Source organism: Elaeis guineensis, chromosome 3 (assembly GCF_000442705.2).
Source record: "Elaeis guineensis isolate ETL-2024a chromosome 3, EG11, whole genome shotgun sequence".
Taxonomy (NCBI): Eukaryota; Viridiplantae; Streptophyta; class Magnoliopsida; order Arecales; family Arecaceae; genus Elaeis; species Elaeis guineensis.
The window spans coordinates 2,362,787-2,434,875 of record NC_025995.2 but is presented as its reverse complement, the minus strand read 5'-3'; the positions used below and the strand labels follow the sequence as shown (position 1 = coordinate 2,434,875).

Genomic DNA, 72,089 nt, shown 5'->3' with positions numbered 1-72,089 from the left:
AACTTTTCCAAAAATGAGCCGGTAAGGAGACATTCCTATCGGAATTCTGTATGCAGTGCGGTAGGCCCATAATGGATCGTCTAATCATCCAAACTAATCTTTTCGATCAGACCCAACCTTCTTCTCGAGAATTCATTTGATCTCCCTATTGGAGACTTCCACTTGGCCACTAGTTTGGGGGTGGTATGGTGTGAAAACTTTGTAAATAATTCCGTATTTATTCATTAAACTTTCAAAGTGTCTATTCATAAAGTGTGTACCTCCGTCACTAATAATAGCTCTTGGGCAACCAAATCGACTTAAGATGTTCTATTGGATGATTTGATTACCATCTTGTGATCATTCATTCTGGTTGCCATAGTCTCAACCCATTTAGATACGTAATCTACCGTAATCAAAAATATATTTGTATCCGTAGGATGGAGAAAAGGGGCCTATAAAATCGATTCTCCAGCTATCAAAAACTTCTACGACCAAGATGGGGGATAGGGGCATCATATTTTTTTTAAAAAAATTTTCGTCTGCTGACAGTGCAAGCACTCAAGATAAAAGTTATGTGCATCCTTGAACAATGTTGGTCAGTAAAATTCACTTTGTAACACTTTCACAGCCGTTCTCTTCCCACTGAAATGTCTTCCGCATGCAAAAGAGTGACAAAAGGTAAGTATATTTTGATACTCACTTTCAGGGACACAGCGTCGAATCACTTGATCAGAACAATATTTGAACAATTCGGGTTCCTCCCAATAATAATGTTTGATCTGTGAGAAGAATCAATTTTTCTTCTATTTTATCCAATGGAGATGAACTTATCCTGTTGCCAAATAGTTAATGATGAAGGCAAACCATGGGATTTGATCAGAGGAGGTTGCAAAAAATTATTCGTCAAAATTTTTTTTTTTGACCTCATCTGTACCCATCGTATGATCAACTAAGATTCTAGAAATATGATCAACGATCATATTTTCGAAACCCTTCTTGTCTTGGATTTCTAGGTCAAATTCTTGAAGTAGAAGGATCCATCTGATCAATCATGATTTAGTATTTTTCTTTAAGAGCAGATATTTTAGAGCCGCGTGATCAAAATACACTAGAACCTTAGACCCTAATAGATATGAATAAAATTTATCTAAGGCGAATACCATCGCTAGTAGCTCTTTTTCTATCGTGGTGTAGTTCAATTGGGCATCGGATAGAGTTTTGCTAGTGTAATAGATCACATATGGCTCTTTGTTGATTCTTTGACCTAAGACGGCCCCTATTGCGAAATCAGAAGCATCACACATGATTTCAAATGAGAAGGACCAATCATGAGGTTTTATTATGGGTACTGTTATTAGAGCTATTCGTAACGTGTGGAAGACTTGTAGACATTCTTCATTAAAGATAAATGGCGTGTCTTTGATCAGTAGATTACACAAGAGTCTCGATATCTTGCTAAAATCTTTGATGAAGCGTCTGTAAAATCCAGCGTGACCTAAGAAGGATCGTATTTATCGAACCAAAGTGGGGGCTGGTAGTTTTGAAATGACCTCGATTTTAGCTTTGTCTACCTCAATCCTCCTTTCAGAAACAATATGTCCCAATATGATTCCTTCTCGAGCCATAAAATGATTCTTTTTCCAACTTAAAATCAAATTTATCTCCGTACAGTGCTTAAGGACTTTGGAGAAATTATGAAGACAATCCTCAAAAGTGGTTTCAAATATGGAGAAATCATCTATGAATACTTCGAGATATTTATACACTATATCCGAGAAAATGATTAAGATGCACCATTAAAATGTAGTAGATGCATTGCAGAGCCCGAACGGCATACGTCGAAAAGCGAAAGTGCCATTGAAGCAAGTGAAGGTGGTTTTATCTTGGTCATTCGGAAATACAGATATCTAATTGTACCCCGAATAACCATCTAGAAAATAAAAAAAATATTGACCCACTAGCCGTTCTAGGATTTGATCAATGAAGGATATGAAAAATGGTCCTTCCTAGTAACAGCATTTAGTTTCCCATAGTCAATGCATACTCGTCAGCTAGATGGTGTGTGAGTGGAGAACAATTCACCTTCTTCATTCTCTACCACAGTAATATCTGATTTTTTATGTACTATTTGGATAGGGCTGACCCATTTACTGTCGGGTATGGGGTAGATGATTCCAGCATCTAACCATTTTACCACTTCTTTCTTCACTACTTCCCGCATGTTTGGGTTCAATCTCCTCTGCATGTCTCGATGGGGTTTGGCATCTGCCTCGTAATGAATATGGTGCATACAGATGGAGGGGTCAATTTTTTTTAGATCGATAATGGACCAGCCAATAGCTTCTTTGTTTTTCTTCAGAACACCAACCAATTGTGCTTCCTGATCTGAGGTCAAGTCTAATGCAATGATCACCGGGAGGGTGTTATAAGGTCCTAGGAATGCATACTTGAGTATGGCCAGAAGTGGCTTTAATTCTAGTGTAGGTGGTGATTCTAATGACGGGGCTATGGGTATATTGGCTAATGTGGACAATAGCTTGTACTTGATTGTCCAAGGGGGAGTAGTTTCAGTATTTGATGTATCAATTAGAATATTTACTTCTTTGCTACCTCCCTCCATATCACAGTCATCCACTCCAAAGTGCATCAAGTGGGTGTCTCGAGAATCATGTGCAAAAATTATTGATGTTGCTTCCTCTATGATGTCCTCGAATATATCTATCTCGAAGCAACTATCAGTTGATGGTCCTTGGGATGCACTGAACACATTCAATCTTAGTTTCTTATTCTCAAACAATACGTCCATGACTCCTGTCCGACAATTGATGCATGTGTTTGTCATAGCTAGGAAGGGTCTGCCTAAGATAATGAAAATTTGCTTTGGATTGCCACTCAGTTCCATGTCAAGGACTAGAAAATCAATTGAAAAATAGAACCCATCTACCTTGACCAAAACATCTTCGATCATCTCACATAATGTCTTAATTGATCTATCAGCTAACTGTAAAATGATCAATGTGGGTTTCAGTTCTTCGAACCCAAAAAGTTTATAAATCGAGCTAGGTAAAAGGTTCACACTGGCCCCTAGGTCAAGGAGAGCTTGTTCGATATGAAAGTCTCCTATAATGTAAGAAATTGTAGGGGTATTTGGATCTTTAAGTTTTGGAGGGATAACGTGCTAGAATACAGAGCTAGCTTATTCGATGAGGCATACTTTCTTCGAGAGTTGTGATCAGGATTTACATTTCTGGATGCATAATTTCTTCAAAAATTTTGCGTAAGTTGGGACCTGTTTTATTGCGTCTCGAAGAGGGAGATTAATTTGGACTTACTTAAATAATTCTAACATCTCGTTAAGTCTTCCTCCATTCTTATCTGCAGAAGTAGGGGCTTTTAGGACACTCAGAAATAGGGCTTTAGGTAAATAAGGTGATTCTAGTGCAGTTGGTCCATTCTCTACTTTTGGGTGATTCGGGCTTGGTCAGAGATCTAGGGTCGGTCTCATTGGTTTTACTCGTGTGTTCAATGATCTTCCCACTTTTGAGAGTCATAATTGATTTGGCATGTTCAGAAAAAATTTTTGGAGTATTAAAGCTCTCAACCATGAATTATCCTCTCGAATTGCTCTTAGATTGGTTAGATGATTTTTCTTCTTCCCTCCTACTGACTGCGGTTGCTAGTTGACCTATTTGGATCTCTAGCTTAGCAATGGATTGCTTGTGGGAGTTAAAGCTCTGGGTGTTTACTTCTAATCGTTCTAACACTTTTAGAACCTTCTCCTCAAAAGCTGAGCTGTGACCAATGGTAGACGGTTGAGGAGCATTTTGAAACTGGTGGTATGGTCCATGCCTATATGTCGAGTCTTGATAGTTGGGTCTAGGTACAGTAGGACCAACCACTGGCTGTGGTCTTCAGAAAAAATTTGGATGGTTTTTTCAGTCAGGATTATAAGTGTTTGAATATGGATCATTTCTTAATCTACGAGCTTGTTGGGTTTGAGCTTGCTAGATCTGCTCGTGTATGAACTCAAGAAATTAAGGTGCAGTTGGATATTCACTAATAAAATGGGTCGGGCTTGCATACAATGCACAAACATCTTGAATTGGGTTAGGTAGAATCGGAGAGTATCCAGTATTCAGAAGACGGTCTAATTTTTGAGACAACTCATCTACTTTACTATGAATATCCATAACATTTCCAATCTAATAGATTCCATCTCTTTTTTGTTGAGACATGGGTTGTTTTTTTTTAGAGGTGGTAGACATATGATGCAGGGAGTTTTCACTAAGTATTTCAAAGAGCTGCCAAGCCTCATCCTCACTCTTTAGCATGAACGTCCCACTACACGATGTATCGATCATTTATCGGTATTTCTCTGATAAACCATCATAGAAACACTGAACAAGTTGCCATTTAGGGACAGCGTGGTGGGGGCATTTACGAATAAGGTCCCTTAACCTTTCTCATGTCTCATGAAAAAGTTTACCATCCAATTGAGAAAAACTAGTGATGGTTTTTCTAATTTGATTTGTTTTTCTAATTGAAAAGTATTTCTTTAGGAACACTCTCTGAAGATGGTCCCAAGTTGAAATGATTATGAAATCTAGGGAATTTAACCAATGCTTGGCTTTGTCCTTAAGTTAAAAAAGAAATAGTTTCAATCTGAGGGCATCATCGGAGAAGTTTTAGATTTTTACTATGGAGTATATCTTAAGAAATTCATCCAAATATTTGTACGAATCCTTATTCGTTAGTCTATAAAATGATGGTAGCATTTAAATAATGCTAGACTTGATTTCTTATTATGCCGCCTCCATAGAAAGAGACTGGATACATGGTGAGTAAGTGTAAGATGAGGGAGTAAAATACTCCCTCAATTATCGTGGTGGGTCAGTCTCTTATTTTAGATCCATGATTTTGATTTGGTTTGTTCGAATCGTTCTTTCTAGCTCTAAATCTAATGGGTATAAATTAGGTTGTAATGATTGACGTCCTAGCATGCACCCAAAAGATCTTACTGAGTTTTAATTTCAATAATTTTTTTTTGAAAAAGAAGATGAGAAAAAAAGAGAGAGAAAAAAGAGTTCTAAAGAAAAGAACCTAAGGAGTTCTAAGGCTAAGAAGAGAGAAAAGAATTAATTAGGTTTGATATTTTTAGTTAACAAACAAGTGGTTCAATCAATCCCGACTATGGGTTATCCTAGATCTAGACAGCTCCTAACTGTCAAGGTCACTTTCAAGCACTCCAAGTAGCAGACCAGTCGTTCAACTGACCAGATAAGTGTAAGATTAGTGGGGGTCCCCCCATTGCTTTCTTTAAACACCAACTGTATTGGCCAGATAAGTGAATAGAACCAATTAATGAACCACCTTCCTTTGGGGCGTAATCTCTGAACTACTTTTTTAGACACTAGATAAACTGACTAACCTGAATCTGATCCAACTTTTAGGATTTCTTATCCTATTGAGCTTGAGGATCCTTAGGGGTTAACGTCTAATCAATTTTAAATTAGAGGTTTAGATCAATGCAATTGCAAGATGATGGTTTATAGGTCAAGAAAAGATGATGAAATCTCCACCTTATGTTGTTAGGATTTTGCCCTTAAGATTTTTTATGAAAATATGCAATGCAAAAAGAAAAAGTGTCCAAACATGTTAAGTACTTTTAAGATTTAATTGGCTTATTTATATTAATTAAGTGTTATGTGGTGTCTTTGTATTTTTTTATATTATATTATCTTTAAGCAAAAAAGAATAAGATGTAAGTTTTAAATTAGATTAATTAGGTATGAGAAGATCTAGTGAATCTAACTAAATGAAAAGTAAATAATGCTAAGATTTAAAAATAAGTAGGTAACCTATAAATAAAGCAACAAATCAAATCTACTTTTAGAGCAATAAATTATTCTAAGCTATGGAAAGCAGTAAATCACTAGATTATAGAAAGCAGAAAATTTTTCTATACATATAAATAAAGTAATCTAGCTAGAAAGCAGTAAATCTATCATATATAAAAAATAATGTAAGATAAAATTTTTTTAAAAAATAAATAAATAATAATTAAATAATTAAAATAAATTAATTAATAATAAAAAATAAATTATCAATTAGCAAAATATGGTATAAAAAGTAAGAGTGCAAGAGAAGAAAATAATCAACTAGAAATATAAAACAATAAAGCATATAAGGCAGTCAAATAATCTAAAGTAAAAAATAAATATCTACAAAGTAGTAAAATATTTTTTTTATTTTTTTATATTTTTTTATATATATTTTTTAAAAAAATCACATCAAGATCTCCGACAATGGTATCAAAATTTGATGCATATCGTAGTATACCAAAATTAATCCTACTCACTACTATTTAGATAGGATGAGTCGGGATTGTATCCATAGGGATCTTAGTTGATTATTTCAAAAATATAAAAAAAAATAATAGATTATAAAAAACTAAAAAAGAAGCATAAAAATTATAATAAAATTATTTTTCATTAATCAAATAAAGAAGCGTATATAAAGAAAAAAATAAAATTATGATACAAAATAACTAAACCAAGTTGATCTTTTTACTACACCCGACAGTGGATGTGTCTCCTTGAATCCTTCATCTTCTTCCATGCAGACAACGGCAAGATGGCTGAAAGGCTTGTTTTAGAAATTCTAAGGAAGAAAGGTAGATAGAAGCGGGTATGTAGAAGAGAAAGGATAGCGGTACTAAAATTAGGACCTCTTCTAGATTTGATGAGATGTGAAAAAGGGATCTATGAAGAAATATGGTGTCGTACTAAAGTTAGTACCTCTCCTAGACTTATGGAGAAGAGAAAGATAGAGAGAGAAAGAGAGAAGCTTGAAGAGAACTTAGCATTGGCTTGATTTGAGAAGATGGAGGCCTTGGAGTTCTATTTATAGAGTGGAGAGGCTAGGATTTCATAAAAAAATAGGTGGGAGCATGAATAAGGACTCTTGGATCTTCATGAAGAGTGATCTTTTAATCTGAGCTTTTGAGATTTAAGTCGTGTTTATATTTGGTTTCATTTATCTTCTAATCTGGGCCCTTGATTGAAGAGGCTGCTTTTTGATCCTTAATCTTTAAGTTACATTCACACTGGAATGGGAGCTGGTTCACTCAAATCTGATCCGATTTAAGTCCAATTTGAATCGTATGAACCCAAACTCTCTATCACCTGTAAAATAGATTAGAGAGCATCAAATTTTAATAAAATAATATCAATTATTATAATATTTAGTACCTCTAGCGGCTTAAATTAAATATTCATCAAGTAGGTTCTTCCTTAACTGCACAAGTATCCGGTCTCTACGGGTATCCACTCAGGATCTATCTGGAATAGTCCCATATGGTGTAGATCTTTCTTCTCCAAGAACGATCACCTTGCAAATCTGAACGAAGTCTGAATCGTGATCAACTCTTTGATCCTTTTCTTGATTTTTTTCTTCTCTTCTTTTCTTGATCTCCTTCCCTTGATTTTGCAGCAACTAAGGACTTGAGAATCAACAAGAGAGATGGTCGCCCACACAGCCTTTGGGCATGGAGATGGTGGACGCCTAACAATGCTTGGGCATTGGAACCAAGAGGGAGAAGAGAGGAAGACGTGGGGAGGCTTTTGGAGGCTTGGAGCTTGCTGAAATTTTGATGCTAAGACCCTTAGAGAAGGGCTCTTTAAATAGAGAAAAGGTTTGAATCCTATTCAAAACCAAACAGCCCCTTAATGTGAGGCCTACTCGCATTAGAATTCTTTATTATTCTCTATCTTTGACCATACCTAGGAGAACCATGGGGTGCCAACACTTGGCACCCTCTAGGCCTCTCTCTCACATGCCATAAGGAAGAGGGGTGAGCACCTCCTTAGTCCATCATGCCATCAATAAAGTGGGCGCACCCAACTTGATCAAATCAAGTGGTGCCCTATAAAAATTCAATCAAGAAATTGATTAGGAGTTTGAACCCCTAATGCATATGATCCAAAATCTTAGGCACCCAACAATTATATCCCAATGAATCTAATTCATTTAAATTATTAATAAGTAATTAACTCGAATTAATCTTATCAAATAAGTAATTCAAGTGCAAAGAAAAAATTAGGCTCAACCTTGTGCTCGTAAGGTTATCCTGAATTCAATAAGATTTTTCTAAATCTAATTGAGACTTCATAAGTCCAATTGCTTATTCTAGGTCTAATCCCTTTATTATGAGACTTTATAGATTCAATTCTATCTGATAGTGAGATATATCATGATCTCTATCATAGTATTATTGAAATTCTTTTCAATGGATCGGAATGATTTGACTCTAACTCAACAAGGATCATCGATCCTGAACAATCTTAATGAGCTCTTACAATCCACCAGTGATACCTAGCAGTATGTAGTGGTAATCCAATAGAACCAAAAAAGAATCTCAAGGTGTAGTTCACATATAATTCAGTCCCTCTATCATGAATCCCGATTAGATGGCAGATCATGGATAAATCATCAAACCTCATCATCAGTCATATGATAGATTCGATTAGTTCAAATTCAATTATGATCCTCATAGAAACTTTTTTTCATTAATCATACTGCTGTGGCCACAGACTTACGAACTTAGCCTCTCAAATCTTAAAGGACTATTCCTTTCTATCAAGATCGATAGATTCTATCTAGATATGCATCCTTCTACAGTAGACCAACTGTCGCCAACATCTACTACAATGACTCAATAAGGTCATATTTATGTGTCAGTCAAATTTCAGCAGCCACACTATAAGCAACCGTGTCATCGTAGGTCAAAGGATCATTCAAACAACTATAGCATTAAGATGATCACTAACGATTGAGTAGAAATCCAAGTGATCTCTCATATGGTCACACTCAGTACTAGTTGTTCTTTAATAACTATCTACACTTGTCGCTCCGTGTCTTTATACTATAGACCAGAGACTCATCTATCCTGAAGGAAGTAATCTATGCATCGATTTATTCAGATTAATCACCATCCTCATGATGATACTATGATCGAAAGTAATTTAAGAATAAATTATACATTCTCATCATCTGGAGAATATGTATCGAAAGTATTAATTCTATAGATAGTTCAAGGACACATCACACTTGAATAAAAATAAAATATATCTTTTTATCAATCAAATCAATATTTTAAGTATAAAATTATGTCCTAGAGTTATTATAATATGTTAGCCATATTGGCTTCTAAGACATACATCTAACAATCTCCTACTTGGACTAAAGTCAATTGGTCACTAATTTTAAATCCCATCTTCTCAAGATGGACTTTCATCTATGGTTGGCTCAATTGCTTTGTCAGCGAGTCTGCCATGTTGTCCATAGAGTCTACTCTTCGTACATCAACATATTTCATTTCAAGATAGTCACGTATAATATGGAACCACCGCTCGATATGCTTTGATTTTTGATGAGATCTCAGCTTCTTAGCAAGTGCTATGGTTCCATTATTATCGCAATACAGTGGTATGGCATCTGATATCATTATTCCAAGCTTCACGATGAACTTCTTGAACTAGAAGCCTTCTTTTGCAGCATCCGAAGCAGCTACATACTCAATTTTTATGGTCGAATTCGCTATGATGGGTTGCTTGAAACTCTTCCAGCTGATTGCACCATCATTGCATACGAACACATACCCTAATGTAAATTTTTTATCATCAAGATCAGACATAAAGTTTGAATCAGTGTAACCCTTCACTCGCAACTCAAATCCTCCTTCAAAAACTAAGAACAAATTCTTAGTTCTTTCAAGTACTTAAGGATGTTCTTCATAGCTATCTAGTACTCCTTGTTTGGATTTGACTGATACCTGCTCGTGACACTTACAGCAAAGACAATATCTGGTTAAGTATACGGCATGGCATACATGAGGCTCTCTATGATCGAGGCATAAGGAATCTTACTCATGCGCTAAACTTTCTCAAATGTGATCGGACACATCATCTTGAAAAGGCGAATACCATACTAAGAGGTAAAAATCCTCTTTTAGAGTTTTGCATGCTAAACATCTTCAATATTTTTTCTATGTACAGTTTTTATGATAGGTCTAACAACTTTTTAGATCTATCTCTATAGATCTTTATTTCGAGAATATAGGATGCTTTCCCTAGATCTTTCATGAAAAATTTTTTGGACAACCATCTTTTGATCGAGGTCAGCATGAGAATATCATTCCCAATGAGGAGAATATCATCTATGTACAATATGAGGAATATTATTGCGCTCTCACTGATCTTTTTATATAAACAAGATTTCTCCTCATTTTTTATGAAACCAAATGATTTGATTGCATCGTCAAAATAAAAATTCCAACTCAAGAAGCTTGCTTTAATCCGCGTATGAACTTTTACAGCTTGCAGACTCTGTGATCACCATCACTAGATGTGAAATTCAAAGACTGCTCCATATAGATATCTTCCTCAAGATATTCATTCAGAAAGATAATTTTTACATCCATCTGTCAGATTTCATAATCATAATAAACTGTAATAGCAAGCAGAGTGCGAATGAATTTCAGCATAGCTATGGACAAGAAGATTTTTTGATAGTCAATACCTTCATGCTGACTATAACATTTTACCACAAGCCTAGCTTTATAGGTCTTTATCTTTCCATCGAAATTTTTTTTTTGTAGATCCATTTACACCCAATGGATACTATACCCTCAGGTAGATCCCTAAGGTCCATACTTGGTTTGAGTGTATTGAGTCAAGTTCTGACTTCATTACATTTAACATTTCTTAGAATCGATGTCAGATATTGCCTCATCAAAGATATTAGGATCATCTCTATGATCCTTATCTCTCATAAGGAATATTTTTTTTACTTTCTCTATAAGCATACCCATGTACCTTTCAAGAGGATGGGAAACTCTACTAGATCTATGAGGTGGTGGAGGAATATCAACTACTGGCTCATCAATAATGGGTTCCTGAAGATCTACAGCTCGTTGCTCTTCAGAAACCTTCTCTTCAAACTCAATTAACCTCCCACTACCTCCTTCCTTGATAAACTGATCTTCTAAAAATTTGGCATGATGACTCACAATCATATTGTGATCTTATGGAAGATAAAAATAGCATCCTATGATTTTTTTTGGATACCTCATAAAATGAGCTATAACAGATCTATCCTATTATTTATTAGCCATCTATTTTCTGACATAGACCGGACATCCTCAAGTTTTTAGATAACCTAGCTCGGCTTCTTACTGTACTATATCTCATATCGTATGATAGGAATGGATTTTGATGAAACCCTATTCAATAAATATATTATAGTTAATAAGGCATGTCCCCAAAGATATAAGGATAAATTAGTGAAGCTCATTATGGATATGATCATATTTAATAGGATCTTTTTTTTTTTTTCAAATATCTAGTTAAGCTGAGATGTTCTTAGAGGAGTCTATTAAGAGACTGTACTATTGTCTCTCAAAAATTTTTGACTAAGGTATTCACCTCCTCGATCAGATTGAAGAAACTTAATGGGTTTATCTATTTATTTTTTTATTTTATTTTTAAATTTTTTAAACTTTTTAAATCCTTCAGAATTATGCCATATCAAAAATATATATCCGTATCATGATAAATTATCGATAAAGATGATGAAGTAGCTATAACCATCCCTGACCTATACATCAAATGGCTCACACACATCGATATGTACCAAGATAAATAGCTCAGTGGTCTTTTCTCCCTATTCTACAAAAGATAACTTGGCTATTTTTTCTTGAAAGAAAGATTCACAAGTTAGGTATGACTTAGAATCAAAAGAGTCAAGGATCCTATCTTTTTTTAGTTAATTTATCCTATCCTCTCCAATATGGCCTAGTCTATGATGCCACAAGTACTTCTGGTTAATTTTATCTCTGAATCTTTTTTGACATACGGCACTCACTACATGCTTGTTTATATTCACATTCTCATCAATATGCAAGTAATAAAGATCGTCAATCAAAAGATCACTTGCAATCAATTTAGTTTGTAAGTAAATGGACCAAAAGTCTTTATTGAAATTAAAATCAAAACCATCCTGTGCTAGTATAGATATAGAAATCAAATTTCAACTAGCTACAGGTACAAAATAACAGACTTTTAAATCCTGACGATAATCCTTCCCCAATAGCCATTAGTATCACAATGAAAATATTTTTCCTTCGCTGCAGCCTTCTTTAAAATATCCTTCTTTGGCTTATTGTTTTTTTTCTGCTTCTTCGCGGGTTTATTCTTCTTCTTCCAACCAGACTTTCTCTTGGATGAAGAAAATCGCTCCATAGCAAGAACAGTATCCCTTAAACTTTTCAAGATTCCCTCGACAGTGACCAACATATTAACTAGTTCGGGTATAGTGCAATCTAGTTTGTTCATATGAAAATTTATAATAATGTGACTATATGAACTCATAAGAGATTAGAGGATCGAATCTACTTGCAATTCCCTTTGCATATTAAGCCCGACCTTCTCAAGCTCCTCAAGGTCCTTGATTACTGTCATACAATGCTCATGGACCGACTGTCTTTCATACATCTTCATATTGAAGAGTCCTTTGGACACTTTAAAGCACGCAGTTCAGCTCTGCTCATCATACAACTCTTGTAGATGAGTGATCATGGCCCTAGCAGTGGACATATACTTATACTGGCTCTGCAACTCATTTGACATGGAAGCCAGCATATAGCATTTAACCCGATTATTTTCATCCATCCATTTGTCAAATACTACTCTCTGCTCAGCACTATGATGGTTTGGTAACACTGGAGGGTCCTGATCAAGTACATGTCCTAATTTTTGAGAGATCAAGATAATCTTAAGATTTTTTAGCCAGTTTTTAAAGTTGGTTTCGATCAAACAATTAGATTCAAAGATACAGGCTAGAGGGTTTGAAGCTGATATGGTTTAACTGTGAGAGTAGAGATTCAAGTTAGATTTTTATATTTTAAATTTTATATTTGCTCTAGGAATTTTAAGAAGCAAACAAAACTTCCACTATTTTTTTGGATCCCTACACTCTCTAGGTGAAAAATGAAAATCCTAACATGCAACTGGATCTCTAGTGGGTGTTGCGGTCCCACCGATGTCGTGCACCTCACCTGACAGATATTGGTAACACGCACACTGTTGCATGGATAACTCCTTACCCAGATGCTTCTCTAAGCATGTTGCAGCTACTTGATCTCTAAGTCATGTGGGCTCACCTAATAGATATTGACTACACTTCTTAGTTAAGTCCAATCCACCATTCACAAATACGTGTAAAGCCATCATTGGATCTCTCATCTGACAGATATTAGGTCCAACCCTATCTTTATCCTGGAGCAACTCTTTGCTAATAGTGTGGTTGCATGTTTTCGGTGCAACTGAACCATTATGATCAATCGTGAACAATCAACATCAGTAGCACATCCACACATCTACAATGGTGAAAGACTTCTAGACTTAATATTTATCGAGAGGTTTAAGATTTAGATCTTATCTAATCAGTCGTCATATGATCGATCTAATTGGCATAGACTAAATCAAACCGTCAAGCAACCTTATTCAAGAATCAATCTTCCCAATTGGTCAGATAAGTAGAGATTGATGGGAATTTTCTTGTTGCTTTCTTTAGACACCAATAAATTGATCAGATCAACAAACAGAGTTAATTAAATAATTACCTCTCAATTACTTGTTTTAGACATCAATAGATTAATTGATCCAAATAGATTAGCTTAAGCAAATCAGGCTCAAGCCATCGAGCCGAATTAGGTCTTTAAGTTAATTGATTCTATATATGAGATTTAATTGATTTGATTAATCATAATTGTATGATCTAAGACTTAATTGATCTAATCTTAATTAACACTTAACTCAATTTGATCAATTACTTAATCGAATTAGATCCATTATGTTTAAATCAAAAATCCTATATGTAATCTAATTACTTGACTTAATTTTTAATTTATCTATAACCAAAATTTTTATGCACAAACATAAATTTCAGATCTAAATTCTTTGCATGAAAGATAAATTTTAAATCATGAAACTAATTTTTAGATTTAACATACAAGCATATATCTCATATATGTATGTAAAATTTAGATCTAAATAAAATTCAGATCTTATCATGATATCATATATCTCATATATAAATCATCAATCAATTTTAAATTAATTTTTAGACATAAATATGCAATCATATATATCATATATGTGTCATAAATCAGATCTTAAAAATTTTAGATTTCATGCATGCAAACATATATCACATATATAAATTAAAAAATCATCTAGAATAATTTTTAGATTTATGCATGCCTTCATATATTCCATATATAAACTAAAAATTATATCTAAAATAAATTTTAGATTTAAATTAAATATCTATATATCTCATGTATCAAGAAAATCAGATTTTGAAATTTTTTTCAAAAATATACATGTCAATTTCATGCATATGAAACTCGTGACTCTAATATCATTGTTGGATTTTTATATAGGATGCATGCATGTGTGTTTCAAATTTTTTTTCAAATAATATAGTGAAATTAAAATTAAAATATTTTTTAATCTAGTTCATGTATGCATAAAATATAGAACATATGGATCTACTTCATATACTGAAATTAAACACATGCTGAATTTTATGCTGAAATTAAATATGTGATCAAATCACATACCATTTCGCTATTTTTTTCTTCGAATCTGGATCTAAAAGAAGATAGATTTTCTCTTAGCTATGTAATTACCTAACTTCTATAGGTATCCACTCAGGATCAGCCTGGATTAGCCCTCTATGATGTAGATTTTTCTTCTTCAAGAATGATTGTCCTGCGAATCTGAACGAAGTCTGGATTGTGATCAATATTTTGATCCTCTTGATCTTTTTCTTCTCTTTTTTTCTTAATCTCCTTTTCTTGATTTTGCATCAACTAAGGACTTGAAAATCAGCAAGAGAGATGGCCGCCCAAACAACCTTTGGGCATGGAGATGGTGGATGCCCAACAATGCTTGGGCGTTGGAACCAAGAGGGAGAAGAGAGGGAGGTGTGGGGAGGCTTGAAGCTTGCTGGAATTCTAATGCTAAGATCCTTAGAGAAGAATCTTTTAAATAGAGGAAAGATTTGAATCATATTCAAAATCAAAGAGCCCCTTGATGTGGTCCTACTCGCATTAGAAATCTTTGTTGTTCCCTATCTTTGACCATGCCTAGGAGAACCATAGGCACCAATACTTGGTGCCCTCTAGGACTCTCTCTCACATGCCATAAGGAAGAGGGGTGAGCCCCTCAGTCCATCATGCCATCAATGAAGCGGGCATGTCCAACTTGATCAAATCAAGTGGCGCCCCATGAAAATTCATTCAAGGAATTGATTAGGGGTTTGAACTCCTAATGCATATGATCCAAAACCTTAGGTACCCAATAATTGTAGTCCAATGAATCTAATTCATTTAGATTATTAGCAGATAATTAACTCAAATTAATTTTATCAAATAAATAATTCAAGTGAAAAGAAAAAATTAGATTCAACCTTATGCTAGCAAGGTTATCCTGAACCCAATAAGTTTTCTCTAAATTCAATTGAGACTTCATAAGCCCAATTACTTATTCTAGATCTAATCTCTTTGTTGTGTGACTCCATAGTTTAATTCTGTCTGATAGTGAGATATATTATAATATCTATCATAATATCATTGAAACTCTTTTCAATGGATCGGAACGATTCCACTCTAACTCAACAAGGATCATCAATCCTAAACAACTCTAGTGAGCTCTTACAATCTACCAATGACATCTAGCAGTATGTAGTGGTAATCTAATAGAATCGAAAAAGAATCTCAAGATGTAGTTCATATATGATTTAATCCTTTTATTATGAGTTCCAACTGATAGCAGGTCATGGATAAATTGTCAAACCTCATCATCAGTCATATGATAGATTCGATTAGCTCAAGTCTAATTATGATCTTCATGAAAATTTTTTTCTATTAATCATACTACTGTGGTCATAGACTTACGGACTTAGCCTCTCAAATCTCAAAGAACTACTACTCCTTTCTATCAAAATCGATAGTTTCCATCTAGATGTACATCCTACTCCTATAGTGGACCAACTGTCGCCAACATCTACTACAAGGACTCAATAATGTCATATTTATATGTCAGTCAAACTTCAGTAGCCACACTGTGAGCAATTATACCATCGCAGGTCAAAAGATCATTCACACAACTACAGTATCAAGATGATTACTGACGATTGAGTAGAAATCCAAGTGATCTCATATGGTTACACTCAGTACTAGTTATTCTCTAACAACTATCCATACTTATCGCTCAATATCTCTACACTGTAGATCAGAGACTCATATATCTTGAAGGAAGTGATCTGTGCACTGGTCTATCTAGATCAATCACCATCCTCATGATGATACTATGATCGAGAGCAATTTAGGAATTAATTATGCATGCCTCTAATTCTCATCACTTTGAGAATATATATTGAAAATATTAATTCTATAGACGATTCAAGAACATATCATACTTGAATGAAAATAAAACTTATCTTTTTATTGATCAAATCAATTTTTTAAATACAATCCTAGAGTAACTACAATGTGTCAGCCGTATCGATTTCTGGGACATACATCCAACAGTTGAGTCGGGATATAATTTTTGAGCAGATTTGTGGTTGATCGGACCATCATGGCATTGGAACGTCATGATGATGTTTTGCATATCTTGGAATAGATGGAAAAAAGCATACGAGAATGAGAAATTGCATACCTAGGAGTCTTTCATTTACCTCTATTTATAGATGGAGGTGAGAGCCGTGAGAAGAGAAAGTCGTTGGAGGATATCCCGACTACTTTGGATGCACTACTTCGAGATTCTGGCCTGATCACCTGAGATTTGATGGTTGTCGTTGCCTCATCCGGCTTGTGGCCAGCTGTTTTCAACGGTTGTATGATTTAAAACAATACGTAAAAGCTCCTGATCAATCTTTCTAAGTATGTCGATCATGACCAACCGAGACTCTTTGGGATCGGTGGAAGTAGGAGTCAGCCAAAGTAAAGCTTGGCGGTCGATTCTGGATTGACCATCATCGAGATTTGTTGGTGTCTTTAGCTCATAGAGAGATGGAAATTTTTACCCGTAACAGAAATAATTCATAATCACTAGTTGATGGGAGAGTGTGAAATCTGAAAGTTCCTTCGTTCCCCTTCCGTTTCGGTAATGCAGTAAATTTTGAATGATCTGCTTGTAAATACGTGGCGTTCTCTTATTTGTCGGTTCACCGCATTAATAAGGTGTATCAATAATTACGGTGAAGAAACCAAGACAGATGGTGGGGGATTACGTTAGACCCACCATAATTCAAAGGTAAACCGAAACCGTTTATTGCTGATCATTTTCTGTCTCTGTCGGCTCTGTCGGTAATTGCAGCCAGTGGGAGTGCTCCACTTCTCCCATATTCCAACTTCAAGCCCATACCGTTTTATAAATACTGCACTCCCTGTGGGAGTGCTCCCCTTCTCCCATATTCCAGCTTTAAGCCCATACCATTTTAAAAGTACTCCTCTTCCTCCCAAAACCTTGACTCTCTAACTCTCTCTCGATCCATTTGGGTTCTCATTGACGATTGGTATGCTCTCTCCTATTTCTCGCTGCTGTTTCTGCTCTTTATTCTCTTGCTATTTTTTGGAATTTGTATGGTTTAGATTCTCTCTCTCTGTGTTTTTATTCCTAGGAGTTTTAGATTCTCTTTTGCTTTCGTTTATAGCTTTGAATCTCAACATTTTTTTCGGTTTTAGATTCTCTCTCAACATTCTTTTTGAATCTCAACGTTTTGTTATTTGTGGTTGCTACGAGTACCCATGCAATCATTCAATGCGGGCATCCTCTTCTATATTATTTCTCTAAAAAGGAAGAAATCCTTCTTTCCTGTAAAGTAAGAATGAAATGTCCATTTTGTTGAAGGAAAAAAAAAGAAAAAAACAAACAAGAAATTCTCTTCTTAGTTATCTACAAAACTATGATTGGATCTCTGCTCCTGCTTCGTAATGATGGAATTGGATCACACTTCAGTGGATTGGATCACTGCTCTTTGGGTTGGAAACTGTTGGTTTTGTTTTGGCTTATTTGTCTTTTCCTTGTTTTCAATTTTTTTCCGGTCTTTGGCTTGAACTGTTTTCCAGCTCAGATGCTAAAGATTCCAAATATCCCCAGCAAACATACGTGGTCATGGTTCAAGAAACCTATTGTTGCCACAAGGCTCCGGGAAAGGAGGACTAGCTTGGTCGGTGGCGGTCAGAGGAGGAGCTTAATAGTCGGCGGTAATCCAAGGATGATTAGTCGCTCCTGAGACCTGTAAAAAAAAATTCGATCATCGGAGATTCTCCGATGAAAGATCCTTCAATGCTTAAGTTAGTCGAAGTTTTGAAAATAGTGAGGGTGAATTCTAGCAAGAGAGTAGTGTTTTTAGTCCCCAAAAAGCTTATCGAAAGGTTCTCTATGGCCTCTTTTTATAGAGAGATGAAGTGTACGTTACTTTGATTACCGATAACCATTACACCCATGATGAGTCACGAGTAATGGGTGACGAATGGCATTAAGTTATGGGCCATATTTTATTGTAACCGTCGGGAGTTCTATTGAAACCGTCCAACATTTAAGAGACGTGGGGCTGGCCTACGTTCTCCTTGTAATAGCTCAACATCTCTAGATTTTCTAAACTCGTCAGCTTGAGTCCAACAAAAAGGTCGAGAGTAGTATGATGTGTGTTGCCCAGCTATGCAACCCAAGAGGGGGGGTGAATTGGGTTTCTAAAAATTTTAAGCTTAACTTATGTCTTATGAAAAATATTTGACAATAGCTAAATAAATAGGGAGAGTAAAGTTAATTCAAGGCTAATGGCTAAAAGCAAGAATGCAAGAGAATAATGAAGAGTTAAAGAAGAGCAATTAGGTACAACACAAACAAAAGGATTTATAGTGGTTCGGTGCCAACCTTGTACCTACATCCACTCCCCAAGCTCCTACTTGGGAATTTCAATCCACTAACTTGTATTCAACCCGAATACAAACGTCGAAAATTCCGACTCTAGCTATCCCAAGCTAGTTCACTTATTTTTCGGGTACAAGCCAACCCAATACACTCCGATTCAAGGTTCGGATCAACCTTTCCTTGTTTTGGAACCCTTCCAAAACAAAAACAATAACTTAACCAGAGTATAACAATGAGTAGCACAGAAAATACAAAGAAAGCTCCTTTAATGAGCGAATAAGACTTTAAATACACTTTACTCAAAGAGAAGAAGGCTCTTTTTGATTTCCTCAAGGTGGTTGGAGACTTGAATGTGCACTTGAGGAGTTGGTGAGCTTGGATTAAAGGCTTCTTGAATGCTTTGAGTGAGCTCTTGCTTAGGGCTGAAAAGTTTGCTTGAAATTTTCTTTTCAAAATCTCTCTTCTTAATGATTCCCACCTATTTGTCCCTTTTATAGCTTCAAGAAATAGTGGAAAACATTCTGGGTTGAAATAGAGCTGTTAAACCACATTAAATGAGCATTAAAAGCACTTAAAATGGATTAAAAACTAGCCGTTGCGAAACAATCCCGTCACAGGGGTCGACTCATGGGTCGACTCATGCCTGGGGGTCGACTCATGGGTCGACCTCTGTGGAAAAACACCAGAAAACCAAAAGGGAAGCAAGGTTCTGTAAAATTGGCCCAAAACCCGCAGAGGTCGACTTATGGGTCGACTCATGCCTTGGAGGTCGACTCATGGGTCGACTCATAGGGTGTGCCAAGTCTGTGCCGGCCAAAAATTCTGCATGCCAATCATCTCATATGTCATGAGTCGACTCATGGGTTGACTCATATTTTTCAAACATGAATATCTTTCAAAATACAAGTTCAAAAATAATAAAATTTTCACCAATGGATCATAAATCTTTTGTTCTATCACTTGATGCTTTCAAATCAAGATTTGATAAAATTACGATTTTGCCCCTGAAGAGCAATAAGTCTTTTTCAAGCGAAAATCATTAGTACCTCTTCAAATGCTTTGTAATCATCAAAATCAATCCAAGGAGCAACAATGTGATCGTCGGCAATTGGCCGAAGGCTATGTTCAAAGATAAAATCCGATGTGGTCATCCGCTTCCTCTCAGCTCCAGAGGATCTGAACAGGAGACATAGCGATGAGGGCTCTCTCGCAAAAGGAGCAGGACATATAGATGATGCTCACAGTCGAGATCCGCATCAGTGTAGAAAGAGCAGGACATCCAAATGAGACTTGTCATCGTAGTCCTCCTCGGTGCAGAGGGAGCGAGATATCTAGATGATGCTTACTAAGGAGGTTCACCTCAGGATCATGGTCATTGACCAAAGAGTATATCCGAAGAGGAGTTTCGAGGATAAAAGCCAAAGTGGTATAACCCTGTAACACCTATCTTGTAGCTTATTGCTTCGTAATATAATAATATTGATGGAAATGACACCATGATGGCATAGTTTTAGAAGTTCGGAGATGTTGTGATTAGGCATGGGGTCAGTCAATATTTGTACCCACCTCATAATTAAAAATCCTATATACCCATTGCAGCCCCATACCTATCTTGAGTCAGGTTGAGTTGGATCAAGTAGAGGTGCGGGTCGGAAACCTAATGGGATGCTAAAATTGCCATTCCCTAATTGTGATGTAATTGGTAATGGTGTTTATACTTCTATACTAGAATCATTTATGTTGCCAATCCATGATCATTTTCAGTGGGTCTTGTCTTTCCATTGGTCTCCATTAAGTGACCCTTTACCCTACTTTTTATAATGCTCATGTCACATCCCCACTCGAGATCATGAGTTAAGAAGTCATGACAACTGCCATATATTCATGAAAAACTCTTTCCATTGGTAGGATTTAGAAAATCAATGCATAACAGCCATTAGCAGGATCCAGCGAACCAATGCACAACCTCCATTGCAGGGTTAAGAGAACATAGTTAGGCTGAGAGTCCTAATCTGAAGTATACCAAAATACTTTTACAAGATAACATATATGTCACAATTCTGGTCATAAATATGCATAATTCGTAACAAATCAATGAATCGTAATTTTTCAAAAATAATCTAAAATTTGCAAATCATTATCCCCATTCAAATATAATTTTATAAATCACACATAAATTAAATATTAATTATTTATTTTTAAAATAAATTATGAAATATTTCAAAAAGATGGTTCAATATTTACCTCTGCAGAATACTGAATAGACATATTCAATTAATCCCAAGAGGGTCTTTCAAAACCTATTATCAAATTATATTTTAATCAAAATTTAACCATCAATATTTTAAGAATAAAAATCCTACATTCCGATTCCCTCATAATATTTGCAAAGTGGTAGCATCCAACAACTTGATTGGTCCAATCAAGATAATTTTACACTGCCCAATGGGTATGGGTTAGGATCCATTCATCGGGATTCATCAAAGTCATTAAAAGAAAATCCCTTTATCAAGGTCAACTCAAATTTAAAGCAATAAGGCTTAATACCCTTCAATGGATTTACAAATTAAGTAGCAAGAGAATGATGAAGAAGAAGAAAGAGAAACTAAGAGGATGAAACAAAGTTGACCAAACGATACTATTCGACATCCTGATCAATTTGATCAATGTGTTTTAGTTAATCATGAATGAATTAGTGTATAGATGGTTCAATATAAATCATAGGTGATCAAATCTAGAGATACCCAGTTTGATCAAGATGGATGTAACAACGTGGATCATAACCCTTTCACTAGGGTCGGATCAAAATCATTGAAAGTAAATCCTTTACTAGATTAATCCTAAAGAGAGGAATTCATGAAGAGAAAAAAACAATCTAAAAAGAAAAAAATTTAGAAAGAGAAAGTGATACTTTCTAGAGAAAGTCATAAAGAGAAACTAGAGAGAAGATAGAGAGAGAATGAAGAGAGAGAAACTTCATATTTTTTTCTCTTTTTTTTCTTTTCCTTTTCTTTTTCTTTCTTTTATTTTTTTTTTTATTTTCCTTTCTTCTTGCTTTTTCCTTTGGTGAAACGGGGGATGCTTGGTCCCCTTCTATTCCCAGAATAGACAGGCTCAAAGCCGATGGTAGCTATCATTCAGGATGTGGGCTATAGTGATGCAGTCAGGGGATCACAAATTGACAGTTGGCAATGACGACTGCTGCTGGAAAAATCAAAAAAGATGGGTGGAAAATAGAGGAATCAATCGACCCTCTTTTTTTGACAAAATTTGGCAAATCATCGATCGGAAACTATATTTTAAGGGCTAAGAAAGATGGAAAGGAGGGTCAATCGAGATTTGCCAACTTCTTATCTAACTTTCTAACAATGCTTGAGCCATATTTCCGATAAACACGATGAAGGGCTTTTGGAAAGAACTCCAACAATCTCCTCCATTAGGGACCTCAATCCTTGATGGGAAAGATAGGAAATCCTCTTCTTTTTAAATAGAGGTGGTGGGGAAGGAGTTCGACTCCTCTCTGACTTTGTTCTTCGACTCCGATCGGGAGTCCAATGGGAAATAAGACTCCAATCGAGTCTTCTTTCTCTTTGTTTTTTTTTGTCACTTTAAGATTCATGTGATTGGATTGGGATATCACATTCTCCCCCTTTGAAAAAAAATTATCCTCAAAATTTTTCTCCTCCGTACTTTAAAAAGCTGAAAATTTCTCATCTTCAAACTTTTTGATATTTTAATTCTCAATATAATTTTATCATTAAATTATCTTATAAAGAAAATTCAATACCACAAGTGATCTAAATCAAAACCATGCTTTCTTGCAATCAAAATCAGTATCCTAATTTTAGATAAAATACAAATTTTTCAAGCTCTTGATTTAATTAATCTTCACAAGATCATAAACAAACTCTAATCTGCACTTGATAGATGAATATTGTAATACAAATATAACGTTGATAAACAATCTCACTTTCTTTCTAACATATAGAGGAGTTTGAGCTTTGAATCTAAGACAAGAAAATCTATACCAACATATTCTAAGTCTAAAATCAAAAATTGATAGTCCGATAGTCCTAAACTCAAGATGCTAAAAATGTTCTTAACATAGTAGATAGCAGATCCACTAGTAAAAATCATGTAGTGATGTTCCAAATAATTTAAAATCAAAAAATTTATCATTTTTATTATCAATGAAGTCCCCTATAAGAAATATCAAATCATATCATCTATTATAAACTTCTAACTCAATGAATTAATATTGCTGATTAGTTCAGAATAATCTAGATCACCACATTTCTATTGCACACTCTAATTTAAACCGTCAAAATTTCTTGGATTCACTAAATAATGTTTGATCAAAATACTCCATTGTATTATACACTAAGAAGATTCAAAACTTTTGATTCTCACACTTAAGTTGCCTTGAGCACATCTAGTTGATAAATTCTTGAGCTATTTATCACATAAACATCAAAAAAGCTAACCACTATAATATAAACATGAATTAAATCTTGATTCTCTTATCAATTCAATTAGATGCTCTACCAAGTTAGAATGCTTTAGATCAAAATACATAAATATAACCGACTCAAACATCTCTCCTAGAGTTTCCTTCATTGAGATCTTTAGGATATATCAAAAACCTTCCATGATCATCTTGTAAGCCTCTAAAATTTAAATTCTTATTGTAATACTAGATTTCACTAGCAACTTCATCAGCAATGACAAAAGATCCCTAAGTCAACTTATAAATCCAAACTTGAATTGAGGTTTCATACACACCATATAATCTCCGATAGATATAAATAAGATCTATTATTTGGATTCAAGGATAATAATTAAAAGCGTTACTGATTCCACCAAGATGAACATCTATTACCTTAAAATGAGATCAATTTTTTTCGTGAGAAATAAACTTATTTACAATATTCTCAAAGGTATTTTCCTCCTACATGCTAGTTTATACATGATCCATATACTAGGTTCCACTTCAAAAAATATTCTGATCAGATATCATAAAAAAATTTTCTTAGTCCAAATTTAAATAATATTTTATGAGTGAACCTTTATCTTGCCACTAAATAATTCACTTCAAAATCTAGAACAATATCACATTATTCTTCTACGTCAAATTTGAACTTGTAATTCACTTAAACAACTAGTGATCAAATTAATAATCATAATACATAATAAAATTTCACGATCAATCCTCTTGCAATTATGTTAGATCAAATCCAGCCAATCATAACATAATCTGTAGATTGCCCATCATATATGGAACCCTATTAATCATGATTTCTTAGTGATCTTTTCATACATAATTTCAAGGTTTAATCGAAAATCATGAAGATAACTTATACAACAGTCATCATAGATAGATTTTTCAAAGTTCCTAATGTCTATCCATCTACACTCATTCTATAATTGTTTCTATATATTATAAGTTATCCACTTATGCTCTAATACCATATTAATGATCACGCCTTTGATCTGAGATCGCGAGTCTATGGGTCATGATAACCATCACATACTCATAGAGAATACTTTTTATAAGTATGTAAAACATTCCAAATACAATATCAATGCATTATAATGAAATTAATAAAAAATTAAGTTTAAAATTTAACTAACTAAAATCTATTTTAATCTCTCACAAAATTTCAATGATATTCACAAGATCTTGCATCAATTAAATCTCAAATAATAATCTTATAAAATATAATAATAAATCTTTATCTGAACTTGACTCATACTATCGACTCTCATCTTTAAACTTATCCCAAAATAGTACTCACATCCATAATTAAGAATCTAAATATGAAAAGAAAGGAGCAGTAATGAACTCGATAGTCCAATAAGTAATGAATATCTCAACTAAATATTGAGATATTATGATAAAATATGATATTCAAAAATAAATACCATTAGTAAGTTTAAGAGCATATTTCATACTAATTTATGCAAATTAAATACTTTCAAATATTCATATATATACACAATCATAAATCTAATTCAAATCAAACAATATATACCTCAATAGTCCTAACTATGACCATACTTATATCATATGGTGGGGTCAGAATAGAAATAATAAGCTCAATCAGAGTGCCAATACATAATCTCTATTGACAGGATCTAAAGAACTAATATATAACCCCCATTGGTAGGATCTAAAAAATTAATATATAATTACTATTGATAGGATCTAGAGAACCAATGCACAATCTCTATTAGTAGGGTTTAGAGAATATAGTTAGACAGAGAGTTCAAATCTGAAGTACATAAAAATATTTTTACAAGATAACATATATATCACAATGGTAATCATCAATATCCATAATTCATAATAAATCAATGAATCATAATTTTTCAAAAACAATCTCAAATTTGTAAATCATTTTTCATTCAAATATAATTTTACAAATCACACATAAATCAAAGACTCAGTATTTGCTTTCAAAATAAATCATAAAATATTTTGAAAAGATGGTTCATTACTTATCTATAGAGAATACTGAATGGATAGATTCAATCAATCTAAAAAGAATCCTTTAAAATCTATTATTTAAAATATATTTTAGTTAAAATTTAACTATCAATATTTTAGGAATAAAAATCTTACATTCTGAGACCCTCATAAGGTTTGCAAAGCAGTAAAATCCGACAACTCTTCATCCAATCATGATGATTTTATTTGATCGTGATTAGACTGGGAATATAGGTGCTTCAATAGAAATCAAGGATGACCTAAACTATTAATTTTCAACAAGAGGCAAGATGGGGACTGATAAGCTGCCCAGTGATTACATATTAGGATTCATTTATTGGGGTTCATCAAAGTCATTGAAAGAAAATTCCTTTACCAATGTCTACTCAAATTCAAAGTAACAGGGCTTAGTACCCTTCAATGGATTCATAGATCAAGTAGAGAGGGAATGATGGAGATGAAGAGAGAGAAACTAAGAGGATGGAATGAAGCTAACCAAACGATACTATCTGACATCCCAATCAGTTTGATCAAAATGTTAATTTTAGTCAAATCATGAATGAATTTATATACAGATTGTTTAATATAAATCATAGGTGATCAAATTTAGGAGTATCTGGCCTGGCCACAATGGATGCCGCACACAATCCAATGATCATGGATTAGAACTCCTTCACTAGGATTGGATCAAAATCACTGAAAATAAATCCTTTACTAGATCAATCCTAGAGAGAGGAATCTATGAAAAGAGAAACAATCTAGAGAGAAATTTTTAGAGAGAAAAAGTGATACTTTTTAGAGTGAGAAACTAGAGAGAAGGTAGAGAGAGGAGAAAAGGAAGAGAGAAAAATCTCTATTTTTTTCTCCTTATTCCTTTTCATTTTTTCTTTCTTTTCCTTTTATTTTTTTTTTCTTTCCTTCTTCCTTCTTCCCTTGGTGAAATAGGCGATGCTTGCTCCCTTTCTATTCTTGAAACAGAGGGGCTCAAAGCTAGCGATAGCTATTGCTAGGGATGTGGGCTATGATGATGCAGTCGGAGGACCACAAATCAGCAATCAGCGACAACGACCACCATCAAAAAAATCAAGAAAGACGAGCAGAAAATAAGGGAATCAAGCAAGCCTCCCTTTTTTTTTGATAAAATATGATGATTTGCTTGCCAGAAACTATGATTTAAGGGCTAAGAAAGAGAGAGAGGAGGGTCAATCAAGGTTTGCCAGCTTCTTATATGGATTTTCGACAATGCTTGAGCCCCATTTCTGATGAACACAATAAAGGGCTTTCAAAAAAAACTTCGATAACCTCCTCCGTTAGAGATCTTGATCCTCGATGGAGAAGATGGAAAATCCTCTTCACTTTAAATAGAGGTGGAGGGGGAGGAGTTGGACTCCTCCCTAACATCGTTCTTTAACTCCGATTAGAGTCTTCTTTCTCTCTATTTTTTTTCCTTCGCTTTAAGATTCATGCGGCCAGGTTGGGATATCACAGCTCATTTACCTCCCCCCCCCCCCAAATCCAAGTAGCCATTTTAATCATTTCATTCTTTATGCTCTTTCGGTTGATGATGGCAATATCTACATAGTGCCAAGGGAATATTTTACGTCACCTCATTTTTGCTTGGATGAAATTATGTTATTGAATGTATGCTAGTGGAGTTTCAATATCCATATGGGTATTGGTTTTGCCTATATTTTAGGGCTAAAAGAGATGGAGAGGATGGTCAATCGAGGTTTGCTAACTTCTCATCTAGCTTTCTGATGATGCTTGAGCCCCATTTTCAATGAACACGATAAAGATATTTGGTAAGAACTCCGACAATTTCCTCCATTAGGGACCTTGATCCTTGATGAGGAAGATGGGAAGCACTCTTCCCTTTAGATTAGGGGTGTAAATGGGTGGGATTAACGCATGACCCAACCCGACCCGACCCAAATTATTTTAAAAGACCCATGGAGTCGGGTCGGATTCTAAAATATTCTATTTTCTGAGTTAAGTCTGGGTTTATGAAATTTTGATCCGATTCAACCCAACCTGACCCATAAATGACCCGATCCAACTCGAATCTAGTATATGATCCGAACTATGGTATCTCCTAACTCAACCTAAGTCTCTTTGGAGTTCTTATAATTTTGTATTTTACTATTGAATTATGAGCAATATAGATGAAATAATAGTATGACTAACAGTCTATGTATACAACATATCAAGCATTATCCTAAAACCTACAAGTGTAGCTTCAATGCATAATATTTGACCTCGAATCATTAGAGCAAGATAATTTTTCAAAAATTTAGATTAAAAAAAATGAGTAATCAAAAGGTATAACTACCAACATAATGACTAGTTGCACACAATGGGTTTGTAACATCTCTTCTTTATTTCCACCTACATTTATTAATTTATATGCCCACAACTGCCATGGCAAGGTAGCCCTTATGATTGCTCGATATAATTATATCCTTAAGATACTTGTACTCAACCATCCCAACCTAACTTACTAAGGCAATTGACATATTGCATTTGATAATCATGCCACCCAAACTTGAAGAAAACTTGTTTAATCCACTTCAACCCTTTCTATTCACACCATTACGAGTCATCATCACTTTCAACTAACTCTTGAGCCTTCACTCATTTTTTGTAATATACAAGATTCCTTATCCTTGATCCATAGATTGTTACCACAAGGTTGGCTTTACACTTCTTTTTCTTGAAAATGATGGATCTCAATGAAGCTAGAAATCATCCAATTTGGTGATCCTATGGTACAAATCGGTGAAAAATATTATATCCTCTGTTTCCAAATTTTTTTAATGCCAAAATCCCAATCTAATTACCAAGCTAAGACCCTCATGAAAAAGAAATGATTGAGACTCATACCGAGCTAAAAAATTACTGCCACTATTAAAACAACTTTATGTTGATCTGGATCCAATCCAGATCTAAACTGAACCCATATTTCATGCATTGGGGTTGGGTTATACATGGACTAGTTCCAACCTAAATGATCCATTAGATCAAGAAGTTTGATCATGGACCAGACTCGACCCAATCCGATCTTCTATTGGGCTAGATTTAGGTTCAATATTCATATCCAATCAAAGAGTCGGATTGGGTTGAGGTCACGAGTGACCCAGTCTGACCCGACCCATTAGCATCCTTACTTTAAATAGAGGTAGTGGGGGAGGAGTTCAACTCCTCTCCGGCATCGTTCTTCGACTCCGATCGGGAGTCTAATGGGAAACAAGACTCCAATCAGAAGTCTTCTTTCTCTTTATTTTTTTCCATCACTTTATGATTCAAGCGATTTGATTGGGATATCATATTCTTTCCCCCTAAAAAAAATTTATTCTCAAAATTTTTTTCATCCATACTTTCAAAAATTGAAAATTTATAGTTCTAATCGCATCCTCAAACTTTTTGATATTTTAATTCTCAATATAATTCCATTATTAAATCATCTTACAAAGGAAAGATCAATACTACAAGTGATCTGAATCAAAACTATTCTTTCTTGTAATCAAAATCAATATCCTGATTTCAGATAAAAATATCAAGTTTTTAAGCTCTTGATTTAATCAATCTTCACAAGATCATAAACAAACTCTAATCTACACTGAGTAGATGAATATTGAAATACAAATAAAAGGTTGATAAACAATCTCACTTTCTTTCTAACATATAGAGGAGTATGAGCATCGAATCTAAGACAAGGAAATCTATAACAACATATTCCAAATATAAAATCAAAAATCGATAGCCCATTGGTTCTTAACTCAAGTTGTTAAAAATTATTTTAGCATAATAGATAGCAGACCCACTAGTAAAAATCATATAGTGATGCCCCAAATTATTCAAAATCCAAATTTTTATCATTTCTATTGTCAATGAAATCCTCTATAAGGAATATCAAATCATATCATCTATTATAAACTTCTAACTTAGTGAATTAATATTGCTGACTAGTTTAAAATAATTCAATCATCATATTTCTACTGCACACTGATTTAAATCACCAAATTTTTTTGGATTCGCTATATAACATTTGATCAAAATACTCCTTTGTATTATATACTAAAAAGATCCAAAAGCTCTGATTCTCATCCTTAAGTTGCCTCAAGCACATCTAGTTGATAAATTCTTGAGCTACTTATCACATAAACATCAAATAAGCTAACCACTATAACATAAATATGAATTAAATCTTGATTCTCTTATCAATTCAATTAGATGATTCCAAGCCAAACCCTATAAGTAAAAAAGAATTAGAAGAATTACTCAATACTCTACCAAGTTAGAATGCTTTAGATCAAAATACATAAATATAACTGACTCAAACATCTCTACTAGAGTTTCCTTTATCGAGATCTTTAGCATGTATTAAAAACCATCCATGATCATCATGTAAGCCTCTAAAATTTAAATTCTTAATGCAATACTATATTTTACAAGCAACCTCATCAACAATGACAAAAGATCCCCAGGTCAACATATAAATCCAAACTTGAACTGAGGTTTCATACCCACTATATAGTCTCCGATAGACATAAATAAGATCTATTATTTGGATTCAAAAATGATAATTAAAAGTGTTACTAATTCCACCAAGATGAACATCTATGACCTCAAAATGAAATCAGTTTTTTTCATGAGAAATAAACTTATTTGCAATATTTCCAAATGTATTTTCCTCCAACATGTCAGTTTATACATGATCCATATACTAGGTTCAACTTTGAAAAATATTCTAATCAGATATCGTAAAAGATTTCTCTTAATCCAAATTTAAATAATATTTAATGAGTGAACTTTTATCTTATCACTAAATAATTGACTTCAAAATCTAGAACAATATCACAGTATTCTTCTATGTCAAATTTGGGCTTGCAATTCACTTAAATAACTGGTGATCAAATTAATAATCACAATACACAATAAAATTTCATAATCAACCCTCCTACAATTACTTTAGATCAAATTCAGCCAATCATAATATGATTCGTAGATCACCCATCATATGTGAAACCGTATTAGCCATGATTCTTTAGTGATCTTTTTATACACAATCTTAAGGCTTAACTAAAAATCATGAAGATAACTCATACTGCAATCATCATAAATGTACTTCCCAATGTCTCTACTATCTACTCATCTATACTCATTCTATAGTTATTTCTATGTGTCATAATTTATCAACTTATACTATGATATTATATTAACTATCATGCCTCCGATCTGAGATTACGAGTCTAGAGATCATGACAACCGCCGTATATTTATGAAATTTTTTTTTCACAAGTATGTAAGACATTCTAAACACAATATCAATAAATTATAATAAAATTAATAATAAATTAAGTTTAAAATTTAATTAATTAAAATCAACTTTAATCTCTCATAAAATTTTAATGATATTCAAACGATTTTACATGAATTAAACTTCAAATAATAATCCTATAAAATATAATAATAATTTTTTGTCTAAACTTGTTGATACTATTGATTCTCACATCTAAACTTATTCCCAAAGTAATACTCATATCTGTAATTAAGAATCTAAATTTGAAAAGGAAGGAAAGATAAAAAGCTCAATCATCCAGTAAGTAATGAATATCTCAACTAGATATTTTAAATATTATGATAAGATATAATACTCAAAAATAAATGATATAAATAACCATAAAAATATATTTCATACTAATTTATATAAATCAAATACTTTCAAATAATCATATGTATATATAATTATAAATCCGATTCGAATCAAACAACATATAACTCAATAGTCCTAATCACGACTACACTTATACCCTGTGGCGAGGTCAGAACAAAAATAATGAGCTCAATCGACATGCCAACACATAAACCTCATTGACAAGGTCTAGAGAATCAATGCATAACCCTAACTAGTAGGTTTTAGAGAACCAATACACAGCCCCCATTGACAGGATCTAGAGAACTAATGAATAACCCCTATTAACAGGTCCAGAGAGCCAATACACAATCCTCGTTGGTAGAGTTCAAAGAATATAGTTAAGTTGAGAGTTCAAATCCAAAGTGTACAAAAATACTTTTACAAAGTAACATATATGTCACAATTTTGATCATCAATATGCACAATTCATAACAAATCAATGAATCATAGTTTTTCAAAAATAATCCTAAATTTGTAAATCATTCTCCATTTAAATATAATTTCATAAATCACACATAAATCAAAAACTAATTATTTACTTTCAAAATAAATTATGAAATATCTTAAAAAAATGGTTCACTACTTATCTCTACAAAATACTGAATAGACAAATTCAATTAATCCTAAGAGGGTACTTCAAAATCTATTATTCAAAGTATATTTTAAACAAAATTTAATGATCAATATTTTAAGAATAAAAATCCAACATTTTGATACCCTTATAAGATTGGTAAAGCAATAGTATCCGAGAACTTGATTAGTCCAATCAAGATAATTTTATTTGATCGTGATTAGACTGGGGGTACAGGTGGTTTAGTAGAAATCAAGAATGACCAAAACTAGCCATACTCGATAAGAGCTAAGATGGAGATCGATACACTATCCATCGGCTATAGGTTAGGATCTGTTCATCAAGCTTCATCAAAGTCATTGAAAGAAAACCCCTTTAACGAGGTCAACTAGGGTTCAAAGTAATAAGACTTAGTGCCCTTCAACAGATTCACAAATCATGTAGAGAGAATGATGGAGAAGAAGAGAGAAACTAGGAGGATAGAACAAAGCTGACTAAATGATACTACCCGACATCCCAATCAGTTTAATCAAGATGTTTTAGTCAAATCATAAATGAATTAACATACTGGTGTTTTAATATAAATCATGGATGATCAAATCTAGGGATATCTAGTCTGATAAAGATGGATGCCGATATGTTGCCTAACGACCATGGACCAGATCCCCTTCATTAAGGTCAGATCAAAATCATTGAAAGTAAGCCTTTTACTAGATCAATCCTAGAGAGAGAAATCCAAGAAGAGAGAAATAATTTAGAGAAAGAAAATTTTAGAAAGAAAAAATAATACTTTTTGAAGGGAGAAAGTCATAGAGAGAGAAAGTAAAAAGAAAAGATAGAAGGATGTGAGAGAAAATAGAAAGAAACTCTCTATTTTTTTCTCTTTTTTCTTTTTCATTTTTTCTTTCTTTGTTTTTTCTTTTTTTTTCTTCTTCCTTCTTCCCTAGGCGAAACAAGGGGTGCTTACTCCCCTTCTATTCCCGACATAGAGGGGATCAAAGCAAACAGCAACTGCTGTTGGAGATGTGGGCTGCGATGATGCAGTTAGGGGATCATAAACTGACGAACGGTAGCAACGATGACCATCATTGGAAAAATTAAGAAAGATGGGCAGAAAACAGGGGCATCAACCGAGTCCCCTATTTTTGATAAAATTTGGCGATTCGTCAGCCAAAAATTATGGTTGAAGGGCTAAGAAAAAGAGAGAGAATGGTCAATCAAGATCCGTTGGCTTCTTACCTGACTTTCTGGCAATGTTTAAGTCCCATTTCCAATGTACATGATGAAGGGCTTTTAGAAAGAACTCCAGTGATCTCCTCTCTTAAGGACCTCAATCCTCGATGGGGAAGATAGAAAATCCTCTTCCCTTTAAATAGAGGAGTTTGACTCCTCCCCAATGCCGTTCTTCGATTGATATTGGGAGTCCAATAGGAAAGAAGACCCCAATCGGGAGTCTTGTTTCTCTCTATTTTTTTCCGTCGCTTTAAGATTTATGCAGCTGGATTGGGGTACCATAGCTCGTTTATCCCCAACACCCCCCCAAAAAGATAAAAGAAAAATCCAAGCAGCCACTCTAATCGTTCCATTCTTTATGCTCTTTCAGTTGATGATGGCAATGTCTGCATAGTGGCATGCACCTCGTTTTTGCCTGGATGAAATTGTGTTATTGAATGTATGCTAACGGAGTTCCAGTATTCATTCAGATGGGTATTGGTTATGTTTATATTTTATGAAAACCAATGCCAATTAGTACACCACTGGAAGTGAAGAAAGATGCAAATTATCCCTGACTGTGCTTTTTTGCTTGTTGCTATAGAAGAAATCAGACTGCCTGATTGCTTGTTGATAAAGAAGAAATCAGACATTTTCTAGATAGCCATATGTTGGTTGATGATGTCAGTAAAAATGGTTTCTTATTGGAATTGTATGCTACGCAAATGTACAAAATCAAAGTAATCCTGTACTCATTCCTTGGTCCTAGCATGAAGTCATACCTTGTTTTACGGTAGACATTCCTTGTCAACTCCTGAGATCAATTATTTGGACTTCTATGTTGTCATGGTATTCTAGGAGTGCTTAGATAAACTATGACCAGGTATAGGTTTTTATTTTCTGCTGAGTATCAGATCTCTCTGTGCACATTTTCCAGTCCAAAATTTATCCGGTGCTATTATATTTTCCAGTCCAACATTTGCATATGAAGTAATACCTTGCTTTTTACATTCCATGTTAACTCCTAAGATCAATTGTTTGGACTTCTATGTAGTCATGGTATTCTAACATCTTTAGTGCAGAAGTGTTCTTTTGTCTTGGAGTGAATGGATATGCTATGATCAGGTATAGGTTTTTATTTTCTGCTGAGTATCAGATCTCTCTGTACATATTTTCCAGTCCAAAATTTATCCGGCGCTATTATAATTTAATGTTTTCAATTCGGATTAGATTTTCCTTTTATCCATCCATTCTACAACTGTTGCATATTTTTATTATTTCTGAATCCCCTTCACATGTTTTTGCTAATTTCTCTGGGCATTATTTGTTTGGAAAATGTTTCTTGTTAGCTCAACTCTAGTTAGAATTTTGTTGACCAATGTTTGGTGGACAAGGGTTGACCTTAGAGATGATTCTGTACCTCTGAATTAATAATTATTTCAAATCATTAAATAAAAAGAAAGTATTTAAATATAATAGCAACATCTTCTCTTGTACCAGAAGAGCATAACCTGTCGAGATAATTACAATAGCAGAAATGCTCACCTTATTAGTATGCTTACAATTTTATTTATGGTTCTATTCCTTTCGATGTTAACGCATTTTAGACTAATTCTATTTTTTATAAGTTTGCCTCACTTATGCCTTACGTTAGCTCATCTTCAGTCAGGATTGGAAACAAATGGTTATAGTGTACTGTAAAGATGCAGCACTCCCCAAGGCTCATATTTATTCCTGTATTCTTATGCTCCTGGATGGCAATGGGAGGAGCAGAGTATTTGAAGTGTAAGGACCCCAAGCAACCACTAAATGTTCGAATAAACGACCTACTAAGCCGGATGACTCTGGCTGAGAAGATTGGTCAGATGTCACAAATTGCAATGGAAAATGCAACATCTGAAGTCATTAATAAATATTTCATAGGTACGGGCTCTTGATTTAATTCAGAAAACAGATAGATCAAAAAATGATTTGTTCTTTTTAAACTGAATATGTGGTGTAGGTAGTGTAGTGAGTGGGGCTGGTAGTGTGCCTGCTCCTAAAGCTTCTCTAGAAGCTTGGGTAAATATGGTAAATGAAATGCAGAAGGCTGCTCTTTCTACCCGTCTGGGAATTCCCATGATCTATGGCATTGATGCTGTTCATGGTCACCATAATGTCTATAAAGCTACAATTTTCCCACATAATATTGGTCTTGGAGCTACCAAGCAAGTATATTTCAATTGATACAAGGATATAAATCTGATGGTTATATTTTTGTTTCTTTTTCTACTTAGTGATTCATTGCTTAATGCTGCTCGGTGAATTCACAAATATTTGGCTGTTCAAGCAACTAATAAGTGACACATTGTTTCAAACTTGATTTGTTGATGACATTCTCTCTTACATGGAATAATTTTGTTGGAGATGAGTTGCTATAGCTTGACTGTTTTATTTAGAGGATACTCCATATATTTGCTTGCTTTTCCTTTTGCCCACAAATGCTTCTCAACTTTTACGGCTTTTAGTTTTGCGCAGCAACAAAATATTTAAGGTGCATTTGGTTAGCCATTAAAAAGTACTTTTTTTATTTTTTAATTTTTAAAAAGCAAAAATCAAAAAGCAATATTTGGTAACACCATGAATAGCAAAAATCCAAATAATCAAAATAATTAGTGAAGCAAAAATTTTTTGCTTTTCAAAATTTGCTTTTCTACTTTTTTTTTGCTTCCGCACATCTAAAAAGCCAAACCAAAAAGTAAAAAGTCCGAATCCTTCTCCCTCATCGAGCTCTTCACCTCCCTACCTCCTTCTCCCTCCATTCCTGAATCCTTCTCCCTCGTCGAGCTCTTCACCCGTCGTCCCCAAACATTATTTTTTGCTTTATAGCAACATAGTTACCAAACATACTTTTTGCTTTTTTGCTTTTACTCAATAGTAAAAATCAAAAAAAATAAAAAATACTTTTTAAAAATCAAAAATCAAAAAGTGTAACCAAACACATCCTTAGGCTTTTGGCTTTATAAACTTTATAACCCATATATATAAGTTTACCTGTCTTCTTAGAATGTTTTCAATTGCATTTTATGGTATATGGTGACAAACATTTCTATTTTTTATTGCATCACAAAATTTAATATGGAGTGAAAAGATTGGCTTAAAAAATAAAGAGGTAGACTAATATACAATGGAAGAGTGATGACGAGGAGATGAGACAAGCAATTAATTGGCTTTTTTTAAGCAAGAAATTTGATGGGCTTGTTTAAAATGAAAAGGAAGATGAAAGAAGTGACAGAAAAAAGGAATTAGAAGAGAGAATAGATAATAGAGTTAGCACAATAAGCATATCTCATTTTTCCTAAAGTGAAAAATAAGTATGAAATATTCACAAAAAGATAAAGGTGAGATGCATATCAGAGTATAAAACTTAACCAGGACTAATTATTGATCAAACATCGGAGAATAAGATTGGTCCAGCAGATTGTTAAAATTGGTAGAATGAATGATTGAGGCGATGGTAGATTCTTATAAAGAGACAAGTTTGAGCTTCCATGGAACATTTCATTTGCTATATGAATAGCTAAGGTCAAGGTTTCAATTACAGTATTGTTCCATTACAAGAGACCATCTAAGAGACTATTATTCTGTTGTAATGGCTACAGTGGCCATTGTTTGCCCCATCCCATGCGATTTGGAGTTGTTGAATATTAAAATAATATAATAGTGTTATAAAGGACAATAAACAGATAAAAACAGAAAAATAACAGCATTATTGTCCAGTTCACTGTTTTGTTATAAAAAAAAATATTCTTTTCAGGTCGTACAAACTGTATTTTGGAAGAAGAATTGGTAGAAGATTGAATATTAGAGAGAAATGTTATTTTATTATTGGGAATAATGGAAATGCCAAATTATTGCCCTTGTTGTGTTATAACAGTTGTTACAGCATTATAACGACTGTCAATTAAACCATGGCTAAGATGAATATCATATAGGATGGTGACATGGATACTGATGTGAAAAACAGTGGAGCCCCAAATTCATCACGGTTACATTAACAAAAATTACATACATGCATAGACAAACAACTTTACGGATTCAATCAGAACACCTGAAATCGAAACATCATATTGTTGCTTTTTCAGCATCTATACAGTGAAATGCAAACACACCATTAGTCATTTAGAGTTTATCTTCTAAAACAACAGTCAGGAAGACTTATCTTTTTGCTGAATCGTCAAGAAGCATGAGGTTGTATGTGTTAATAAGAAAGGATATCATTCTCGGAATATTGCCTTATGAAGAAAACATGAGGCTCTTTATCATCCTCCTCTGTATAAGACAACATGAAAAGGTTTTAAACAAGATGAATGGCCAAACTAGATTTATGCAACTTGCATAATAACAGATTCAATTATAAAATAGAATAATTCACTTATTTAAATATTAAAAATTGAGCATTGTAAAGAAAAAAATTGAGCAATGAGACAAAATAAAATTTTATATGAAATATTTTCATTGTTAAAAATCAGATTCAGTTCATAACAAGATGAATGGCCAAACTAGATTTATGCAACTTGTTTAATAACAGATTCGATTAGAAAATAGAATAATTAACTTATTTAAATATTAAAAATCAATCATTGTAAAGAAATAAAATGAGTAATGAGATAATATAAAATTTTATACGAAATATTATCGTTGTTAAAAATCAAATTCGGTTCATAAGGAAAAGAATTTTGTAACAAAAAATAAGGTTAGATATTAGCGATGAAACTAATTCATCCCAAAAAACCCATAAGTAATTACTAAACAGAACCATAAGAAAAAGACAATTTCGCAAAATAGTCTATATTTGTAACAAAACTTTGTATGTCTCTAATAATAAATTTTTAGCCACAAAATATTATCATTACCAAAAATCCAACCAGTTTGCCACAAAAGTAATTTGTTGGAAAAGTAAATTATAAATAATTAGCAATGAGAACTATTTCATTGTAAAAGCCTATACAATAACCCTGATCATCATCAAACAGTGAGTATTCTATGACAAAACTATGTATGTTGACAACAAAGGTACATTTATCAGTGAAATATTGTTATCACTAAAAATCATATAGATAATTAGCAATGAAAACTATTTCAATGTAAATTTACACAACAAATAATGTGTGGTGAAACCTTGTTCATCACTAGATAGGTTACATTATGCAACAAAACTATAAATAAATTATTTAGCAATGAAATAGTATCCTCACCAAAAAATCAAAACCCATTTGCAATAAATTATTTTGTCACCATATTTAAAAAATATTAGTGACAAAACTAATTTGTCACCAAAAAATTGTATATATTTTTTTAAAAAAAATTACATCCACAGATAAACATTTGGGAACAATTCATTTTGCTTTGCAAGTCTTGTAGTCATGCACCATATTTTAAGAATTGTCAAAGTAATGGGCCAAATAATGTACCTTATATATAGATGCACCACTCAATGTGTTGCTAGTGGCCCAGCAGGACTTCAGAAGAAGGAATTATGTGCACCAGTGCCACATATCTGCAAATAGACTGAAGTTCTTCTAAGTACCTTTGTCTAGGAAAAGATATTTTAATAGTATTTTAGTCATTTTGAAAAGGCAATACCTGCATCACTGCTTACTGTCATCAAAGGCATCAAAAGTTCTCACAGTTGCAACGCCATATCCAGCATATGTAGTGGAAGCACTGAGCTTATGGTTGCTACTTGTTCGCACTTTAGGTGAAGTGACTTGAAACAATTGGTGCATTGTTGCCACTTCAGCATTCTGGCAGCATAAGTGGTTCCAGATATTTACTTTTCTAACAGCTTAATTTAGTTGTCAGAGTAGTTACCAAGGATAATCAAATTAAGTAATTTGCTTCCACTGTATTTTCTTTATATGTTCATAATCTTTGTGCTCTCCTTTAAAATGTGTTTCTTTTTCTATTAGAGAACCAGCACTTGTGAAGAGAATTGGTGCTGCAACTGCTCTTGAAGTGAGAGCAACAGGCATTCCTTATGTTTTTGCTCCATGTCTTGCGGTAACTATGACATAAAACCATCCTGTTTCTGTGAATTTTGGTTCTTACAGAAAAGGTAAATTAGCTAAACATATCTTCTGCTTGAGCATTATGCAGGTTTGTAGAGATCCAAGATGGGGTCGCTGCTATGAAAGCTTCAGTGAAGATACAAAAATTGTCCAAGAAATGACAGAAATCATCCCTGGCCTACAAGGAGAAATTCCGGCAAATTCTCGCAAAGGAGTTCTCTTCGTTGCTGGACTGTAAGATATTTCTGCCAACAGCATCTTCAATTATGTTGGTTTCGTCCATTAAATTTTCCTCCATATAAAGCCAACATCTTTTTGTTTCAATTTTTGGTTCCCATTCCACCAATTAGAAGTAAACTTAGTTAGACATATAAGTAAATGGAGAAAAATTTGCTAACTCAACTGTTGAAAGGTAGGGCTTCTAACTGTGGTTATTAATGCAATAATCTTCTCAAGTCATTCTTCTGAAAGGCACCTTTTTTGAAGAAAATTGTTTAATAAAGGAAGTTTGAAATCACGTTTTTGTGTTTATAGGTCTGCTGGTGTTTGTAACTCTTGATTTGGTTTAAGCGTTTTGAACCTACAAAGGTCAATTTATTTTATTATTGTTATTATTTATTTGCTTCATGCCCATCAAAACCCTTAGATCCTTTCATCAAAGTAATGGGATCCTCTGAAAGATCCCTTCATCAATGGAATGAGATCCCATGACAGAGTATATGCCCAGATTAAATAATATCTACAGTTGTGTTAAGTGATTACTATTCTGCTTTTACATCCAGCAAGAGAAATGTTGCTGCATGTGCTAAGCTCTATGTCGGCGCTGGCGGAACATACTAAGGCATCGATGCGAACAACACCATCATCAGTCTGCATGAGCTGCTTGGCATTCATATGCCTCCTTACTATGATGCTATCATTAAAGCTGTCTCAACTGTGATGGTCTCCTATTCAAGTTGGAATGGAGTGAAAATGCATGCTAACCATTACCTAGTGACAGACTTTCTCAAAAACAAGCTCCATTTCAGGGTTAGTGGATAGTCCTTACATCCATACTCCAATGGATAGCAACTCATCATTTATTGGTCTCTGTCATCTTGATTCCTAAAATATCAATTTCTATGTACTTTAAGGCTGAAATCCTTTTATTTTTTGTTATATTAATAGGGTTTTGTAATATCAGATTGGCAAGGTGTTGACAGCATTACCAGTCCTCAACATGCTAATTACTCGTATTCAATACAAGCAGGAGTTCATGCTGGCATTGACATGGTTAGCATCCAAGATTCACCCTATGGCATCATGTGCTTCATTAGTTACAAGCTGTGTGATGGATTGATTACCTTCATCAATTTTTCAGCTGACTTTTTTGATCCCTCCACGAAGTATGAGAACATTAGGGAAAAAAATTCTAAAAGAACAAAACTACACCTTGTTTGTTTGGATTTAAACATCTTAATGAGTACCCGAAAGATATTAAATGGCAATAGTTATACAGAGCATAAAGACATAAATGCACTACATGTGTTAAATCTTTTTAATCTGAAAAGCCTGATTTTGCTTCACTTCCATTTTTCTGCAATATTTGCCTTTTTATTTTGTTATCTCTCTCTGCGCCTCCACCTTTCATTCCATTTTTGATGCTGGATCTTCTCTCCAGGGCACATGCCGAGGAGAGAAGTGCCAACCAGCAGACCAAGTTCCTGGCTGGCAGCTATAATCTTTATCAATTTGCATGTTTTGCAGGTAATGATTCCCTATGACTACGCAGAGTTCATTGATGATCTCACATACCAAGTCAAAAACAACATCATCCCCGTGAGCCAAATAGATGATGCTGTAAGAAGGATCCTTCGGGTCAAGTTCACCATGGGTCTCTTTGAAAAGCCTTATGCCGATCTTAGCTTAGCTGATGAGCTCAGGAAGAAGGTTGGTCACTTTCTTATACTACCTCACCAACTTATGAGCTACATTCAGCAGCCAAAATAGGATGGACCATAGAAAAGTAAACAAAATGATAAACCAAAAATTCTATTGTTCAATCCGATATTTGTCTGATATTTTTTTCTTGCAGACAAACTACTACTAGCTTTATCGAAACTTAATTGAGTTGCTCCCATAATAATATTGTTCGATCACTGAAAACTATTATTTCTAATAGAAGCACATGGAGCTGGCCAGGGAAGCTGTGAGGAAATCACTTGTGCTGCTAAAAAATGGAAAGTTGTCTACCAACGATCCACTATTGCCTCTTCCTAAGAAGGTAAAGAAGATTCTTGTCTCCGGAAGCCATGCCGACAACTTGGGTTGTCAATGTGGAGGATGGACTATCACTTGGCAAGGACTTAGTGGAAACAATCTAACAACTGGTAAACATTCAAAACACCTGAGATTCAATTTGTTCTCATTTCTTTCAAACATAGCAGAGCATACTAATGTTTTAAACTCCAATCAATCCTTTTCAACAGGAACCACCATCCTTGATGCTGTGAAGGCCACTGTTAACCCCATCACCAAGGTTTACTCTGAGAACCCTAATTCGGACTTTGTCAACCATGGTCGATTTTCTTATGCAATTGTAGCGGTCGGAGAGCAGCCATATGCAGAGAAATATGGAGACAACTTACAACTTACAATTCCTGACCCTGGCCCAAGTGTGATCCAGAATGTCTGCAGAACCATAAAATGTGTTGCCGTCATAATCTCCGGGCGGCCCCTTGTGATCGAACCATACATGGACATGATCGATGCTCTCATAGCTGCATGGCTTCCTGGGACTGAAGGCCAGGGTGTAGCAGACGTGCTCTTTGGTGACTATGGATTCTCTGGCAAGCTCTCTCGGACATGGTTCAAGTCTGTGGATCAGCTCCCAATGAATGTAGGCGACCCACATTATGATCCTCTCTTCCCCTTTGGTTTTGGTCTTACCACAAAGCCAGCAATGGCAAACTAGTAGTTTCTTTTGGCACAAATTTAGGGAACATTGATGGCTTACCAGCTTTGAGGCTACAAGAAAGTTGTATTCAGTTCAGGCTTAATAAGGGCATAGATTATTGTTCTTTACTATGAAGAAAGGTCGCTATTTTCATGTTTTTATCATGAAGGGTTCAAATGATGAACTTGTTCTTCCAATATATATCATCTTTACATTTGAGCTATGAAAATGGTTAACATCCATTTGGGACCATGAAAAGGATGCTTTTAATCAGATATTTTGTTTCCTAACTCAAAGTGTGAGCAATCCTTTGTATCTTCATTTTTTAGTCCAATTGGAGTTCAAATTGTATCTATACTAGTCATCAGCATAGAAAATATCAGGTTCACAATTCCAATATTACTCAAATATGCATATTCATGTTTATGGGTCCAAGTTGAAAAATTGTCAAATTCAACTCAAGACCAAATTATCCAAGATTTATAATATTGCACTTAATCCCTACAGACCCCATAATGCTACATTTAATCCAATAAGAGTAAGTCCATATTCTCACATTTAATTCCTGCAGAATAGGTCCATAATACTGTGCTTAACCTTTATAGAGTACGTCCATAATAATCAGGTCATGGAATAATTTATGTGCTAGAGTTTGACCCCATTATTGAGGTCTATAACATTATCAGGGGGGGAATCTACATCTGATACATATCGAAGCTCTCTTTTTACAGAACAATATAAACCATATTTTAATCAAAACATGCAGATTTCATATAATATAGATAAACAACATGCATAATATCACATGATAAAAGCATTACCTTGAAATTATTTTCTACTTCTAATTTTACTTTTTGTTCAAAACATAGGACCATAAAATTCATAAATCGCATAAATCAACTTATAATTTTACATAATATCAAAAAATTATATTAATCAACTAAAAAAAATTAGAAAAGATGGATCATTAGTCATCTTGTGAATATACAGACAAATTCAAATAAATTCTGAATTTTTTTCAAAAATTTGGATTTAAGCACTGTCATTGCAGTACCTCCACTGAACTTCTTGTCTAGAGGATTGCACTTCTATACATAATCAAGTTCAATGATTAAAAATATTATTGAAAAATTGTAGGAAAATAGGAGGAAGAATTGAAGGACAAGGATAGGGCTAGACAGGTAGCAATATTTGGTGGCTTGGGTCGGCCTAATCATATAATCCAACCAGTAAATGAGGGTTAGACTAGGTTAATAGCAATATCATAGGACTTGATGATGACAGAGTCTTATGTTGCCCGAGGAGAACCGGGATGGGGGATAGCTACCAGGGTAGGAGAATTAAGATCACAACGGAGGGACCCCTTGTTGAGGTCCACCCAACTCTGAAGAGAGAGCGAGAGAGGAGATAGGGTTTCACCACTACTGGTAGGAAGTAGGAAGAGGGGCTGCTGGTGGCTGCTGGTAGTGCTAGTGAACATGATTGGTCGGTCAGTGACAGGCGATTGCTGTGGCATCCGAAAAGGTGAAAAGGTGAGAAAACAAGAAAATAACAAGGCTCGATCCTAATGGAGATTCAAGTCTCGGCCTCAATCACTAGCGATTATGGCTTCACCAGGCCATCACGGATTTTGAAGAAAAACCTCAGTGAATAGCCAAAATAAGAGAGTGGTGCTTCTCAACGAATAATTCATGCCGGTGAGCTTCTCGACGAGAAATATGGAGGGATATTCAAAAAGTGAAGGTAAATTCTACCTCGTCTCTAGTGAGGATTGGCTACAGACATGGTAACGATGGTGGATGATCAGAAAACTCGAAGAGAAAGAGGAGAGAAGAAGAAGGAAAGAGATTTTGGTAAGGTCTTATGATAGGGGCAGGTGGAAGGATTATAGCTGCCAGGCTGGGAGTCGGATAGGGTCTCTGCCCTATTCGACTCAAGGGCAAGTCATTTCGGGCCACCAAGTTGGCTCAAAGAGGCCAAGCCTCACATGGGTCAGGCCGGCCGATCAATGGACCGGATCAAGCATCATAAAGCATGTATAAGTTAAGGAATTCAATACCTGAAAGTCATCACCTATATGCTAATCAAACCAAAATGAAGTTTGCTGTCCATTTCCGACCAAGAGATGAATGGAAGAAAATTCAAGAGCATTTGGTATATGATGATTATTCACGATTAAGGATGATATAGGTGGAGGTGATGAGATCATGGTATTTGGTTGCATCATAGCGATCCTACGTAGCTATGATCCTAAATCATCTCCACTCCTCAAATCATCACCCAATCCTATAATGGGATATTTGTCATTGAGGTTGAATATCTAAAATCACCCGAAGGCAATGATTTTGAGTTGAAATTTAAGGATAAAAGTATCCTTTGGTCCAGCCAAAAAAAGGATAAATTATAAAAACATCCCCTCAACTTTAGCTCGATTTCACTTACACCTCCTATACTTTAAAAGTGCCAAACTAATCCATCTAATTATCGAAATATTTCAATGTAGTTCTGCCATTTACTTACCAGCAAATGGCATTAGCTCACCATTTTAATGGGAGAAAATATCCATCATTTATATAAGAAAAAGATAAGGAGGAAAAAGGGGTGAGGAGGAAGAGGAGGGAGAAGAAGGGGTCTCCGATGAGAAAAAGGGAGAGGTGAAGGGAGGCACCATGGAGGGAAAGGATGGGGTTGTGGAGGTCAGCATGGAGGGGGATGGCTGCATCGAATGCCTCATGGTAGGATTGAACGAGGAGGACAAGGAGGAGAAAGGAAAAGAAAAGGATCAGCTCATAAAATTGAGTAAATCAAGGACTAACTTTCATATCCTCTCTATTTTTCAAAATCATGACTAAAAGGGTATACCTTTTAGGTGAAGGAGGGAGAGAAGATTTCTATAACAAAATAAGCTTAACTAATGAAAATGTATGTTAAACTCCAAGCAAAAATATGAGTCTCCTTATGTTTGATTTAGTATGGAGAGTTTATTTTGCATGTGTTATTGTATTTCAATGTTTACTTTGGTAGTTCCTAAACTATGCATTTCATTCTTGTAATTTGACTCCTTTCTTTGTTGTATAGTTTCCAGAGCACCTACCAATTTTGGAAATCAAGTGCTCACAAAGATTGTTTGTCAAAGAGAAGTATGGAGGAACGAGTGATGATAGAGCCAATGAAAACTGGAAGAACATCCACACAATGTCTAGGACGATGTACTTGGATGACTCTGATAAGGATGAAGGGTTTGATCTCCATTTTGTGGATGACATGGAAAAGAAACCATCAAGTAACAAATGTTTTTGTTAATAAATCTTCCTGTAAAAATAATACCGCAAAGCAATGATCCATTTTTCTTTTTTTCTTTTTGTATAAAGGCATAACTCAATTCATTCAATGTAAGAACTATATAAATACAAGTACAGAAAAAGCCTGCAATACATAGACCCAAAAAATAAGCTGAAAAAAGGAGTAATGAAAGATTACATGAAGGAAGATGAAAAGAGTGTTAACAAAACTCCAGTGCATACTCGCTGCAGAACAAAAAGTATGAAGGCATGATAAACAAAAAAAGCCTGTGCGAGATTGTAAACAGTAGGAATAACAACCTAAAAGCAAGTATCGGACTGTAAAAGATCGGACTTGCCAAAGTCTTAGAATAGGCGAGGAGATAAAAGTCGGCAATGAACAGACTAATGGTGATCTGGCCGCTGAAGAAACGGTATTATAGAATATGAGCCTGATAAACACATGGAAATGAATCTCCAACCCTTTGAGAATCCTAAACATTGCAAAATAGTAATCCGATGTAGTAGCCATAACAAATGCATTGCGAAGTAATAGTTGTACTGATCTGAACATGAGAAGTAGTGTGAACTATTTAAACAATAAATCAATATGATGATCCGATGAAGAATAGTTAGCATATCCAATCCCAAACATGAAGCAATCTCCGATAGGTGACCTGGATTGGAGCTGTGAAGAGAGTGATAAAGGAATATCTGCCAAGCTAAGACCCATTCTGATAAACCAATGTGACACAGCTGAGGCATAATGAGTTGGGTGACAAAAATTTGGCACGTTGAAACAAAAGAAAGAAGTAGAATAGCCACAACAAGAGTAATATAATGATGCACCAGTACAGGCAGATAGGCATTGCTCCCAATCTTCATATTTTCCTCCATCGCTCTCATATCTCTCTCCAACAAATAAACTATCAACCTTCAATCCATTCAGCACACCATTTGGACATAGCCAACCACCCAGTACATATTCCACAGCTTGCAATAGAAATGCACCACCCTCAACTCCCAAACCTCTCATAGTTCTCAATCCCAGCAGAACACCCTCGAAAATGCCACCAACCATAGTTCTCCCAAATTGCTTAATTAATCCAACCATTACCCCCATAATCCCATCCACCACAAAACCCCCACCACAAATATAATCCAGTTAATGAAATGCACAAAGATCTATAACTATTGCTTTGGAAAATCAATATGAGCCAACTTGGATTTGTTTGATTCTTGCTTGACGAGCAAAAGTTCTGCTAAATGAGGATAGTTGTGGGGTGTATTGATACCCCAACCAGCATACTGGCATAGAAGATGCTCTGCCTCATGATTACTCAGAAACTTCACCTGATTTGCCCTATACCAATCCATTTAATCCATCTAATCTCCTCTCCCTCTCTATTTTTTTCCCCTATTTTCTTACTCCATTTGCTCTATTTTTGGAAGAATGGGAGAGAGATGGACATGCAGAAGAGGCGGAAAGGACAAAAGTTTGGTGTGAGTGTGGGGGTGTGTTTTCTTCTCTCTATCCTTCCCTTTGCTTCCTGAGAGGATAAGAAAATGGAAGAACTTGATTGAGATGACTTCGTGATCTCCTCCCTCTATACCCCTCCTTTACCTCCCCACTTGATTTAGGATTTTTTCTCATTTGATTTAGAGTTTCTTTGATGTTAAGGATAGTTTGGGTATTTTACAAAATGATGGTACCATGTGATGGTCACATGGTACCATTCTACTAACGAAGATAGATGACAAGATCATGTTGGAACATTTCGATTATTAGGACTAGTTTGACACTTTTTAAAGTACAAAGGATATAAGTGAAATTGAGTTAAAATTGAGATATTCTTATAATTTATCTAAAAAAATTGGTATATCAGTATTACATTAATATATCATATCAATATTATATATATATTATATTATTTGTATTGATATTATATAATATATTTATGATATATCATTTTACAATATATTATTGATCATATTATTGTCATATTATTAATCAATGATAATTTTAAATTATAGTAGAAATATAATATTGTATTTATATTATGTAATAAAATTATTTAATATATTACTTCTATTCATCTTATTTTTCTAATAAAAATAAATATTAGCATTAAAAATAATATATCAAAATTATAAATAAAATTTCAAGTCTATAATAATAATTACTGTTGTGATAACCCAATCAGCCATGAATTAGTCGCACAAATCTTAAAGCAGTCAAAAGAAAAGTAAAAAAGTAGAACAAAAATACTGGAAGAAGAAGACTACAATGGGAGTCTTCCTCTCCATTTGATTCTTGAAAAAACTGAAGTCTTAGGGCAAAGAGAACCCTAGGGATCTCTATTTATAGCCCCCATGACCCCCTATAGCTCTCCGCTGACGAATATCGAGCCTCCTCTCCTTTTTCTTCCATTGAAATCACGACACCCTAGATTTGTGTCTATTGGAAATTAGAGTTGGAGACACCATCAGAACTCAAGGTAAGTGCCAATTCCACCTCTATCTCTCTTCCTTGTTTTCATGGCATTTGGCACTATCGCCGACCATCGGTTTCATCCAAAAACCACAAACAAAGAAGCCAATGTTTTTTCAACAATTCTCTCCTATTTTTCAACCACCAGCATCACCATCCCTTGAAGGTGAGCCCTAAGCCGAGTTCCCCCGACCTCCCCATGACCCTCACACCAAGTCCACGATCGTCGGCGAACAGCCAATAGCCAAAAACAAAAAGAAGCGCTAGATTCCCTATTTTTGGGCCTTTTTCTATGATTTTCAGCCGACTAATCCTCATTGCTAGCGGTCTCCTGCCCTGCTGCCATCGGCCGCACATTGTCGAACCTCCGATTATGCCGCCACACCCCACCGACAAACCAACCACCACCCATATTCCTCCCCTATTCGGTCAAGAAAAGCAAGAAGAAAAGAAAAGAAGCAGAGAAGGAAAGAAAAGAAAAAAAAAAGAAAAAAAGATAGAAGGGTTCTCTCTCGTCTCCCTCCTCTTTTGTCTCTCTCTAACCTCTGTTTCTCTCTCTATTTGATCCATGGGCCCTAGTATAAACTTGAGATAATCTTTCCAAAGAGATCCATAATTGCTTCGATATCCATGCAATATGTCAGACTCTACCTCAACCATGTTGAGTACCTTTGAAATCCACTATTGAAGAATCCTATTAATTGATCTTGATTCCAATCCATGCTTGATGATTCCTTAATCGAGTCGCTTAGATCTAACCCTCGACTAAAAGATCCTAAATTATCCCAATGCCAAGACAGCCTATTGGACCGACCATCCAATCTATAATCTCCTTTCCTTATGATTGAATTTATCGAATAGAAACTAATTTTATTTTTAATATGTTAAATAGGTTCGATAAATTCATCTAGCAAAGTTTGAAGGACTAAGATGAAAGAAATAAGTAACCCCGACACTTCTTACTTATTTTTGAATTATAGATTATTTTATTATAAAAAATTATTCTATATTTTCATAAAATAAAGATCAAGCATAGGCATTATGAAATTTATAATTTATCGCAAGATTGTGATTTTATGAATATTTTAATGTGAACAACTTATTTATGAAATATGAGCTTCATATTTATGAAATTTATATTTTATCATGAAAAGAATGATTTCATGATGGATCATGAGCTCTATAAAATTATTTAATATCTTATTTATATATTATTTAAAAAATATAATTCAATGAAATATGATTTAAGAATGCTTATTTTAAGAAATATGATAAAAGGCTCTCAGATAGCTACATATGACCCTTAAAAGTAGAAAAGATCAATATCTGGAGCTAGCATCCACACGATCCTGCCAGCGGATAATAATAGTTGGTATAGGATCCTGCCAATGGATAATAGTAGTTGGTATACAACCCTGTCAATGGATAATAGTATTTGGTACATGACTCTGCTTGTACATAATAGTAGTTGTATACGATCCCGCCAACAGATAATAATAGTTGGTATTTGTTGATGATGGCCTTGTCATGAATATAATAGTGACCTTAGCATTTAGTCTGAGAGAATTATTAAGAATTATGATACAATAAAATGATTTATGAATTTATGAATTTGTTTATCTATATAATAGTGACTTTATCTATAAAGTTAACATGATTTATGAATTTGTTTATGTTTTGCATTGAAAACCATATTTATGTAAATTACATGATTTATGCATATACAAAAAGTATGATTAATTTATGATATATTGTTATTATAAAAGTATTATATTTGAATGATAATCATCTTCTCAAAATGATTTATTAATCCATGTATAAATTTATGCTTGATCCAGTAAGATAGTGTAATATTTACTCACTGAGCTGGTGTAGCTCATACCTCTTCATTTTTTTTTCCTTTTACAAATGAATAAGGTTAAAAACAATGAAGGATCCAGGCTCAGGAGTCTGCATAGCAAACTTTGGAATTTTGTAGCTGAAGTTAGTTTATTGGATGATCATAGACTAGTAGTTAACTATATGTAAATTTTGAGACATGAATTTGGTATTTGATTTTGGATTTAGATTTAGATGCTCTAAACCAATCTTGATTTAATTACTTGGTGAATAATGAAATTAAATCTTTTATTATATTTTATTTATAATGGATTTTAACTAACTATGATCGATAAACTTCGTATTATCGAAGGCGGTACCCCTCAATAGTATGGCTGTGTTATATCTCTGATTTAGAACATAATATTTTATAGTATCAGAACAATAGGTTTGATCATAGATAAAGCTTAAAATCTAGCAATGGATAATTAGATCTCATTTAGCTAGATCATATTTAATTGAATAAGAGTAGATAAATTTTCTTAGAGTTCTTGCTGCTCACTTAAAGAAGCTAATTAATGCTAGTATTTTTGATAGATGACGATGAGCAACAAAGAGGATGAAGTCTGGTGAACTTTGCTGCTAGGAGGAGAGGAACGAGAAGCATTACGAGAAAAGATGCCAACCAATTGGTTGACCAAGCTCCTAATATGCCAGCCATTCAGAAAGATATCGCTGAAGTTTGCGAAGTGGTGGCTCAACTTATTCAGCAATAATAGCATATACAAGTCGTTCCTTAACCTACACCATCTTTAGAGTCATATTATGAGAGATTTAGAAGACTCAATCTATCACTGTTTGAAGGTGGACCAGACCCCCTGGTCGTGGAGATTTGGATTCGAAAAATGAAGATGTTCGATGCACTACAATATCCTAAGGATGTGAAGGTTAGACTAGCCATTCCCATGATAAAAAAAATGTTAAGTTTTGGTGGACTACAATAAAAGCTGCATATTGGGATGCTGATAACCAGCTGACATGGGAGGAGTTCAAAAAAATATTTAATAATTAATATTTTCTTGAGTGAGATTAGTAAAGGAGAATGAGTTCTTGACTTTGAGGCAAAATGATGACATGATAGTACTAAAATATGTAAACAAATTTAATGAGTTAGATCATTTTTGCCTCCAGCCAATGGAGTCTAAAAGAAGCAAAGCAAATAGATTTGAGCATGATCTAGAATATAAAATTTGGTCTTGCTTGTCCTCTCACCTTTTTAACAACTACAAAGATGTATTAGAACGAGCTTTGAAAGTTGACTCAGATATTAAAAGATCGGAACAAGAAAGAGATGATGGAAAGAGGTCTAGACCAATAGAAACTCAAAGTGACCAACATAACAACTTAGACAATAACTCTAATAAGAAGAAAAGAGCAGAGATTTGTGAGTATTGTGGTAGAAATCACACTAGGCCTTGCTTTAAGAAATTTGGAATATGCTTTAAGTGCGGCAACAAGGGACATTTGGTGCAAAATTGTTTTAACAAAAAAGACTCTAGATCCGCCAAACCCACTGATCAGAACCAAAAAGAGAATGCACAAGTATTTGCTTTGACTGAGCAAGATGCCAATGCAAGTCATCAAATAGTTACAGGTACCATTCTAGCCAACCCATAGATACTTATATGCTATTTGATTACCAATTTTTCCCATTCCTTTGTATCTTCCAAGTTTAACTATATATCTATAGAATTGAATAAGCCATTGTATGTTATCTCTTCTCCTAAGAAAGTTATTCTCACCAATGTTTTGTTTAAGAATTGCATCATTTTGGATCAGGAAGCTAGGATAGATGGACACTATTTTTTAGAGTATGGTAAACAAGATATGAAGACTAAGTATCTTCACTTGTTTAAGAATGAAGGTTTGGAGGATGAAATTCTTTTAAGAGGGGTAGAATGTGATAACCCAATCAGCCGCATGATTCTTAAAGTGGCCAAAAGAAAAATAAAAAAATAGAACAAAAATGCTGGAAGAAGAAGACTCCCATTGGGAGTCTTCTTCTCCATTTGATTCCAAGAAAAGTTGGAGTCCTAGGGCAAAGAGAACTCTAGGGCTCTCTTTTTATTAACCCCACGACCCCTTACGGCTCTCCACCTACAAATATCAAGCCTCCTCTCCCTTTTCTCCCATTGAAATCGCAACACCCTAGACTTGTGTTTGCTAGAAATTGGAGCAAGAGATGCCACCAGAACTCAAGGTAAGCACTGATCCCACCTCGTCTCTCTTTTCCTTCTTTCTACCGTGTTTGGCACTATCACCAGCCACCGATTTCACTAGAAAACTACAAAGAAAGAAGCCCTTATTTTTCTGACAATTCTCTCTCTTCTCTGACCACTAGCATCACCATCTCTTGAAGGCGAGCACTAAGCCGAGTATCCTGGCCTCCCCACGACCCTCCACAGTAAGTCCACGATCGCCGACGAACGGCTAACAGCTAAAAACAAAGAGAAGCCCCGGATTCCCTATTTTTGGGCCTTTTCCTATGATTTTCCACCGGCTGATCCTCATCGCTGGTTGTCCCCTACCCTACCACTATCAGTCGCTCACTGCCGGACCTCTAGCTATGCCACTACACCCCATCGAAGCACCAGCCACTACCCGTACCCCTCGCCTATTCGACCAAAAAAAGGAAGAAAAGAAAAAAAGAGAAGGAAAGAAAAGAAAAAAAAAGAAGAAGAAAAGAAAAAGAGAGAGAAGGGTTCTCTCTTTCTCTTGCCTCTCTCCTCTCTTATGTCTCTTTTTACCCTCTCTCTTTCTTTCTCTATCTGATCCATGAACCCCAATATAAACTTGAGATGATCTTTCCAAAAAGATCCGAAATCGCTTTGATATTCGTGCAGTATGTTGGACCCCATCCTTGGTGCCCTACTGAGAATACATCATTCAAATGGTAAGCACATTATTAGTGACAACTTTCGAAAGCACAAGCTTCCTTTCTAGTCTCTCTGCTTATATCTTTTTTCAATATATTTAGCTGTCGATTAACAAGCTGGTTGATCTAGAATCCTTGAGACCCATAATTTTGATTCTTTGAGGAAAAAAGTTGAAACAATACCCTTCTTAATAGAAATCATTTAAGATTATCATCACATCATCCTACAACATAGGCCAAGCTTTAATAGACCAGCAGTGATGTATATTTGGCCTAGGACCAACTTGTTTGACTTTTGTTTTGTTCTTCCAGCCTATGAAAATATACAGCTCATACCTTAAGAATTGCCTTTAAGGAAAATATAGTTGAACACAAATCACAAAAAAAAAGAAAGAAAAGAACAGAAATCTATGGACATTTTTCCCCAAATTACAATCTCCTCTGACTGCAATTTTCTTAGTGTAATTAGTTTTCATTCTCCTCCACAACTCTTCTAGATTAGACCTTCTATTCATAAGATCCGCCTTATTTTTAACTTCAGAGATTTACAATATTCATCATATACAATTCAGATATCATGCCACAGAAGACTGACCGCCATAGTCGGACTATTTCTGGGCTTGCCATAAGTTATTACAAACTGAAAATGCATGCCCTATTGGGTTAAAGTTCAATTTTTTTCTTTAATGGGTGAAAATAGTTGAGTAAACAGTTCTAGAAGTAACTTTCTAATATGGGCAGATCCCAAGCCTGGACAAACATATGATCTTAAAAAATCCTGACTGAACATTGTTCAATTTCTAAAAAAACTATCAGGCAACAAATACTGTTCATGAAACAATAGAGTCCACTTGCCGTTGTGCAGAGATATCGTAGAACACCAACAAATGGCTCTTGCATCGTAGCTAACTGAAAAATCTACCAGTGACAGCTATCCTCTGGAATTCCAACTCTCACTCAGTGTCCAATCAACCATAAATGAAGTGCATCAAGTCCTGGAACTTGGTTTCAAATAAGAAGTTGGCTCCATAATTGTGGCAAAGTATGACAATGGTAGAGTACGTTTGCAACTCTCCAATTGAGGATGACGTCAAGGGCAGTTCTAAAACAAACACTCAAGAGGAATAACCAGATTGCAGCCAATTGCTTCAAAAATAAAAAGCAGTCTTTCTATAACAAGTTAATTGAAATAATTTCTCATTTTTCTCTTCTACAACTAGGTGGTTCTACAAGATCATCCCCCTCCTACCCCTGACAGATAAGCTGGGTCCAAATAATCATCTCAATAATGCACAAATCCATCACAACTTGACAAAAAACTAATGTATGTAATTGAAAACCCAAATTGAGTTTATATAGAACATTCTTTAAAGGTGCTTCCAAGTTTCACTATTCTATATAATAGAATAGAGTAATTATGAAAACTTAGAAGTGAGAGAGAAAGAACCTGGGTCCCTGCAACGTCATATACTATATGTGGAAGCTTTGTCCGGACCAATCCCAATGAATCATGCACTATGTCAAAACTACACCAACAATTCAAAAAAATGGATTAGCAAGACAACATTATATCAGAAACGAAATAAAAGAAAGTAAATTTCCCTTTCCAACATTCTACCTCAAACAAGTCCACCCGATATTAAACGCACGAAGATAATTATAAACTGAAGGATCAAATTGAGCTCCTCTCCCCCTTCTAACTTATCAACACCAGGTTGCCATACCTAAAGACACCAAAATAATTAAATAAATTTTAATAGTTGAACCACATTTAACTACATGTTCAAGAAAATCTAGTTTGCAGACAAACAAATTCTATTCAAGCTACGGTATGAGAATTAAAAAGGAAAAAAGATGATTTTTTTTGGATCAATTTCCTTTCACCTTAGCAGGCGCCGATGGCACCCCAGAAGATTTACCCTTCTTTGATCTCTGCAACAAAGAAAACAATAGAAACCATGAGAATAAATGGTTTGAAAAGGGACAGAATCGACGGATAAGGATGCAGAGAAAAGAAGTGGATAGGAAGCGGAAGAGGGGGCACCTTGTTCTTTCTCTTGCTCTTCTTAGGTTCTTGAGACTGCGAACCATCACTGGAGCTCTCTCTCCTTGTCATGAGGAAAAGAATAGCAGCGAGGGTTCATAGCAAGGTTTTTCTTACAGTGCTGCCAAACATCATCAGAAAAAAAAAAAAAGATGCAAATATTTGTTAACCGTTCATTTCATAATGGAAGGCCACATCCCAAAGGACCAAACAAACAGATCTCAATAAGAAAAAACTCATGAAAAAACCTAATAAAACTCAAGTTGTGTAGCAATGGGTTGGGTAGGGTTAAGGTTCGATCAAACTCAAGTTGTGTCCAAGGCAGACCCATTACAATTGAAATAAAAATCACATCTTATTTTGATCGTGTTTCTGTTTGAAATTGGTTTTGTTTTATACTGAACCTTTATTTTTTTGCTTTTGTTATTTTATTGCATGTTATCCATTGGTTCACTTGCATTCATATTTCCACTATCATGATATTGAGGTAATGATACTATTCCTATAGTCAACGAATTTGACTTACTACAACCAAGGGTGTCCGAAAGAAGCAGGCCAAGCCTCATTTGACAGAAATGGCTTATGATTGTGGGCATTATCATCAAAAAAGCCACTCTAAGTACATTTGTCTAAGCTCAGCAAATGAAAGATGCTTCTATGGTAGATCCGGGGTGTCATAGGTTCAATTATCCAACTAAGCACTTTCTATGTTATCTACTTCCATGAAGATATTTTTAAATTGACTATCTTATTCCCAAAAGTTTTTATCTCTAATTACAACTTTTATTCATACCATAGTACTTCCACAAATGAATATGACACTATGATAAATGATAAAGTAGGTCCACACTAATCAAGATGTCGGATGGCCATCCAACAGTTACAATTAGCCAACTCAACCACATGATCGTCTTAAGGCCAGGAGTAGTGAGATTTTGAATAAGAAATGATGCTAGTCAATGCATGCAATTGGTTTAATTCCTTCTTGGCAAGGTCAATGCTTGATAGGCCAAAATTCATTGCCACTCGTACATCTTTTCGAGCCTGACTACTAATATTATTGGCACAATTGCTTACTAATTTGCATGCAGTGAGAGACCAACTCTTAATTAAAGGATGGAACATGAAAATTGGCAACTTTCGAACGTCAACAAAGTATAACTTTAAAGGCTCTAGCAAGCTAAAACTTGACAAATAGACTAAAGAACCTCATCTTCAGTGCAAGAGTCTCAGAGAGTCAAAGTTAGAGAGCTTGTCATGCAGCAGGTTAAGAAATTTGTATCCATGGTTGGTGATAAAAGGATGGAATTCTCTGGCATCACCCTTAGGTGGCAAGCTGATACGAAATTAGTACACAGTTTGTATGACATTCAATAGACAACAAGAGGCACAATCTATGGATGCAAAGATTGCCATAAAGGTGAAGAACGTGATAGATAAAATCCATAAGATCTGTCAGTCTATTATTTTGTAAATAACCCTAAAAATGCATCTTCCTAGTCCAAGTCAAGAAGGGTGACCAAAGGCATGGCCATCACCTTGTGAGGATACTTGTTTGCATAGTTTCTTGAAGGTGCAAAAGGAGAGTATGTGATGGAGGATGCAATCAGTTGGGTTGCTGATTTTATATACGGTGCCACTGTTCATGCTATAATTATCAAGAAGTCTAGGTGTTTTAAGCTTGGGCTTTTTAAGAGGGAGGCCTAAAGGTATTTCCATGACTCCTTTTTGTTGATCACTTTAGGGTTTCCCAACCAAATCCGAATCAAAAGGATAACAAGGAGAATAGAGAAGACATCTAGTTTGCACCTAAATTCATATCAAAGGCAAATCAGTATAAATAGATCCAGAATCCCAAATCATTATGCTATGCATTTCATTTTTTTATAGGCTTGGCTTGACCACTAAAATTGGTTTATTGATGAATACTAAAATAAAATCTAATCTATACATGAAAGTACCTGGAATGCATGCTTTTATGGTGGTGGTGGAAGTAGGTATTTTAATATTTTAGGGCTGGTCTTTCTACAAATATTTGTTTGTCAAAGCTTAGGGCGATTAGTCATTAGTTTCCTCACATGCACTAACTTTATATTGTGATCACTCCTTGAGACCCTGAAATCATGTGATACTTTAAATATATGCCATTACAATACTATACTATCACCAACCATTGAAAAGCCGAGATGTGGATGAGGTTGATATGACTCCATGTCATCGTTTACAATATTTCAACCAAAAAGAAAAAGAAATAATATAAATAGACATAAGAAGGGAATCAAAAGTTTGTCTATAATCTTGTTGAGCCAAGTAAAAATATATTGTTTGCATATTAGAAGAAGAAAGGACTGTAGAGAGATGGAGTCGAGGTGATTACCTCCCTTCCTTTTTTATGAAGGGTCTTCATACCTATTAATAGTTGGAGCCCCAAATTTTTTAGGATTGCATCCTAACAAACTCAGGGTCATATGCCACAATAAACTCCTGGTAAACTGTAGAGATATATTGTAATAACCTAGCACATGATGGCATTGCATACACCTTTGAGACGAAAAGATCGAGTTAATTTTGTTGTAAGGAGGGTTCCGCTCAATTCAAATTAGTAGCCAAGGTCATTGACCTAGACTGCCAGGTGCCAGCCTCGATTAAAGTTGGCCACTTTTGGTCTACTCAAACCAACCCATGGATTTGCCTGAGTAGGCTAGACCAGAATGCCTTAGAGAATTTTTGGGTGCATCGGATCTTCCACATGAGTGCAGCAGCCTTCTAGTGCCCATGAACTTGGATAGAGATTGCTGCTAGAATTTAGCAGCCATCCATCATGTCCATAAAAACAAAAGATTCTCAAACAAAAATTAATACTAATATTATTCTTATCAGCCTGTATTAAACATGCCTTAAATCTTACTTATCAAGAGATTTATAATTAAATACCAACAACATGGAATAAATAACAAAATAAATATAGCTATAAAATATAAAAAGATAATTACAAAAACAATCAATATAAAATAAGACAATACTATAAGTTAAATTTAGAAAATATCTTAACAAAGATACCAATAATAAGACAATGAAATTATTCATTATACTATAAAATATAAAAGATAATTACAATAACAATCAATATAAAATAAGATAACATTGTTTGATTTGATCCGATGGATCGATTCAGATCTCAAAACATATTATTTTTAAAAAATAATAAAAATATTATTTAAAAAAATAAATTAGTACATTATTCTTTTTAAAATTAAAAAATAAAATATTATTACTTTTAAACAATAATAAATTAGTATTTTTAAAAATATTATTATTATTTTTATAATATTTTATTTTTTAAAAATAATATTTTTTAAAAAATGTTGTTTTCGTCTCTTATCCTTTCCCCACTTTTATTTTTTATTTTTTCTTTCCGTTCGATTTTCTTTCTCCTAATAAAGAGATAAAGGCACCTCCTCCACGTGCTGTCCCCTCTCCTCTCTTCTCTTCCCATTCACAGATCCGATGCTCATCGAACATCATGGTGGGAGAACGCACACCGGCATCTGCACAGTGAACCATGTGCCATGTGGCGTGTGTACTGACGAGTGCAGTTGGTGCTGACTATGCAGGCTACTCCACTTCTCCCGGCTGCCATGTGGCATTTTCGCTAATGTGTGTAATTGATTCACCATACACATATATGGAACAATGGATTTGAAATAAAAAGGAGAAATGACTCGGATTTGACATCTCTATTGTTCATCTCGAAATCCTCTTTTCGAATAGTCATCTCTTCTTCATTCAAATTATGTAACTCTCTCTCCCCCTAATAAATAGGTAAGGCAATAATCCTTCTTTCAGACATATTCGGATATTTTTTTCAAAGATTTACTCTTCTTTATTAAAATCAAACTGTCTGATTTTCTTTCTCCTAATAAAAAGGTAAGGCAACTCCTCTACATGCTCTTCCCTTTTCTCTCATTTCTTCTATCCAATTTACTTTCTCCTAATAAAGAGGTAAGGCACTTCCTCCATGTGCTCTCCTCTCTTCTCTTCCCATCCACAGATAAAATCAAATTGTCCGATTTTCTTTCTCTTAATAAAAAAACGTAAGGAAACTCCTCTTCCTAATAAAAAAAGTAAGACAACTTCTCCACGTGCTCTCCCCTCTCCTCTCTTTATTAATAATAAAGTAATAATATTTTTTTAAATATTTTTTAAAAATTTTGCTTTCCTCTCTTATCCCTCCCCAACTTTTATTTTTTAAAATATTATTTTTTCTAATTTTTTAAAATACTACTTTATTATTATATAAAAATAATATTTTAAATTATTATTATAATAATATATGTTTTTTCTTTTTTCCTTCTCCTCAAATATTTTTTTTATTTTTTTATTTTCTTTTTTTCCTTTTCCTTCTTCCCTTCCCTTCCTCCCGTCGCCTCCCCCACCCCCGGCCCACACCGTGTGAGGCCCCAGGTCGTAGCCGTCCGCACTGCCCCCACCTCAGTCCCACCCCACCGTCGTCCGAACCACACCGACCGTCCATGCCGCACCTGGCTCCGCACGACCACCAAACCCTCTCCCCCCTCTTCCAGCTCCGACGCCACCCACCCCCCTCCCCTCCCCTCCCCCAGCTCCGACGCCACCAACCCCCCCTCGAGAGGTGCCCGAGAAAAAATTGCTTGCATGTAGTCGAATTATTTTTGTCTAAATAAATAAAATATAAATTATTTTTTTGCCGAACATAAAGCATCTATTAACTTAATAAAATAAATAAATCAGCCATCTTGCATTCCATAATCATAGATTGATTGCTTATCTATTAATGTTTTTGTGAAAAATTAAATTTTGATTGCTTTTGGAAGTAAGGCATCACTTGGTTGGAAGAGAAAAGGAAATGTATCCTTCAAAGGGGAGTAATTCATACAGGCAATAGTCATAGTTCCAGGGCTTTAAGTCAAGAATAATAACAATATTCTATTCTCATATATCATCAATAGTAAATACCACTAAACTCGATTCCTCCACAGATAATTTTTTATAGAATTTTGCCACTATAGAAGTGTAGATATATAAATAGTCAAAAAGAGAATTTTGCAGCTAACAAAGACAATAATGAGAACAGGATGATTCGGGGAGAATGTATCTCAGTTCAGAAAATAATTGGCAAAGCAAATAGCATTCCAAGCTTTGCAATTCTATACAATAAAAAATGGTTAAAAGAAAAGAAATCACATTTTGGAGAGGAGGAACTCACCAAAAACAACTTTGGGAGGCTTATGCTTGCCATCAGCCGAATACACATACCTTTGCCCCTTGTACCAAATAAGATGTAGTGGCTACGGAGCATACGAAGCCCCATCTGGAAGGTTAATATAGAACCCAATCACATCCCTCTCACCGTACCCCTCCTCCCCATACTTCTCCCTGAGGGCCTTGTACATGAATCTTGGTCCCATCTATATCTCTATACCCCAAGCTACTCCCATTGTACCCCATGGGGGCCTGGAGGTTCCCTTTCTCCATCGTCCGCCCGAGCCTGATGTGGGGGAAATCAGAGGAGTAGGGGGGTTAAAGTCCCCCAAAAAATCAAAAAATCACTTATTATATCAAGTGGATTTCACTTAACAGCTACTCTTTTTTACTGTACTTCTAAAACATCTCTATCAGTAATTTCATCGAAGATATGGTGAGCAATGAAGCAATTTATTTACTATGATTCCTACTTACCTCTTGATCTCCTTCTTCTTCTGTAATCTCGGCCTGCGGTTCATATGCTTCAGATTAGCCGCTTGGAACCCGACCATCGCCGTGAGCACGGCGAATACAGTGGAGGCGGCGGCAAGTTGGGTGGTGGCGGTGGTGAGTTAGGTGGCGGAGGCGGCGAGTAATGTGGTGGAGGTGGAGAAGCATAAGGTGGTGGAGGATAGAAATGCGAGGGAGGAGGCGACGGAGGTGGAGGAGAGTTTGGCGGAGGCGGCGGTGGGGGGCGGACGCAGTAGATGGACATCGATGGTGAAGGATGAACAGGAGGAGGCGACAATGGAGGTGGTAGCGACTGCGGCTACGGAGGTGGGGATGGAAGCGGTGGAGATGAGGATGGGGGAGATGTCGGGGGTGGGGATGGAGGCGGTGGTGAGGGTAGAGGAAGGGATGGTGGTGGAGGAGACAGCGGTGGTGGGGATGGAGGAAGAGGAGATGGCGGAGGAGGCGGCGGCGAGAGAACGGGGGGAGGAGAATGAAGAAGGATCCGATTTGGCGGTAAGAACACCAGCAGAGGTGGAGGAGGCTTCGTCGGGGCCGGGGGAGGAAATGGGAGGGGCGGTGGTAGAGCGGGGCCGCGGAGGGTGCAGGGGGCGGTCGTGCGGGGTGCAGAAGGTGCGGGAGGTGCCCGGGACCGCAGAGACCCACGGAGAGGAGAAAAAAAGGCTTCGAGAAGCACTAGAGGAAGTTCAGAGCGCAGCGAGCAAAAAAAAAAAAAAACAAAAGAGTATGCAGCCATGTGCACAAAAAAAACATATGCAGCCACGTATGGGTACAGTCAGTTCCGACATATCACATGCCACATACATGCTGCATTGAAAATAAGTGATATAATAAAATTGATTTGAAAAATTAAATTGACAATATATACATGTATATATATATATACATATGTGTATATATGTATATATATATATGTGTGTGTGTGTATATATATATATATGTGTGTATATATATATATGTGTGTGTATATATACATGTATATATATGTGTATGTATGTGTATATTATATATATATATATGTGTGTATATTGATACATAAGATTTAGAAAATATTTTAAAAATATATATAAAATAAATATAATAAAATAAATAAAAAAATTAAATATTATTTTTAAAAAATTGCATCCCCATCTCATGAGGTTATAAGCTAGTACGTTTTAAACGCTTATAAATAACCACCAACACAGCATCCCATCGTCTAAACTTGCATGTTCGTTCGCTCCAAGCGCCCCACCCGACTGAGAACAGGGGAGGTGCCTGGGGAAAACATACGAAAAATCAACGAAGACAAAGGAAAGACGGGAAAAATTAAAAAGTAAGACCTTTTTCCACGTAGATTGATCATTGTTTTTTCTTTTCGCTTCTTTTTCGTTTTATTTGTTTCTCTTTTTCGGAGATGAGGGCACCTGAGAGAGATCGGGGTTTCTTAGGTTCCGATTGGGGTTTTTTCTCAAGCAGATGTGATTTTGTGCGAGTTTTGGCGGTGTGAGTTGGTCCTTCGAGGTTTTGAGACCTTAATCTTGGTAGAAGCAAGATATTTTGTAGGATTTGGGGATTTTCCATCGAAAGGATTCCTCTTTGGCTACAAAAATCATTGTGTTTTTCTTTTCGCTAGAGGACAAACAGGAGCAAGTTCGTCTGAAGAAGAAATAAGAGAGAACTGGATTCTTTGCTTGCTTAGTAAACATTCTATCATCAAATCTCTATTTTCTTTCATCGATAATATTCTTCTTTTTCTTTCTTTAACAAGACTTCTTTTCTTTCCACGAGTTATGTTAGGACTTAGCACAGTCAGTTCTCCAACAAACACACTTTATGTATCCACCTATCTGGTACAAGAAGATAAAAGATAAAAAGAATTAGATACACCTATCACGGTAAGAGTATTTGGTAATGGTGTTAAAGCGACAGTCTCTAAGATATCTCTAAAAATGACACTTTTTTTTTTCTTAGCAAAGCTGAAACTTCATTAATACATTGAAGTGCTACAAAGCTCTAAAAAGAGCCAGTGCAAAAAAGCTTAAATTTTTAATGCTGTTGATAAAATTACAGCCAGAAAATGTCTCTAGAATGATACCTTACTTGTTGGATTGCGCAAGATAATATAATATGGCCATTCTTGAGACTCCTCCAACAGTTTAATTTTTTGGGTTAAACGGTTATTTGATACAGTATCAAAGGCTCTTTGACCAAGTGTAGAGGAACCATGGGTTGAAGGTTTAGATTGAACTTTTAGTAACTCTTTCTTGCATTGGCTTATCTGCAGTTACAAGTGTTTCTAGCAGGCATTTTTTTTCCAAACAGATTTCTTGCACCATTTACACATTTAAGTACTTCGAACATAATCAAACAAGAAAAGATGCCATTGAATTGATCAATCTATCCATTTCCAGTCACTTGGAAGCCAAAGAAATTATCTTGGGGCTTGATAAAGCATGTCATGTGCTGGAGGGACTTTTCAAGTCATCCACCATGTGGTGCTACTATTTTTTAGGAATCTTTGGCCGGAGAAGCTATTGTGAAGAACAGGAAGTATGCTGGTCATGTGTGTATGCTGCTTGAGAAAATGCCCGTGAGAAAAGTTTTTAGTTTCAACTTTCCATTCACCAGTGCCCAGCCGTAAGGGAAATATTAGTTGAGAATCGCTTTCATATTTAATATTTTGTAATAAGAAGTGTTTGTGATTGACTTGGTAAATAATTATAAATCTCATGCTGGCAGAATGTAAGCCAACAATATTGTCATTATCGATCACGTTAAAATTGTGTAAGATAATATAAAAAGACGTTACAAAAATATTGATGAGAACTGTTATTTAATCCAACATTTTTTGTAATAACAATGGTACTATTAGTAATTACAATGCCTCTTCATTCTATTCCAGCATGACATAACATGATAAACTGTCATTTTCATCTAATGGTGAAGGGAAGACTGTTAGGAGCTGATACTAAGGTTGGAATCTTACCAATCTTCCAAGTGTTGGGTTTGCTCAGATAGCACTAATGCAGCTTCAGAAAAACCTTTAAGCCCAAGGGACCACTCTGCCTATTTAATGACTGGTAGGAGAGAAATATTTACTAAGCCTTACCAGCTTTTAACTACTGTTCTTTGACCACTCCAAAATGTCAATCTCATCTCTTCGGCAGCTGTGACTGCCCGCATCAGCTGGCTTCAGTTAACCAGCTCCATAAAGATTGTCTTATTGGCCAAATCCTTGTAGATCACCTTCTTCAGGTACTTATTACCGTTATTAGTTTCAAAAGTAGGTGCAAGAAGATTTTGGCTAATCGTTTGCTTATCGGTAGTCTTCTTATTTCTACTTAAACCTTGTAAGAATGTTTGAATAAATGTAATTGTGAAATGGCTCTGCTTTTGCATCCATTGAAGTAGTTTTCCCTGTCTCTAATGTGCATAATTCAATTCAGTAGGGGCAGTTTGAGCATTATCAAAGATGAGGAGGTCAATAATTGAGGTATTTCCTCCGAGGTTAAGGAAACTCTGGAGTGAATGGCAGCTAAGAGTAGTGGTTTTGATTAGCCTCATCCTCCAAATAGTACTAATCATTTTCGGCAATCGTAGGAAGTACATTGCCAGAACTTGGATTAAGTTTGTTGTTTGGTCTGCCTATCTAGCAGCAGACTCTGTTGCAACTATTGCCCTTGGTGTAATCTCAAGTAACCTGGGAGACATCTACAATGATGATGACCAAGATAGCTCTGTAAACGCAGCTGTTGAACTATACGCATTTTGGGCACCATTTCTTCTATTCCACTTGGGTGGCCCAGACACCATTACCGCATACTCGTTGGAAGATAATGACCTGTGGTTGAGGCACTTTCTTGGACTGTTTGTGCAAGCATTAGGCACATTTTATATCTTACTCATGGCCTGGACTAGCTCTTGTCTTTCCATTCTAACCATTCCGATGTTTTTTGCTGGCCTTATCAAGTATGGGGAGAGGACATGGGTTCTCCGTTCTGCAAGCAGTGACCAACTTAGAGACTCTATGAGGGTCACACGTTCTGATCCTAGTCTTGGGAACTCCAATTTAATTGAGGAATATAACTTGAGGGATGCCGAGGGATACAATGTGATACCCAACAGAGTAATTGAGGTTCAGTTTCCTGTAGATTCTGTTCTGTTTGAAGGTGATTCCATCTCCAAAGACAGTGAATTACTGACAGCGTATGGATTGTTTCAGATATTCAAGTGTCTTTTTGTTGATCTCATACTTGGTACCCGAGATCGGGATACCAGCCAAACTATTTTCAGGAGTATATCTTCTGAGAACGCTTTCAAACTAATTGAAATGGAATGTGGATTCATGTATGATTTGCTTCATACCAAGGCAATGTTGGTCTATAATCCATGGGGCTTTGGCCTGCGCTTTGTCAGTTTTGCTCTCACATGTATTGTTTTAGTTTTGTTCTCTTTGGCTGCTGAGAAGCAACATTACTCAAAGATTGACCTTTCAATAACATTCCTGCTGCTGGTTGCAGCTATTTTTCTGGAGATTTGTGCAACACTAATGTCTTTTTCCTCAGATTGGATGATTGTTTGGTTGAGTATGCATAATAAAACATCTGTGTTGCAAGCAAGTACTTCTCTCCAACTACTTAGAAATCCTCGGTGGTCAAATTCCATGGCTCAATACAGTTTGCTAGGCTTCACCCTCAAAGAAAAGCCCGTGGTTTGCCATAAGATGTTGAACCGCTTCAGCATTGTTGAAGAGCTAGAACGGCGGAGATACATAACCAGAGTGGAAATACCAATTACTTTGAAAGAATGGATCTTTGACCGTCTTAAGGAGAAGCTTAAGAAAATGCAAAAGGAAATGGAGTCAGCTACATATAATCCTGGGGCCTTGAACATTGCTCGAGGAAACAATGTATTGCAAGATTATGGTCATGGTGAATTGAAATGGAGCACTGAAGTAGAATTTGACCAGAGCATCTTCATCTGGCACATTGCTACAGAAATATGCTGCAACTTAGAAGACTCTAGCAATCAATCAAAGATGGAGATGAGCAAACTCATGTCACAGTATATGCTTTATCTTGTAGTCATGAAACCTTCCATGTTACCGGTGGGGATAGGGCAGTTCGTCTTTGAAGACACTTGTGCGGAGGCCATGAAATTCTATAGCACAAATGGCAAAACTGATGTGCATGGGAATTTGCTTGTGCAATATACTACTGGAACCCAATTGCTTGGAGACAGGTATAGATCAAAGAAATCTGTTCTATCCGATGCATGTAGGCTTGCACGTGGTTTGACCGATATTTCAGATAAGGAAGAGGTGATTTCTTCTTTTACTTTTTTTTCTGTGTCCTTGTGCTTCTCTCTCTCATTATTATCTTGGTGGTTTAATGTCTTTATGGCTGTGGTATTGTATGATGTGACAGAAATGGAGTATGATTGCTGATGTTTGGTTGGAAATACTAGCCTATGTCGCAAATCAGAGTACTGGAAGAAAGCACGCAGAGCAACTAAGAGGAGGGGGAGAGTTTATAACTCATGTATGGCTTCTTCTGGCACACCTTGGCTTAACACAGCACTTCCAGATATCACAACCCCGTGCTGTAGCAAGGCTGATTTTGAGATAGGCTAGCAAGTCAAAAGCATGCCTTCCTCCCCTTTCTCTCTTTCACTAGAGATAAGGTGGCTTCTCTGTGTAATGTACTAGTGATTTTTCCTATTGGCTTGAGATTTTTTTTTTTTTTGGAGGGTGGGAGAAGGGCTTGAGTAGTTATCATAACCAGCAGATATTTGTGTATTCTATATACGAGCATCATGTTCTCCTACCAAACACTATTAACCAGACCAATGTCATACCTTAACTGCTCCTTTTTTTGATAACTTCTTTTAAGCATTTATCTTTGGTGGAATTTGATCGGTTTTGAATACGGTTCCTATCTATTGTTCATCCACATGGGTTATTGGGATGACGATAAAAGTCCTTAATTAGAATTGAGATGATCTGATTAAGTGTTTAAATTGAATAGGATTTTTATCCAACTAAGTGGATAAAATGAGAAGGACTTTTATTGAGTCTCATTTATAAATACATGGTATGATCAATCCTATTCCGAGAATATCTACGTCCTCTCTCTAAGGTATATGTCTTTAAAGTTACCATCTTAGAATTTTAGAATTTGGCGTGTGGACATTAAAAAGAGACTTCAGTAATCCTTACAAGATCAAGAAGGAGGTTCGATATTACTAGGATCATGCACATACTTTGAGAAGGCGTCAGAAGTTCAATGGAGGTTCGTAAAGCAAGTGTATCATATCCAAACTGTGGGTTTTTGATATACAAACCTATATACATAATATTTTCGCTGCTTTTCTATATTGGCATCAGAGCTTCTTTGCTTGCTTTTACCTATGATGTATTATAGATATATTATGTATATTTTTACATTATACATGATTACCTGATGGATCCGATTTTATAAAAAATAATATAGATATGTTCTTTTTATTTTTCGAAGATCAAGATCCAATTTTTTATGGATCTATTTCTTTTTACCCAATTATTATATGTAGGTAATCTACTTTTTTTCTATATATTTTTTAGATCAAGATAAATTTATTTTTTAGATCAATTTTTGATCTATAATAAGACTACTTTTGTAAATAAAATTAATATATTATAAAAATATATTAAAAAGCTTTTCAATAATATATTATTTATGAGAAATGAACTTATGATCACGTCACACCACAATAGTCCAAACTTTTGAGCTCAACTCCATAAATGACCTGTTGCCAGTCCATAACACATCAGACCGTGACCTTTAAATAGCAAAGAGCCATGTTCCAAAAAAGGATATAAAACCTCATAGGTATTGAAGCTAGTAGGAGGTCACCCTCGTTGAAGGTCTTGGGGGTCACACAACAAAAAAAATAAAAAATAAAAATAGAAGTTGCACTAGCGCATAGGGGCACGCGCTATGTCATCTAAGGCCAAAATTTTTATACAAATATATTTATTAATATCCTACCTCTCTGTGTGGTTAGAATTTAGATTTGAGTTTATATAGAATTTGTTTATGAATAACTCAGTTTAAGAATAAAATAAATAATTAAATAATTTATTTATTTATTTATTTATTTTTATCTAGGCAATTATATATACCATTTTGTGTTTTATGATAAAAATTAACGGAGATTGATATTGATGTTATTATATACATGTTATTTGTTTACTTTTCTACTTATGAATATTTTACCAAGATAATCTTTAAATTATATTGGCAAAGGCAGTATTCACATGTTTATTACAGATAAATTATAGTAAGATTATTCTTGATGTAATGTACTAAAAGAAATGTATTATTATTGCTGCCTTGTAAGGAAATGTATTTCACCTATTGTCAATACATGTTAGGATTGTCTTGGCATGATATATAATTAACACCCATAGAACTCCGCGGAGTTCATACGAATGTATGATAGAATTTTATACAAGGATTAGTTCCTTACATTGTGGATAAGATTTTTAAAAAAAAAAAAGGGGATTGATTCCTTATGAGTTAATAATAGTAAGTTAGAATTTAATATTCTGACTCACATCATCATAGGAGATGATTATTGGCTTTGCGATATTTTTGATCTTGTGATATGAAAAAGGAAATAAAATTCTAAATTATTATTTTTAGAACAATATATGCCTAATGTCCCTCCTTGTTTAATGAATGTAGTAAATCACGGCCTTTAAGAATATTGTCACCGTCTTGACCAAAGAGAAAAAACTTGATGAGAAAAATAATGATATCTAGCAAAGAAAAATTCAATACTTGCTTAATGAGTAAGATATTTTAAAGACATTATCTACTACCATGCTCCCACCTAAGGAAGGCAATACTGCCCAACATCATCGTGATAGAGAAGCCTATGAGAATTGGGTCAAGAAAGATTGATGTGCATGCTTTACTATATTAAGCAGCATGTATAATGATCTTATTGGTAAATTTAAGAATTGCCTCACAGCTTAAAAAATATGGAACCAGCTTAAGATCAGTTTTGGCTAAATTTCAGCAACGAGCCTTCGTGCTTTGAATCTGAAGTTTCAGTAATATACTAAAGACCCAAAACACTCCATGGCTGAGCATCTTCATGTTATGAGTGCCATGATTCAAGATCTTAGAGCAATTGGAAATGAGCTCAATGATTAGCAACATATGCTCGCTGTTATTCATTTCTTGCTGGGCCCTGAGTGGTCCCAAATGAAGCTCTTGATGACTCATAGTGAAAACATAAAAATTTTTAATGACATATCGCATTATCTCGAGCTAGAGGCAGAACGCTTGGAAGCTAACCATGCTATTAGTTCTTGCCATTGAATCTAGGAGATAATAGGCCTTCGAGGCCTAATCTCAAAAATAAAGGCAAGAATAAAAGAGCGAAGAACAATGGAGGCAAAAATAAGGTAGAATTGCTAAAGACAAGGGCAATCATAAAAAGAAAGATATATCTAAGTTGAAATGCTATAATTGTGGAAAGAATGGTCACTTTGCTCGTGATTGTACTTTATCGAAGAAGGTACTCTCTTCACCCAACTCTTTTCAGTCATTTGTTTGCTCACATGCATTAGTTGCTCATAGTCTCTCTGATTGAATTGTAGACTCGGGAGCAACCACACACATAGTCAAAGATTGAGTTGGGTTCGTAGATTATCATCGGGTTCTAGTAGGATCACAATATATCATCCTTAGGAATAGCACAAAAAAAGAAGTGCTTAGAGTTAGTTCGTATCAGCTCAAGATGCGTGGTAAACACACACTACTCCTACATGACTTGTTGTATGCACCTAGAGTTTGATGTAATCTATGTTCAATTTTAGCTTTATTAGGATTTGGTTTTTCTTTTCATTTTAACCAGACTCAACTAGATATTTTTCTTGATGAAAAATTGTTGAGATATGGATATTTAGTAGATGGATTTTTTAGATTAGACTTGGATTGTTATTATTCTTCATCTGCTGTAACTACTGTTCATATTGATGATTTTGATACAATGATCTGGCATGCAAGATTTGGCCATATAAATCAAGAAAGGATGACTAGATTAGTTAGAGATGGCCTGTTGGGATCCCTTGCTAAAGTTAATATTCCAGTTTGTGAATCTTGTTTGATTGGGAAAGCTAGCAGAAAATCTTTTGATAAGGCTGCGAGGACTACTCATCCCTTAGAGCTAGTCCATTCAAACATTTGTGGACCTATGAATATCAGGGCACACCATGGTGCCTCCTATTTTATTATAATCATAGATGATTATTCACGCTTCAATTATGTGTATTTGATTGCTTAATGATATGAAGCATTAGATTGCTTCAAATGTTTTATTGTGGAGGTTGAGAATCAAAAGGAGAGCAAATTGAAAACTCTCCAAACTGATAGAAGTTACGAATATTTATCTGAGCAATTTAAAAAGTTTTATGAGGAAAAAAAATTCGAAGATAACTTATGATTCTAGAAACATCGCAGCAAAATAGTATTGTAGAAAGAAAGAATCATACTTTACTGGATATAGTTAGATCAGTAATGATACAAGCCAAAGTTTTGATAAGTTTTTGGGGGATGTACTTTTAACTGCCACCTATATACTTAATCGAGTTTCAAGTAAATTATTGCCTTTGACCCCATATGAATTATGAAATGGCATAAAAACCAACTTAGAAAATTATGTGCATGGAGATTAGCTGGATATTCACAACCCATCCCACAAATATGGCAAGCTTGGCCCTTGGGCTAGCAAGCATGTGTTCATCAGGTATCCTGAGAGCACAAAGGGATACATAACATACAATGAACATCCCAATGGAGGTATGACTGAGATTGAGTCCTGTAATATAGAATTTTTAGAGAAGAAGTTTCTGAACATATGTGAAGTTAAAAAGAATCTTGAGCTTTATGAGCTTTAAGAAGATGTTACTCCAAATGATAGCAAAAATGTGAGCTCTGATTATCATCCAAAATCACTATAGATAGTGAGAGTGATGTACAACCTAGCAGGAGCATAATTTCAGAGAATAACTCTCAAGATGTCTAATTATGCAGAAGCGAATGTGGTCTCCGACATCATTTTGGGATAGAAGGTGAAGCTTCATGTGTGCTCTATTGGACATTAATGAGTCAGCCTCTTATCAAGAAATGTTTTCTTCACCTAACTCTAAAGAATGGATAGCAGCTATGCAGCATGAGATGGATTCCATTATGAAAAATCAAGTGTGGGAGTTAGTTGATCTTCCACCTGAGTACAGAACTATTAGGAACAAATGGGTTTTAAAGGTTAAGTGCAAGGCAAATGGATCGATTGACAAATTTAAGGTTCATCTTGTGGTGAAAGGATATATCTAAAAGGAGAATATAGACTATGATGAGACATTCTCTCCAGTAGTGAGATTTGTCTACATTCGCTTAATCCTAGCCATAGTAGTCCATTTGGATTTAGAGTTGTTCTAAATAGATGTCAACAATGCATTCCTCAATGGAGGACTAGATGAAGAGATTTACATCAATCAATCTCTCGAATTTATTTTTAGAGGAAAGAATATAAAGTTTGTCATCTTAAAAGATCTATTTATGATCTCAAGCAATTATCTAGATAGTCGTACTTGAGATTTTATAAGGCTATAACCTTATTTGGTCTATCTATGATAGAAAAGGACTACTATGTGTATGTCAAGAAAACAAAAAAAGGGGTTTTAATTCTATCTCTGTATATTGATGACATTCTTATAGCGGGAAATAACATGGAGATAGTTAACATCACAAGAGAGTGGTTGTCTTATACTTTTGAGATGAAAGACATGGGTGAGGCGAATTATATGCTTGGGGTGAAAATCCTTATGGATCATTCAAAGAAGCTTTTAGATTTATTCCAAAAGATTTATATTGAGAGAATTTTAGAATGATTCTATATGTACAATTCCAAACCCATTGATACTCCTGTTGAAAAGGATCACACCTTGAGCATTGATCATTGCCCTAAGTCTGATGAGGAAAACAAGCAGAGAAAAAGTGTTTCTTATGCAAGTACAATCAGACATTTGATGTATGCTATGCTGTATACATACCCCGACATCTATTTTGCAATAGGACTGATAAGTCGTTACTAGAGCAATTCATTGTCCACTTCATTGGCAAGCGGTCAAAAAGACTTTTCGATACCTCCATGGTACCTATGATCTCATTCTATATTTCCATAGAGGGAACTTGAGATTGAAATGTTTTTGTGATATGAATTGGGGCAGAGATAGAGATGAACGCAAGTCAACCTCAGGATATGCATTTATCCTTAGAGGTGAAGTTGTTTCTTGGTGTAGCAAGAAACAGACTTGCATTGCCCTATCTACCATAGAGGCTAAGTATATTACCTGTTCAGTAGCAGTTCAAGAAAAGTATGCTTGAAAAGGTTTATGCTACACTTTGGTATCATAGCACGAGCTGATAAAACTGTAGAGATCCACACTGATAGCATGGTTGCTTTAGCATATACAAAGGATTCTAAGTACTATGGAAGAACCAAGCACATAAACATATAATTTCACTACATTCAATGCACGATCAAATAAAAAGAGGTAGTCCTAAAATATATTTTCACTATCAGGATGATGGCTGATCCTTTAACCAAGCCAATTGCTCAGAATATTTATCAGTCCCATATTAAAGGATTGGGAATTTGTAGGATTTGAGTTGCTTGGATTACATGATTAGATATTTTGTATGCATTTATGCTTTAAGTAATATAAAATATTTGTTATTCTTTACTTGTGATGGCATTAATTGATATTTGATTAAAGGCAGATAATTATTGA

The 72,089-nt window shown here is 35.0% G+C and overlaps 2 protein-coding genes, 1 long non-coding RNA gene and 1 other non-coding gene across 10 annotated transcripts; 3 read left to right on the top strand and 1 right to left on the bottom strand.

The window, feature by feature from the left end:
• The first annotated feature begins 4,401 nt into the window (after positions 1-4,401).
• On the top strand, positions 4,402-4,507 carry LOC114914048 (small nucleolar RNA R71). Its single transcript, XR_003800481.1, has one exon. It is a non-coding gene; the product is annotated as a small nucleolar RNA R71 (small nucleolar RNA).
• A 32,276-nt stretch (positions 4,508-36,783) lies between these two features.
• Positions 36,784-60,873, bottom strand: LOC140856377 (uncharacterized). Of its 2 annotated transcripts, none has more exons than XR_012139537.1 (9): positions 60,227-60,873; positions 59,754-60,035; positions 54,509-54,629; positions 54,349-54,396; positions 54,083-54,188; positions 53,912-53,990; positions 38,580-39,000; positions 38,408-38,493; positions 36,784-37,265 (listed from the first exon to the last, which is right to left on the bottom strand). It is a non-coding gene; the product is annotated as an uncharacterized lncRNA (long non-coding RNA). The 2 variants fall into 2 exon arrangements; XR_012139538.1 differs by having other exon boundaries at positions 38,580-38,740; positions 60,227-60,871.
• On the top strand, positions 41,172-41,957 carry LOC114914014 (uncharacterized). Its single transcript, XM_029263783.2, has 2 exons — positions 41,172-41,373; positions 41,473-41,957. Exons 1-2 carry the CDS (start codon positions 41,172-41,174, stop codon positions 41,955-41,957), a joined length of 687 nt encoding a protein of 228 aa, XP_029119616.1.
• A 571-nt stretch (positions 60,874-61,444) lies between the features above and the next one.
• On the top strand, positions 61,445-66,141 carry LOC105042386 (uncharacterized). Of its 6 annotated transcripts, XM_073253528.1 has the most exons (5): positions 61,452-61,577; positions 63,191-63,324; positions 63,412-63,499; positions 63,691-65,564; positions 65,671-66,141. In XM_073253528.1, exons 4-5 carry the CDS (start codon positions 63,717-63,719, stop codon positions 65,869-65,871), a joined length of 2,049 nt encoding a protein of 682 aa, XP_073109629.1. In that variant the 5' UTR covers positions 61,452-61,577; positions 63,191-63,324; positions 63,412-63,499; positions 63,691-63,716; the 3' UTR covers positions 65,872-66,141. The 6 variants fall into 6 exon arrangements, with proteins under 6 accessions (XP_010917868.1, XP_073109629.1, XP_019704606.1 ...); XM_019849047.3 differs by having other exon boundaries at positions 63,196-63,499; XM_019849046.3 differs by having other exon boundaries at positions 63,191-63,499.
• The last annotated feature ends 5,948 nt before the right edge of the window (positions 66,142-72,089 follow it).

What these genes read in the sequence shown, in the direction of transcription:
- LOC114914014 (XM_029263783.2), top strand. Translation starts at nt 41,172, where the DNA reads ATGGAGCTGGCCAGGGAAGCTGTGAGGAAATCACTTGTGCTGCTAAAA. An exon ending in TGGAAACAATCTAACAACTG is followed by an intron (nt 41,374 to 41,472) that starts GTAAACATTCAA and finishes CCTTTTCAACAG; the next exon opens with GAACCACCATCCTTGATGCT.
- LOC105042386 (XM_010919566.4), top strand. Translation starts at nt 63,717, where the DNA reads ATGAGGAGGTCAATAATTGAGGTATTTCCTCCGAGGTTAAGGAAACTC. An exon ending in ATATTTCAGATAAGGAAGAG is followed by an intron (nt 65,565 to 65,670) that starts GTGATTTCTTCT and finishes ATGATGTGACAG; the next exon opens with AAATGGAGTATGATTGCTGA.